A 71,098-nucleotide genomic window follows, 5' to 3' on the forward strand; every position below is an offset into this window, starting at 1 on the left:
TATGTTTAATTCTATGAAACAAGGATAAGCTAAGGATAAGGTAAGAAAGATGGAGACATGAAAGACAATTCTAGGTCGTCTTACATACAATAAATTTTTTTTTTTGGAAACAAATACATTAAAATTTAAACAATAGATTGATGATACGCATAATATTTCCTAGTTCCCACAATTTTTAATCATAATCTATTGTGATTGACTAATTGGTACATAATAAAAACAACATTTTAATAGATACAAATGAATGTGATTACACCCTTCGCACACATATTATGTATATAATTATGAAAGAATTATAAAAAATATATATATAATTTCTATAAAATAATAATATTATTATTATTATAGTAATCAAACCTTAGTCCCATACATTTTTCAATCGATTATAGATCCTCACTAGATTAATTAGATTAAACCACATATATTAGTATTACTACAAAATATATCCCAAATTGTGAAAAGTGTTTTTTCCTTTACTCAAAACTCAAAAATAAAAAGGAAAAATTGATAGAATTATACCACAAGCTACACAAGACAAAAAGAGAGTAATACTAGAGGGTCTTGTTAACGAATATCATTAGGGCATTTGTTAATGAGTCATTATAAAAAAGTCTTAGTACAACTTTTATGGAAATTGTGGGAGGAACAAATCTTTCCCCAATCAGGTATTGTTTGCTTTGGGAATGGGCCGAGGAGCCGATGCCACCCTCACAAATTTGTTTAATCCCACATCGGTGAGAGATGCCTCCCACTTTTGCCTTATAATCACTTGGCCTAAGGAAGGGTGTACCATAGTGTGTGTGTTCGCTTTGGGAATGGGCCGAGGAGCCGATGCCACCCTCATGAATTTGTTCAATCCCACATCGGGGAGAGACGCCTCCCACTCTTGCCATATAAGCACTTGGTCTAAGGAATGGTGTACCATAATGTGTGCGAACAATACCTGATTGGAGAAAGATTCGTTTCTCCCACAGAAATTATAAAAAAAAAAACTGTCCAAAAAATCAATTGTTTTTTTTTTTTCTCCAAAAAAAATTTCTAAAATTTTTCTCTAAATCAATACCCATATGATCATTAAGGAATGGAAATGAATGTTTTTAAGGAAATGAAATAGAATGGAATAAAATGATCATAAAGGGAATGAAAAGGAAAGAAATGTATTTAAGCAAGGGAAAGGAATAGAAAAGAATGAAATATGATGGAATTAAATAACCTTAATTGATGTTTTAAAATAAAAGAATGAGAATGGATGAAAATTAATGGAATGCAAGTAATCTTGTTTGGAAATAACATGGAGGGAATGTAATGGATTTATTTTATGAAAATATTACTATTAGTCCTCTATTTTAAAATAAAGGGTCCCTTAAAAAAATAAATAAATAAAGGGTTAAACATATAGGGGTATTTTGAGAGTTTTAATAAAAAATTCATTAAATCTAATTTTGTTCCCTCTCATTCTTCCCAATTTCGAGAGGAATGAAAATTTGAGGTTTTAAGGGAATAGAGAGGAATAAATGTTCCCTCCTACTCATTCAATTATTTCCTATTTAAACTCCCAAATAAAGAAATGGAAGAATATTTTAAAATTATTCTCTCCATTTCTTTTTATTCCTTCTCCGCAAACGAGGATTAGAGTATCCGTTAGTATTATTTTTTTCTACTGTAATAGAGACCGGACTCCAAAGAAAATAAATGAGATGATATATATATATATATATATATCTCGGGATAATTCTTGAAGGAAATAAAATAAAAGAAAAAGGTTTCTCTCCAAACTAGTTTGGAAAGAAACCTTTCAAACTTCTCATATATCTCTTTTTTTCGTGTGAATTTTGAAAATCTAACCGTTGAATTTCATGTTCCTTATGTTCTTAACATGCATATCAAATTTCGTTCAAATTGGATATTATTTACTATTCGATTAATAAATTTATTTTTTATACCTGATTTTAAATCATAAAAATTTGAAATTTTAACATTTATTTGATGAGATAACAATTGATTTTTGATTTTTTTGAAATTTTACATGTATGAAGAATATAATAAGAATATGCAATTTAACGGTTAGATTATCAAAATTTACACTTAATATAAAAATATAAGAGTTTATAGAATTTTTTTCCAAATTAATTCGAAGAGAAATCTAGTTCAAAATAAAGTAAGACAAGACCGACAGAAAGCCACAGAGGAATTTAACTTAACTACCGAACTTCAATTTTCTAACAATTCCCTCTCATTCTCTTTCATCAAACCATTTCTTTTGCCTTTTTTATTTTTTTATTTTATCCTTCTGCAAAGAATCCTGTCCCCAGCAAAAAACGACGCCTTTGCTTTTTCTCAACGGCCGCTCTATTCCTAAATTAGCTACTTTCTCTCTCTCTCTCTCTCTCTCTCTCTCTCTCACGCGCACACGCAAACTATAACACACACACACACACACACTCTTGATACGTTCCCTCCCAAGATCTCTCATTCTTACATGTCGGTGGGCGTTGTTGATATCTCAAACAAGATCTGAGAAGAGTACCATTCCCACCTCAGATCTCTCTTTTTTCTATCTGGGTGTTGCCTTTGTTTTTGTTTTTGTTTTTTAATTCTCGATGAGTTGGAGATACAGAGCTGGGCTGTGTCTCATAGGAGCTGTTGTTGTTATATGGGTCACCTCTGCCGAAGTCACCCAGGTCAGCTCTACCAACTTCTTTTTTTTTTTTTTTTGGGTTAAGTCTCATTCATGGTTATGAATTTATATGCCTTACATCTATGTTTGGTGCAACATGAGTTCCTGTCTCTTGTTTGGGTTTTGAATTATTATTATTATTATTTTGTATCCATTTCAATGGATGTTTGATGAGGATGAACCATGTTCATATAGTTATGGAATTTTTAGCTCAATCTAGTTTTGTAATTCGTTAGGACTAAAGGTCAATGCAACTCAGCTCAATTAATGCTTAGTCCTACTAGGAGTCTTGTAGCTCAATTTACACTATATAGTGTTTACAACAGAGACGTTCAGGATTCAAATCATAATAATAATAATAAAACTAAGGCTTAATCACAATTAAATTCGGGTTGGCCGCATATATTCTTTTCCTCTATTTTGTTCATGGTTAAAGGCATACTCTTTGTTACCTCCCTATTAATCATATCCTTTTTCGTTCTTTCAACTCGAATTAAATTACTATTGTGCCTATAGGTTTTGGGTAGATATTGAGTTATGTTAAAAAATATGTACATGAAATTGAAGTTCCTGTCATGGTCATGTTGATCATCCAGAAAAAATAAAGCCACCAGAAAAACTCAGCTGTGGTCGTAGATTTGAAAGTAATATTCTTCTTGCAATCTTATGAAGATTAGGGATGCTTTTGGTAATTGATTCTTTCTTATAGCTTGAAGTGAAGTATTTCTGCATATATATTCATCACAAACATTTATCTTTCCTTTAGCAATTTACGGGGGTCTTATATGAGGTGGGGTTTCTTCTTTCATTGATTGTTTGCATATTTATTCTATGGGTATCATAATTCGTTATAATTTGATTTCTCAAATCTTTTATGCAATGCATTGTTCTTTAACCATTGACGTAATGCTGCACCATACCAACATGTAGCCAGGTTTCAACTGACAGTTATCTTCTTTGCAGGACATATTTGTAGACTATAAGCAGCCTTTTGCAGTAACTTATCTTGGAGCTTCTCTTATGGTAGTTTACCTCCCAATAGCATTCCTAAAGGATTGGTTGTGTAATTTCCTAAAACATCGCTCTTCTAAAAGTGGTAAAAATGCAGAAAGCGTGGCTGAGTTTTCTGCCGGTCTTAATTCTCCAGTAAAATACAATGGTGGGCAAAAAAGCTATGAATTGGAACTTCCGACAATTTTGACTAGAAAAGACAGTGAAGCAGACCTTTCACCTCATGCAGAAGGAAGGCCATTGGTTGCTAAACAGAAAGATGAAGCTCACATACTTAAACAAAATAGAGAGCTTACAGCCAGAGAAATTGCTACTTATGGATTTTATATTGCCCCAATCTGGTTTATAACCGAGGTAAGTCACTTGGGCCACTTGGCTGTTTTCTTCAAATTTATATTTTCCATTTTGGTTTGTTAAAGAGTTGATCATTGATCATGAATCTTATCCCTAGATCCATTTTCGCTTTAAGGTGAATGTTTAATTGGCACCAGTCTGCAAGAAATTAAAGGATTCTTCCTCTACATGTATCTTCATCATAATGTCTCTTTTAGAAGTGTGCTTGTACTATGACCACTCAATCCTCCTAAGACACGTAACTAAGGCTTTTCAAATGTTACTAATTTTGGTATATACCTGTAATTTTTTTGGGGCGTGTTTGTGGTTTTTTTTTTTTTTTTTTTTTTTGGGGGGTGGGGGGTGTGGGGGGTTATAAACCATCAAAATTTTTGTTGATACCATGGTGTAAAATGGTTTTAGAAGGATACAAATCTATTCTTGTGTCCTGTTACACAACTGTCATGACCATTTTTCCTTATAGTATTAGTACTCAGCATTATATCATTGCTCCCCATTGATTGAATGACACATTCAGTGTTTATGCATGTGCTCCTGAGTTGGAGAAAAGTTTTTTTTTTTTTTTAAATAACTGAACAAGGGTGCATGCCATCTGTGTGATCTATTTTGGTGCTGTGTAGCAGTTATTATGCCTTGTGTTTGTTTTTCCATGCATTAGTCTGTTAGGTGCCACAGATGTTTTTGGGTCAACTGGACTTGTGTTTCAAGGGTCATTTCATCATGTTTGCTGTTTCATAAGGTTCTCAAGGTGAAGAGTGTAGGAATTGCCGCAGTGTTGGATAAACATATTGAACATTGTTGCTTGGAAATATAAATAAGTGAGTTTGGACACATCCTTGCCTTGTACAGGGACATGTCTGTAAAGGAGGTGAATGCCTCAAGTTTACCAGCCTACCCACTACTAAACTGTGAGGGGGCAGGTGAAGTAGAACTTGAGTTTTTTCCTCCTAATGTGATATATGTATACATGATTTACATCAGTTATGTTTGCATTCTTTTATTATCTTCTGACATTTCTTTTAGTTATTCATAGGCTTTTCTTTACACTTTTGATGCTGGCATAATTAACAAGCATATTCATGGAAATTCTATTATTTCATTTTGTGATGTATTAAGGGTTTAGATTTAGTATGAGGACCCAAAAATAGTCCTTATTGATTCTTTTTTCCTTTGGTTTGCAGTACCTATCGAATGCTGCACTGGCACGTACAAGTGTTGCGAGTACAACAGTATTATCCTCTACTTCAGGGCTTTTTACTCTTTTCATTGGTGCATATCTGGGCCAAGATTCTTTAAACGTTGCAAAAATAGTTGCTGTCTTTGTTAGCATGGCTGGTGTGGCTATGACAACCATGGGAAAAACTTGGGCAGCAGATGATTCACAAATGAATGCTTCTGCGTGAGTCCTTACTCCATCTTTATTGGTTCTATCATATCCAATCCTGAATTTTATTATATATAGGACTTAATTTCAATTGAAGACGAAATAGAGGGCTTTATTGATGCTGTTTGATGTGGAAAATACTGCAAGGCTTGTGATGTTGGTATTGTATGTCATCAAAGTATGTGCAGATATGCAAGGCTCAGTGAAGCTGTACATATGTGGGAGTGGGGGTGTAGGGGGTCAAAGTTTCACCAAGATCCAAAATACAGCTTTACTTGTTTATTTTCTATTGAAAGATACACTGTATGCCCTTTTACTATAATATGACAATAGTTAATCTCCATATTCTAAACCTCCATTTTTTTTATGCTGAAAACTTTTGGTGGAACTTAGTTGCTGTGCCATGAATATTTTCACATTCCAGTTTAAGAATTTGAGTGACAAAATCCCAACCTATTGAGTATATAAATGCAGATTATGCAGGCCATCTGTTTCACATTTCAATATATATATATATAGTCAAATACTTCTTGTGGGAAGAGGAAGTGCCGTTTGAGCCAGAGCTTGTTGGCTATATTTTTAACATATATTCTCTATCAACTTTCTGTTTGTAATGTGTGCTTTTTGCACTGACATTTGATATTTGTCAGCAGTGGAAAACGTACTCTTGTTGGGGATCTTTTTGGCCTCCTCTCAGCTGTGTCATATGGTTTATTTACAGGTTTGAGATTTTCTCTGTTATTCAGTTCTATTTTTTAATTTAAATTTAATTTGACAAACAATTATGTATTATTCTCACCATCATTGCTGCAGTGCTTCTTAAAAAGTTTGCGGGTGAAGAAGGAGAAAGGGCTGATGTGCAAAAGTTGTTTGGATATATTGGATTATTTACGCTTGTTGCACTATGGTGGCTTGGTAAGAGTCTTGACTGGCAAGTAGTTTATTAATCAGCCATCAAATGCATTTAGAAGGTTCTTTATTTGTTCTCCTTTTTTAAAAATTTATTTATTTATTTTTAAGTAAACAGTCGTATTATACTTATCAAAAAAGAAAAGAAAACAGTCATATTATCAAAATCTTGATTTAAGAATGGCGTTTGTACTAGCACCCAAAAATATTCCAAAGTTTCCTTATGTTCTCCATTATAGTAGTTCACCATTGTTAACAATAGGGCCTGGAGGCTTCCTAGCTTATCATGCTATTGATCTAGGTCTATGTAGGTTTTGTTGATATTTTCTTGGGACCCTGCAGATTTTTTATTTTTTTTAAAAAATTTCTTTTGAGAAACAATTTGGGATGAAGTGGATTCTAATTATGGACTTTTCTTTTCCTTATTATTAATTTTTATTTTTGTTAGCTGCAGTTTTAGGAGTCAAATTGTGGGGGATCTTTATCTTTCGAAATATTAGCAATATTGGTGATTGTTAAAAATGATAACTTGGGTAGTACAGCAGTTTACAAAAGAACTTTGAGAAGAAATATTACTGGATTGTTAGTAGAGTATTCAATGAAAGGTTTATGGCCAAACAACTAAACAAGGGATTATTCATATCTCCTCTTTACATTGAGAAGCATTAATGCATTAACTGATGGAGTAGGCAGCTTAGACCACTTGCACTTTTGGAGAGGTCTAATAGTCCAGGTCTTCAAACCCAGCAAGTAGCTTAAAACTTACAGAAATCAAAACTCTAATTGCACGTACTACCACCTCATCTGACTCTAATGACCCCTCCTAGTCTTGCTTTTTTTATTTTTTTTCATCTATAAATTTTCCTCTAGTCCATTAACATTCATTTTTTTTACCACCTTCTGAAACTGACCATGAAAAACTAGGGGCTGGAAATAAGCTAGGGCTCAATGCCAGATTTGGTGGACACTAGATCTGAACTTCTAGACACTTTAGCATTGTGTTTCAAATACATACTCTTTTCCTTTTCTTCTAATGGCTGACTTAGCGAGTAAAACATGTGCTGGATCTTTCATATATTATTTTTTGGTCTCTTTCATATAATAAGCAATGCATAGTACCACTTGTTTAGATGAATATCTTTCCTTCCTTTTTTGTTTCTCTTTCAGTTTGGCCATTGACAGCCTTGGGCATTGAACCAAAATTCACAATTCCTCATTCTGCTAAGATGGATGAAGTTGTTCTTGCCAATGGCTTTGTTGGAAGTGTCCTCTCTGACTACTTTTGGTATGTGAAAAGTAATGTTTATAAATCAGTGATCATGAACTCTTATTTTCTCATTCTCTTTATCATTATCTCGTTTCTCTGTAGGGCACTCTGTGTTGTATGGACAACTCCACTGGTGGCCACTTTGGGTATGTCACTCACCATCCCTCTTGCTATGTTGGCTGACATGATGATCCATGGTCGTCATTATTCAGCAATATACATTCTCGGCTCAACTCAGGTATTATTATTATAAAGATGCATTGGTCTATGGAGATTTTTCTTTGCCCTTGTGTAAATCCTTTTTTTAAGGTGTCTAAGTATAATTTTACATATTAGATGAATTAGGTGGAAAGTGTAGTTCTTGGGTATTTGGCACCGATTACAAGTCACAGTAAGACTAGGGCGTTTTTGAATGTGATCTGGTTGCTCCCCTTTTTCTTTAAAAAAAAAAAAAAAAAAAAAAAAAACCTCATACATTAATCTTCTTCTTCTTCTTCTTCTTCTTCTTCTTCTCTCTCTCTCTCTCTCTCTTAAAAAAAAAAATCTAGCCTCATACATTAATCTTCTTCTTCTTCTTCTTCTTCTTCTTCTTCTTCTTCTCTCTCTCTCTCTCTCTCTCTCTCTCTCTCTTTTTCTTTTATAAATATTATTTTTCTAGAAAGAGATGTGGTGCAAGACTAGCCACCAGAAAGATCCTAGCCAGCATTTTAATGCTGCTGAGTGGGATTCCATTTCATTTTGCTTCAATTGGAGAGGCAGTTAGTACTCAGACATGGGGAAGTGGTAGGATTTGAAAAACTTTACAGGTCCTATCCACTGTCAAGTGTCCATCATCTTCTGGTTTGCTCTCAAAGTTTCTGTTAATGCACATCATGATGGGGAGGGCCTTTGACATCATTTATTGAATTAGATAATGGCTAGGTTTCATAAAATGTTTTTGACCTCCTGGTGAAAATGATGGAACCACTTAAGAGTTATTATGTGAGCTGTGATTGGATATGGACCTAATTCTAATTCTAGAGAAGATAGAGTTATTATGGAGCTACCCAGCTTCGCATCCTTCTCCAACATTTTCTGTTCTAGTTATATGTGTAGGTGACATTTGGATTTTTGGTGTGCATTGACTGTGTTGTATTTTTCATTGGAGATAAAATTAGTTCATTTCATTTCTAATTTATTTAGGTAATTTCAACAGATGCAACTCAATTAATGCAATTAAAAAAATTATGATCAGAACCAGCTGTTATATTCAGATGCTGTTCAAAATACAATGTGTTGATTCAAATTTCTGAGGTTGGCTGTATATCTATTGTTTAAAGCCTGAAATTTCTTGTTCCCTTTGGGGTCATTGCAGGTATTTGCTGGTTTTGTAATAGCTAATCTTTCAGACTGGTTCTCAAAGAAGTTGGGCTTGTAGCATTTCATTTAATTCTTTTAGGTTAATCTAAAATATCTTTTCTCAGGCCAATCTCTCTGCACTGTTGGATGCTGTATTCCTAATTCATTGTGTTGAGAGTTCCTTTGCCATTTGCATCCTTGGCTGGAAAGAGGAAAATGATGAATGTAATTGTACTATAGTTGATTGTGTAAATGAACGTTTGTCTTTTGAGTGTAAAAAAAGGGGTTCGTCTTTACGCTAAGTTTGAGTGTAAACTGTAAAACCCCAACCTTTTTTTTTTGTTTTTGTTTTTGTTCATAGTCAAATGAAAATCCCTTTCATGCTTTTTTGTTGATTTTATTATGAATATTTTCAACCATATTCTCGTTTGAGCAATACTTTCAACCATATTCTCTGTTGGGTATATAGCCTAAATGGAGGTTACTATGAAATTCACGATTTTAGGAAGATTGGAAGCAGTAAACAACATCAAATCCCTTTTAACAATTGTTGTCTCAGCATGAAAATTTGGCGATAGTTTGAGAATGTGAAAGAATGATAATCATAACAAATTGAAACGTTTGAAATGGGTAGTCTTATAGTTCCCACCAATTGAATTGGTATGCGATGCATCATATTACATCACAAAGTACCCGTTCCATTAAAAAATACAGTTGCCTGAATGATAATGGCGTGTATAAAAGGGGTCAAGGAATATGCAAGGTAATGAGTATGTAGTGTACACCCTATGCCTCATCTTGACTTGGAAATAGTATGAAAAAGTATACTATGTATCTGCTACATATAACCTTCTTTTCACAGCAAGTGGGTCCCACTTAGCCTCTCTCTCAAAGAGGATGAAACCCACCTGCTATGAGAGGGAGGCTACATGTAGCGAATACATAGTATAATTTCTTCTTAACTTAAGATTTGATAGGAGCGAATGCATGGTATCATTTCCTCTTGACTTGAGATTTGAGAGACCCGTTGGTGGGCTTGTGCATCTATACCATAAAAATATTTCTCCTACCAAGCCTTCTTAAATGGAGAAACTGGTTGTTTAGGTGGAATTGGCAGTGATGTTCATGATAATTAATGGTGCTAGACTTAAACAATGATGATCATAAAAGTTTAGACCCAAGATGACGGGATGAAGGACTTTTGTGTGGTTACCATTAAAAAATGCCCTCATATAAGCAGACATATGAGTGTTGTATAAATAAAATAAGTGCACAAATAGAATACGGAGATATACGTGAGGTGATAGAACTCCAAAGGAGGTTTGGAAACCCGAAAATTATATTGTACAGTGTATGAGTTAATGAATTTAATTAAAGGGTTTAATTTAAATTGAATTGTCCATACCAAATAATTATTAAGAAGATTCTAAAAATAAATAAATAAAAACTAGTTATTAAGGACTAGTGCTAAAAAAAATGATATTACTTGGCCCAACTACAATATAATGTGAATTTTTGTGAGGAAAAATCCGGTGCCTCTAGTAATTTCCATTATTAAATGGGATTTATTGGGTTTTATTAATTAATAATTATTATTGCTTGTTATAAACAGTGTTTTTGCCTTGTATTCTAGTGTGGTGTTATATTTAAACTCAAGTGATGAGTTAATGTGCATGTAAGTAGGGTGAATTAAGTTCTTCATAAGAAGGCGGAGCATGTAAGTGGTGCTATATTAAACTCGTTTATGTTTATCTGTTTATAAATTAGTCAAGTTTAAACTTTAATTTTACGTGTTTAATAAATAAGCTAAACCCAAGATATATATATATATATATATACACACACACTAGCCTCATCACACGCACTTCACACATGCGATAGGCTTTTTTTTTTTTTTTTTAGTTTAATTTAATTTTTCAATTTGAATTTATTTATTGTTAGCGAAATTACACAAGAAGGAATTTTTCAGAAACTAAAATTTAGGATTTGAAATGGAGTAAACTACTGAGTTTAGTGTGTGCTAGTTTTTATGAAAAAATATATCAAATGTGCGTGAGATATATTTAAATGAAAGGTGCTACGTCTATAACATTTTTAGAACATTTTCATAATAAATCATAAATGGTTAGTTGTTTTTGAATTTTGTTGAATTACAATTTTAACCTCATTTTTATTTTTAAAAAATAAGAATTATCTAATTAAATTAGGGGGTAATTTTGACATTTTTGAAGCTATAATTAACTTTCTGAATATTTAATATATATATATATATATATTTATAAATAAGCTTGTGAACAATATGGCTCAATGAAAAATAGCCTGTAGGAGTCTTTTTTGTGTTATGCTTTGAGCTGGGCTGCCTCCTGCGGTGATGGGCCCGGGTATTCTGAGTAGGAGAGTTAAGACCGGCCCAACTGTAACTCACTTTGGGCTGGCTTATGCGCAAACTTGGCCTCGTCTGCCAGGAGAGTACTTATGGCAGGCGGAGCTGTTTTTTAATAAGTCATGGCAGGCAGAGTTGTTTTTTAATAAGTCATGGCAGGCAGAGCTGTTTTTTAATAAGTCACAATAGGCAGATATAATAACAAAAGAAAAACAGGATATAATGATCATTCTTTGATAGAAAATAACCAAGTAATCTCTATTTTTTTTATGACAATCACAGTAATGACAATCACTTTACAAAAGAAATGAAAGATTAAATGACAATATGAATCAATCAAAGAAATAATATCAAGTTAAGTTTGAGTTCGTAATGGCAAAGACCAAAGAGGAAGAATGCTTCCTCTCAATGAAACTAATTTCTCAGGAAAATATCCTGCCGTGAGGATTAATGACTTTGAGGGAATCGGACATAAATGATTAGTGCCCAGAGGAATCACTATTGTTTAACCGTCTCCAAGAGAGTGAGATTTTGAGGGGGAGAGAAGGGAACCGACCTACTGGTGGATGCCCATTACACTTTTTCTCTTTGTTTTCTGTTTTCTCTCTTATCTTTTCTTCTTTCTTTTCTTTTTCTTTTGTTTTCCTTTTTCCTTCGTGATACCTTTGTTTTTTTATCCTTCTTACAGGGCACGGCAAGGGTCCTTTTATAGGGCTAGCCGTGACCGGATTTTACTTTACCCCCTTAACTGCCTTTGTCTGGTCTGAGTGTACTTGTCGACCACCCAAAGGCTCCTCTGTGTACCACTTACCCTCGCCAGACAAAGGCAGGTTTGTGTTGTTTGTTAGTTCGCCGTGGCATCCTCTCCTGCCATGGCGTAAATGCTTTTTCTCTCTCTCCATGGCATGCACCCAACGGTTCCCCCCTCAACATTGCCTCTTTTGGGCGGTCTGTAATTCCAGCAGGACGTACCTCCCAAAAGGGCTTGGGCAAGAACCGCAAAATAGATCTTTTCCCTTCTCCCCACCACCAAACCACACCCCCCTTACCTTTTACCTCTAACCCATGGCCCCACCATGTCCCATGTTGGCTGGGTACAGCCTGGTGGTGACTAGGCCTTGCGCATGCCATCCTGTTATATATGTTCAAAATCTGCCTGTTGCTCTTGCGTTTGCCGCGATCTGGAGCTTTGTTTGCACAGTCTACCGCGCTTCTCTGTTCTTTTACGCGGGCCGTTTGCATAATTCACTGTTCTCTCTAGGGACTAGGCTTTACTTGGTACTAGGCTTCTTATTTCTTTCAGCTCATTTCTTGATTATCCTGGCTTCCTACCACATTACTTGACATTTCCTGCCGCGATGATTTTCAGGCCTAAAGGGCCTCTTTTCAGGCCTACTGTTCCATTTTTTCCTCCGGTGGCTTAATATGACCACTAGTGTTCTTACTGATGGGCTCCAATGTCCCTTTCATTTTCCATTGGGCCTGCGGCCCATTTATTTCCTTTGGACTTCCTCGGCTCACTCACTAACTCTGCATTTCCATGGGCTTTTACTAACTTGATTGAGCTTTCCCGGCCCAATTTTCTTATTCTCATCCTTGGGGTTCATGGGCTTGTCATCAACTCCTACTTTCTTTGTTTACATTGCCTTGGGCCTGCCGCGGCCCATTCTCACTTTTTCATACCATATACTGCTCAAGGGTGCCATTTCTCTCTTTCCGGGCCTTTGGGCCCATTTGTTTCCTTAAGACCCATTTGTTTATGTTATGGGCCTGTGATCTATTATTCTTGCCGCTTGATCTTAATTGTTTTATTCTATGCTTGCCACTTCTATTTGCTACCCGCGTTGCTAAGTTTGGCCTATTTTACACAAATGACCCTCAACACAGCCTAAGTTAAGTTAGTTTTTTTTTTTTTTTGGCCGGAGAAGTTTAAGTTAGTTAATGGGGTTGGCAGTAAGTTTAATATAATATTACATAGGCTTTTGAGTAGAGTTGTGGTGTGGTTTTGTATTAGAATATCTTTTTCTCTCCCGTATGTGTGTTTATTTCTCAAAAAAAAAAAAAAAAAAAAACTCATATATTACTAAGGCTTTAATTAATTAAGTATTAGGAGCACTTCTCCGAACCAAATAATGTACTTGTAATGGATCTTTTATCAAGAGCTTGGTTTCAAGCTCGAGCCCAGGCCGGGCCCACTCTTTTGTATAAATCATAGACTTGACATAAAAAAGAACACAAGTAAGATCGATAACACGGGATCAAAGAACCGTATAGAAGAAATCTGAGAACACAAGGAAGTGAAGTTAGAAGAGTCCGAGTCGATCTCTCTGGCTCTCTCAATTCAATTCTCATTCTCATAAGCTCCGAAGCTTTTTTAACAAAGCATTTGCTGTTTGTGTCAACCACGAACCATGAGATCCAAACCGGTTATTCTCGTACTTTTCGTGCATTTATGTCTCTCCTTGCTCTCTTTCTCTCTCGCGATCTCATCTGGGTAGGTTTTCTCATCTTATTTATATTTTTCCTTAAAATCAAATAGCATAAAATTGTTTCTTAAGCGTTTTAGTTGATGCAATTTCCTTAGTTTTCTAGTCATCCAAACGTAGAAATCTACGAATTTTAAGACTTGCAACCTTAATTTCTTTTCCACTTGTTTAATTTAATTATAATTTTATGATATATATTTTTTGTTTTTCGTTTACAGTGACGGTTACACCATTACTGGTCGAGTGAAGATTCAAAGTATGTTTTTCTTTTCCTTTACTTACAAAAAAAATTGAATTTAATTGCAGCGTAGCAAAATTGGAACGAATTTGATATGGCTATTATATATCTTGTTCTAGTTTGAGTTAGATTCAGTTATGGAAATTCATGTGAACATAGAAAAGTGTAGCATTGGAAAAAGTCTTTAAGGTATAATATCTATTGCAAATTGCAATATAAGAAAATGAATCACGCGTACTAGTAGTTTATTAATACCTCGTGTGAAATTTAAATTGAGCTCTCTGCTGGCATTGCATTGGAGTATAATTGACCTGGGTTTGAAACCCACCTACACCAAAAACGATTGGTATCTTTGCCTGAAATTATAGAACAATCATCATGGAATGGATGCATTGCCAAGAAACTTGTAGCTCAATTGGTGCCATCCAATGAAGACGTCTAGGTTTCAAATCTCCTTCCCCCATTGTAACTATCGAATACATAAAAAAAAATGGAGTGGACGCTATTGAATTAAATTTATCATATCTATCAAAAGAAGAATACAAGAATAAGGAGTGCCCTCCGACCTTGGCTAATACCATGGGATGGGGTTGGACTCTTTTGCGGTTGGGGGGGGGGGGGGGGGGGTGGGGGAAGACTTGGGGGTTTACTGAGCCTAAAAAAGAAGGATGGGTTTACCATTCTTTTGGGTAGCAAATATGATTGAAAAACTACTATGGAATTTCTTGTGGAATGGATAGGGGAGGAGTTTAACATCATTTGGTGGATGGGATAAGGTATGTACTCCTATTGCTAATGGTGGTTTGGGGACTAGGAAGCTTACAACCTTAAATTAGACTCTGTTGTGGCGGTTTGGGGTAGAGGTAACACGGTTATGGAGGCGTGTAATGTTATGGAGGCATGTAATGATCTTGAAGTTCAGAGTGGAGTGGGGTGGTTGGACTTTGAAACTTTTTTGAGGTTCTCACGGGTGTGGTTTGTGGAAGAGTATTAGGATGAGATGGGATAAGTTTCTACTGTACATCTAGTTTGATATAGGCTTGGGTAACCATATCCAGTTTTGGCATGATGACTGGTGTAATGAGGAGCCTTTGAGATTGGTTTATCTTGTCTTGTATGATAATTCCACAGATCAAGAGGCTTCAGCGGAGTCTCAATGAGGCATGGGCGGGGGTAGTAGTTGGGATGTTGGATTTATTTGGGACTTTAATGACTAGGAGTAAGACTAGGTGGCTTCATTTCTCTAACTATTAGATTCCCATATCCCTCATAGAGAGGATGGTGTGGAAACTTAAGAAGAGCGGAGAATTTGATATATGGTCTTTCTTTAATGCTTGCTCCAATGTTGTTCCCTTCCCTTGGAAAGGTATTTGGGCTTTGAAAGCCCCATGGAGTGCCTCCTTTTTTGTGTGGACAGCGGCATGAGAGAATATACTTATGTGTGACAATCTCATTAAGAGAGGCTATACTATAGTAATTTGGTGTTGCAAATGGTGGACTTTTTAAATCATTGTATGGTTGCTTATGATTTGTGAAGCCTTGTTCTTAGATCTTTTGGGATCCACTGGGTTTTACTGGAGAAGGTGATTCATCTTTTTCTTGGTTGAATAAATTGGGTAAGGTGAGTATTCGTTGTATATTTGGAACATGGTTCCTTTATGCATAATGAGGACTATTTGGAAGGAATGTAAACGGCGCACATTTGAAGATGTGGAGTGTACACAGAGTCAGTTGCTAGCAGCTTTTTTCTAGCTCGTTATTGGTTTGGTTGGTCTCGTGCATGGGGCTTTACGTATTGTGATTCCATTACGACGTTTTTAGAGTCATTGTCTTTTTGTACATTTTTTTTTTTGGTTGTAATTCTTTAGGCTTCTTCATGCCCTTTGTCAATGAAGTAGTTTTTTTTAATAAAAATATTCTCACCTATCAATAAAAGACTTAATTGCTTTGTAGAAGATGATTAGGGTCACTGAAAAGAGGTTTAGCCCATCTTTTGTATGAGATGAGATCAGTTGGGTCAATTCTATCTTCTAGGAGAGTTTCTGTAATTGCCTATTTCCAATTCAGTGCCTCTTTTTTTTAGCCTAGTAATTTACTCATGCACCCAACGGGTAGTTATGGATGTTGAGATCTCAATTGGAAATTATTTCAATAAATTATTGTATCAATTTTGTCTTTGATAATACAATTTGGACTCCAAGTTGGTTTTTTGTGCTCAAACAATGCATTGATGTTTTTTGGTTGTTGTTGTTATTCTTTTTCCTCTCACTGCACTTCTTGTTCCCCCCCCCCCCCCCTCTTTTTTTTGAGATCCAGATTATTTATGATTTTATTTGGCAGGTATGGTTGTGAAAGCTTTTGGTACACATGCAAAATCATCAAATGTCAAAGTTATACTAAACGGTGGCCAAAGGGTTACTTTTCTGAGACATGATGGATCTTTCTCATTGTATCCTATTTTTCCACACCTTGATTAAGGACACTTGGAGTTTTCTGATTACACATAGTAAAAATCCTGTCCACTAACCTAGTTCCTCTCTTTTCTGCACTGTTGATGTAAAATTTATAAAAATAATAATAATAATAATAAAAAAAAAAAAATTATCTTCATTGTTATAATTGTTGGGCCCACAGTTTTCAGTTTTCAGTGTTGAAATTATCTGTATTTTATTCTTTTGGGAGGAATGCCGATTACTTTAAGCACTCTGTGAATCCTTAATATGTATGCTTAAAGCTATAATGTGCCCGCGGGAACTCATCTAATTGAAGTTGATGCTTTAGGTTATTACTTCTCTCCGGTAGGACTCTACTATCTACATTTTTTGTCATTTATTTTTATATTTTTATCATTAATCACCAATAAGATTTACCATTATTGTGTTCTCTTAATGTTTTTAGGTCCGGGTTGATGTCAGCGCCAGATTTCCAGGTAAGATTCAGGCAGCACTGACAGAAAACAGGAGGGGTCTTGGCGAGTTGACTTTAGAGCCAATGAGAGTGGAACAGTATTATGAGGTTCATTTAGACTTAATTTTTCCTATTTCTCCTTCTTAATTTGTTTGTTTGGAGTTATTATCTGTTCTATCTCATTTTGTTTCTGCTTTTACAGATAAGGGAACCCTTTAACGTTATGTCTGTTGTGAAGAGCCCAATGGGTCTGATGATGGGATTTATGCTGGTTGTTATGTTTTTAATGCCCAAATTAATGGAAAACATGGGTAAAGTACTCTGGCCCATACTTTTTATGTTTCACCTCTGGTCTTAAGGCTCTGACTTGCTGTAGATTAACATTAATTGGCTTGTCTCGTGTAATTTTGATAAACCCTAATGTTTGGTGAGAGCTTCACGAGGCTGATAGGGTTTGCATTATGGTTCCATTTCTCTTACTGACCATATTAATTTTGTGTGTTTTGGTGGCAGATCCTGAGGAAATGAGGCGAGCACAAGAAGAAATGAGGAACCAAGGGGTTCCATCTCTTTCAAGCTTGTTACCTGGTGCTGCGAGGAGTACTTAAGGGATTTATTTGAAAAAGCGCAAACCCTCCATCGCTTCTCCATTTAAAAGCTGAAATATTTTGAAACATTAAGTTTGGAGCCCAGGAGGCCTTTTTGTATCAAGCAAATAGGTACTAAAACTCTTCACTGAATTTATGGTCTCAAAATTATACTTCTTTTTGTTGGAATTTGTGGAAGGTAGTAGTATTTTACCTGCGTGACTAATCGAAAGACGATGCAAATCTGATTCGATATTTCAATCCTTAATTATGTGTAGCTAACTTTAGTTTTAGTTTGCATTTTTGCGTTTAAGTTCATACACAAATAGGCGGCCATTGGCCAGCCTGAGCAAATCTGCATCTCCTGAAATTTCGAAGTGGTTCATTCATATGGAAATATTTTCATTACTTAGTTAAAAAGGGCTAATTGCAACTTACTCACTTATGGTTTGGCTGAAATTTAAGTTGCCTATTTGCCTATTTGTGGTATTTGAAATTTGACATTTTACTTGCATGAGGTTAGCTCAGTTAAAGTTCCATGACTCGCTTATGCTAAAATTGAGGCTAAATATGTAATTTTTCTCTTATTTTATGTCTTTCTTCTCCCAAAACATAAAAATCATAAAAGAACAAGGGAAAGCAAAATAAAAAGGTAAGGGTTTTGTAAAAATTAAGAACAATCATTAGTCCCATTTGAGCAAAGGAGAAGATGAATACATGGGCTTGAAGAAATTGCTCAAGTTCATCATGCTGGAACTGGAACACAAAATGGATCCTCTCTTGGAAACATGTCAACCATGCGTTTTTTGCATTCCTTCATCTAGCCCTCATCATCAAACCCATCATGCATTTTCAAAAGATCGTTAGTCTCATGGCAGGAGTAGCTTGCCGTTTCAAAATCTTAGTCTAAAATATATAGTAAAATTTAAAGTTTATAATTCTTTTTTCTCCCAAGTAAGGCAACGAAGAAAGGAAACTACAAAATGAAAAGGGCCTAAAGGAGCATTATGGACTATGGTGCAAGACGTGCTAGGCTGGAATAATTATGTAAGGATTCTACTAAAAATCAACACGATTTCAAACAAGATTCAACAAAGTTCAGTAGAATAAAGGCCTTTCTTAGCACCACAACAATACCCATCACCCCATTGTGGTCTCCTCAGCCATAATTTTGTAAGGATTCTACTAAAAATCGACACGATTTCAAACAAGATTTAACAAAGTACAGTAGAATAAAGACCTTTCTTAGCACCACAATAATACCCATCACCCCAATGTGGTCTCCACAACCTCCGCTTATCCTTTGGAGACCAACAACAACAATTATAGCAACATCAACAGCAGCAACATCAACATGTTTGTCACTGCTTTCTATTTGTAATAACAGATGACTATGCAACCCAAATCAAATAACAGCATGACGAACTTAAGCAATTCCTTCAAGCCCATGTATCTATTTTCTCCTTTGCTCAAATGGGGCTAATGTTTGTTCTTAATTTTTACAAGACCCTCACCTTTTGATCTTATTTTCCCTTACTCTTTTATGTTTTTTATGTTTTGGGAGGAGAGAGACATAAAATGGGAGTAAAATTATATATTTAGCTTTATTTTTAACAGAAATAGGTTACGACACCCTAATTTTAGGTGGGTAAAGTGTCAAATTTCAAACCACGGGTAGGTAATGTAAATTTTGGCTAAACCACAGGTAGGTAAGTTACAATTAGTCCCAAAAAAAATACGAACGAGCAAGTGTTTTTTCCTATTAATGAATTCTATGGATGGATTTGAGATATATTAATATATGCTTTTGAAATGATCAAGTATAAAATGTTATTTGAATTAAAATTTCAAGTATCTTTATTGGAGTAAAATCCCAAAACTCAAATAATGTGCTTTTAAATTTGTATTATGTAGTTTATGCTAATTTTTATTCTCAAAATCACTTGATTTTAAATCCTCAATTCTAAATGCGCTTGGTGCAAACTGCAAACTATGTGAAGTTTATCTTTGTTTCCGTAGGATTTGGATCTAGTTTTGATTTAATTTGAGCATGCTTTTTATAAAGCTGTAGTATGATCAAGTCTACTGAGGGTAAAATCAACCTGAAGGTGAGCCTATTCCATCATTTATATCTATGTTCCAAACCACCTCTTGCTAAATTTTTTTTTTAATGAAACTTTTGTCTAATTCTAGAAAAAAGGGAAAAAGGTTGGAGAGAATGGGTCTCTAAAAATTTTCTCATTTATAGAGAAAGCACAAGTAGGTAAGGTATAGTAAGTTCCTTGGTGGACTGGAACTTGGTTGAAAACTCATAAGTCCTGGCGTAAACTATGCTATGGCCCTTTGTACAACCACATTTGCTTGTCAAACTGTTTTTTTTTTTTTTTTTTAATTTTAGAATGAAACTTTATATTCCATTAAAACTGAAATTTTTTTTTTTTTTTTTTTTTTTTTTTAGAATGAAACTTTATATTCCATTAAAACTGAAATTGGCATACAACAGAGAAACAGAGGAGTGGAAGTTACATGTTAACAAATACAAAATTAACATTTAGCCCTATCTATAAGAAGAATCTGCTGTATCATTGGGGGCTCCATTCCTTTCCACTGCTAAGTTGTTCCATTTGCCTTGGCGACTTGTGCAATATCGTACGCTGCTATGTTGTAGTCCCTTTTCAGGTGTCTCACTTTCCAGCTCTTAAAATGCCGTAACAGCTCCAATGTTCCTTGTCAAGCTGTTTTTGATTGACCCCATGAATGGCCGTTGAATTGTACAGAGTAGACCTAGACTCGAATGGGTAGAATTTATAAGTCCTGGCGTAAACTATGCTGTGGCCCTTTGTACAACCACATGTGCTTGTCAAGCTGTTTTTGATTGACCCCATGAATGGCCGTTGAATTGTACACAGTAGACCTAGACCCGAATGGGTAGAATAGTACAGCATATGGTTGGTGAGAACAGTAAAGCCAAACAAGTGGTAGACCAAGCTGATCAACAAATGGTTGCTCAACCCAAAAGCTGTTGTGCGATAGTGGAATTCGGTGTTACAAGAAGCACTTTCATATGAGCAAGAAGGACTATACAAGACAACAATATTTAACGTGGTTTAGCTAATTTCATGCCTATGTCCTCAGGCAATGCCAATAAAAAAACTTACTATCAACGATATGAATTACAACAACACTTAATCAAACCTTATAACACTAACAATTTGCACAACCAACACTTACAAACCTCACCAACGTGAACAAAATCTCTCACAAATGCAAACTATCTTACAAATTTTTTTTGGATAAGTACAAACTAACTCACAAAACTTACGCACAATTATGTCCTTTTCATCATCTTTAAGAGGTACAAATATTATAGCTCTTTCTAACAAATTTTTTTTCCTTCTCTTTATATAATATTAAATGCAAGAGTTGCACCATTTTAATTTTTAGGACTGTAAATTTCAAAGATAATAGTTAAAAGTGATCATGTCATTATTGAAAATTTATTGTTTGATACCTCAATTTATCTCAAAAATTACATTTTTTTTCCTCTCTCTTATTTATTACATTTAGTGGGGGCATTTGTTTCATTGTTTGGAAGCAATGGAAAAATCAAATCGTTTGTGATGAGTATAGAAAATCATTGAGGTCGTCCATTAATATGGACAACCTTGCATCATTAATAGGGTATCAAAGATAACTGCTCAACACATTCAATAACGACCATCAAATGTCTTAAACTCTCATCAAGATAAAGAACGTTATAATTAAGGTGATAATCGCCCTAATTTATGTACAACAGCTATCTAAATCACCTATAAAAGAAACAATCTGTTTCACTAGTTAAGATACGTAAAAAACTACTACAAAACACTATCTATATATGAAAGATATTGGCGGATACTAACTTAAGTATCAGAAGCTCTTCAACTGGTCACAACCAAGTGGTCTCTATGATCTATCTCTCCTTTATCTTGTAGGTCTTACAAAATCGTCTAATGCTCTAAATTGGACGAGTGACCCATATGACGATTTTGGTATTATCAATTTGTTTTATTTTTATTTTTATTATATCTTATGTTTATATCTCTTTTTGATTAACTTATCTAGGTATATCTTCTAGTTAAACCAGGATTTGTAAACTTTCCCAATTTCTGTCTTTCCTCAAAATTTTGCTTTTGCTTTGTTTTTATTGTAAGGAAGTTCAATAATTTTCTTACAATACCATTGCTCTGTCTGCTGTACTGGGATCAATCTTTTAGATTTGTCATTTTTCGTTAAAATATTCTTCTGGGTGAGTGTTAATCTTTCATATTTGTTACCCAGTGCAGTATTTTGTGGATTTTGCAGTAGCAATAAAAATGACAAATACTAGTTAGTCCCCGCCCAGATATTGAGAAATAAACATACGCTGTCTAGTATTCAGAATTCACTTCGGCCTCCCTCAAGTTTTCGAAATTGTTCTGAAAAACCCAAAAGAAAATAACCCAAAATAAAAATTAGCGCCTGACTTCTTGGCCCATCCAAATATAAAAAAGTTTGTTTAGGAGCAGTAGTTTAAATTGTTTTTATTTTTATTTTTTATATATATATATATATTTTTTACTTCGCAGTTGTTTATTTTAGTCATTTTTAGGGCTGTAGTTATTTATTATATGTTCCATATAATATAATAATTAAACAAGTTGTTAACAACTTGCACTTCTTTACGTTTTATTACTTTATTTTATATTTAAATTTTATTTGATAATATTGATTTCTTATCTGTTAGTTTATTAATATTTATATTAGATATTAGATTATTTAATATTTATACTTTTTTTTGGTAAACAGTAATATTTGTTAGAACACACACAAAAATAATAATATTAGTGTTTTAAACCGGATTTATTATCATTATATAACTAGAGTACAATTATAAAATGGCCTAATATTTGTAGTTGTATATTGAGATTATAACATTAGACACTAGACACACACAACTGGGATAAACATCCCTATTTAATATTTATACTTAAATTGAGTTATTCGTGTATATATATATATATATAAAATCTTATGTTTATGTTTGCTAATAAATGATTGTGTTATTATTTAATATCTTCAGAAAATTCACGGTTTGACCTTGGAATTAGAAGATGATTAAATTATCTTTTTGACAACCAAACCATTACAAACATTGTGTAGATCCCCTTCCTTACCTACTAGTGCCGGAAACAAATTATTTTGAATCCCCACTAGTCATGGTGAGTTCACGGTTAAATTAGCCTACATTTTTTTTTTTTTTTGGATAATAATTAGCCTACATTTTTTATCAGTCACAAAGGTTTGAAGACTCTGCTTCTTTATCAAAACAAGAATGGAAGTATTTGTGGAAGCTCAAAATTCATGAAAGGCTAAAACTCTTGCTTTGGAAAATTGCATGGGACATTCTCCCCAATGGGCTGTTTTTTGCAACTGGAAAGGACTCATATTCGCATTTTCTCTTCCTCTTTTAGTTTTTTCTCCATAAAATTGAGATGGGTTGGGACCTTTTTTTTGGTCCTCTTTCTATATAAATATCCTTATCTATATATTAAAAAAGAAAAAGAAAAAGTAATAGTGCCAAAAGGTTATCCGACTTGTTAAGAGATTTACATCAATCTTTATTTGTAATTGGCACCTAGTATTGCATTCATCTAGAGTTGCCTTAACAACTATATATGGAAATATGGTAATGGTATTGCACGATGGCAAAGGTGGCTTCTGCCTCGGATTACAACCCTTTGGCTTCCATCACAGCAGTGCGATATGATGTGGCCTTACTGACATAATTGGCAATTATTGCAATCTTAGGAAAGCTTTATAAAACAATTCATACATACATGTCTACACAAACTTTTAACTACTCGTTGGACGTTTTAAAATGGTTCTCAAAAAATCGTGGCCTACTGTATGGCTTATCCAAAGCCCCTATTCCTTCATTAACAACGACGTATACCGCTTCAGATTCAAGTGATTGCTCAATAATAATAACATTTTTTTTATGGTGTTTCATGTTTGTAGTTAGAACTTAACTTTCTCAGTACTCTACGTATAAAATTAGATGCCGTGTTTTAAATCTAATGCCATTGAAACCTGCCTTGGAAAAAGACCATTTTTTAATTATTACTTTGTTTAGTAAACTAGAGGAAGAGAAAGACTATGACAATTAATCAATTATGGGATACCCAGTGCTGACGTAGAGAGTTAGGTAGTACAACAAATGCAATTGGAACCTGCCTTGGATACTGCTATTGCTTTCAACCAGGGGAGTTGATGCTTGTGACGGCCACTCATGATCCATAACTCAACCAAAGTCCAAGCAGCCTTAATCCACATGACATAACAAGTTCTTTGTCAAACAGAAAATTATAGAATATATGCATTTCATAAAGCATTCCATAATTCTATAATTACCCTTATCAACGAATACACCATCATCACCTTTGACACAGAATCGAAATTAAAAGCATTATAATCTTCACCCTTTGGTTTCTATTGTTGTAGCATTTTCCCCTTGAGGGAAAGGCAATTTAGTATTTGTAAAGTTTATATGAATTATATTGCCTTCAAATAAAAAAAATAAAAAAATGAAAGATTATAGAAGGATGCGAATTGCAAGTTACAACATGAATTCATCAGTTTTTTATTTTTTATTTTTTTCCCTTATAGAACCCTATAAAAATTTGAAATTTGTTCTTGGACTTAGCTATGCTTTCCCTGTTAATTTTATGATAAAACTAAGACAATGTGTTATTGTGTTAATATAATATAAAACACAATAAACAAATAATATAATTAGAAATCAGTAATCTTTTTCGTTTTAAAGACAATCCTTCTCCAGAGAATGATTTTTTAAAAGGCATAGGATTGATTGGTCTTTGAAAATGTAAACCACACGAATAGCGAATGGTGAATATTGAATATTCCTATGTCAAATCTATGATCATTGTGATGGTGGTGTTGATGATATTGACACCTCTCTTCTTCTTCTTCTTTTTTTTTTTTTTTTTTCTTTTTTTTTTTTTGGCTAAGAAGATGATTCACCAGAAAATTGATCAATGAAGTGTGCGTTTGGCATTAGCTTAAAAAACTAATTTTTGTTACTATTCATGAGTCTCATTGCACTTTTTTGCACTATTCATGGGTCATAGTGTACTGTTTCAACTACTTTTTAGCTTTATTTACAGTACTTTCAACAAAACGTTTTCAGTTTTAGCTAAATAAGTTGTTCTCAAATAGACACAAAATGAAGTGATGGCAATGAATTATAATCTATTCGCTAAAAGGAAAATTGAAATTCTTTTCAAATCTTTAACTTTACTTTAATTCAATTGAGTCTTCTAAATTTCAAATTTATTCAATTCAAACTTTTCATCTAATTCTGATAAAATTTTTATACAATTAAAGTGAAGGCTATGAATTATAATCTATAATCTATATACAATATAAAAATGAAAGTGTATTATTTAATATTGATATACTCATGTTGTGCCACCTTATCCATTATTTCATTAGACATATCATCATTCTTTTTATTATTATTTATATTTTACTCCTAATGTTTTTTGATAATACTAAATATAAATAGATTGACTTTATACATTCATTTTGGGTGGTTTTGACTTTATATATAACTTTGTTTTGATATGTAGATTCTAGTTAACTTAACTAGTAAAGTTTCTAATGGTTGAATAAGAGATCTGGGATTGGACGCCATAAATTAAAACTATCTCAAAAAAAAAAATTCTTTTTTTTTACATGTTTATCTACTTTAATTTAGATGTTTATAAATAAATAATGAAATCAATGAATAATTAAAAACAAAATTTATTGTCTATACATTTATCTCGGGTGGTTTTAACTTTACATATAACTTTGCTTTTTACATATCCATTTTCTTTAATTTAGATGTTAATAATAACCCAATTAAATCAATGAAGAATATATTTTCAAAAAAAAGTTTATAAAAGGTATTCACATGTCTTACTTTAGCTTTGATGGTGGAAATGATAAAACTTGATAACTACTCAATAGGAAGAGCCCAAATAATGCATGTTATAGATCTCCTACTAGAGGTTAGTTAGTCTAAATCTTCTGTCTCACTTTTCCTGCTCTACTCTATACTCCACCAATAAAAATTTGTCACATGTTCACCTAATTAATTAAATACTACCATCATTGAATTTTTTTTATTTTTTATTTTAACTACCTAAATTAAATCAAAAAACCCAACAACTCCCTGCCATTACCACCAGTCCACCACCAAACTTTGGCTGGCACCAGAAGCCTCTATCACAGACATTGCTGGTCACCACCACCGACATTGCTGGTCACTGCCGGCATCCAAGCCAATCCCATTGCCCATCTCAATCCCTCCAACCACCATCACTCCACCGCCAAAATAAACCCAACAAATCTAAAATCCATGAACAATCCAACACATTCAGTACAAATATTTCCAAAATTAATATATTATTTAAAAATTTAACAAGAAAGATGGAGAGATCTAAAAGATTTGGATTTGAGAATTGAAAAAGACAAAGTCTTACTTTGAATGATGGTGATTCTAGATCTGTTGGTGTTTTTAGTGGAGTGATAGTGGTTGCTGGGGGACAATGACGGCTTGGATGTCCGACGTGGTATGGATCGGGTGATGGTGGTTTCCGTTACTGGAGAAGTTGAGGCGATGGCTAACAGTGCTAGCATGTTTGGTGGTAGTGAAGGGCAGTGTTGGTGGTAGGAGGTGTTTGGATTTTGTTTTATTTAGTAGTTAAAATAAAAATAATAAGTTATAATGGTAGTATTTAATTAATTAGGTGAATATGTAGCAAGTTTTTATTAGTAGAATATAAAGTAGAGTAAGAAAAGTGATATAGAAGATTTGGATTGAAGATTTGTACCCTCACTATTCTATCCTTTGTTAATTCAAATATGTTCTATTATGCAAGTATTTGTTTTGTCATTTTATTTACAATATTGAATACTCTTAATGAATAGCAGTTATTATTGACCTAAATTGGAGGAAAATCATATTATAATGTCTTATTTAGTGATATTAGGTTTTAATTTATTTGGAAAACAAAAAGTTGATATAGACTCTAAATAATATAATGACAAACAATTTGTGCAGTTGAAGAAAATGGTCTAGACAAATTAGTTTCGTGCAGTTTTCTTTCACTGCTTATAAATATTTTGTTTGGAGCATAAACCACCATAAACCGTAAACCCATAAAGAGGATTACACATAATAGAAAGTACAAAGCTCCTATTAATGGATTGGAAAAAGACATTGCTTCTACGAACAGACCAAATTATGACTTTAAAAGAGCTCATCTACCCTTTTTTTAAAACTGAACTGAGCAATACAAGCACCATCTAGAAATACTACAAAAGAATCCTTGAAGCAATAATCTAAATATACACCAACAAGGAACTGAGAAAAAGAACTATGAGAAATACCAAGATTTTATTTTATCAAATAGAAAAGCATAAAAGGAAGCAACTTTGTAATTTAAATATTGAAAGATAAAACTAAAAGTACTTAATTGACTTACTTCCTTCTTTTATTATTATTATTTTTTTTAAGAAGATATTTCCTTCTTTTAAACACGGTCTTAACTACATCACCTAATTCAGCACCCAAAAAAAAAAAAAAAAACCTACATCACCTAAAATGTATTTAATAAAATATAGTCAAGAGTAATTCAAATATGATCTTAACTATATTTGTCTCTACAGTAAAATGATTTTAAAAAAGTATATTATGTATCCAACAAAATATTTATAGGGATAGTAGAAAATTTCAACACTCAATTTATTGATTAAAAGAGTATTTTAACTATGTAAGAGTCATAAAGCTATTATCAATTTCAGTGCAAAAGATTTAATACACTTACATGACTGTGAATGAGATTGGTGCCACATGAAAACATAATAAATTACATTATTAAATTAATTTATTGCTTTGTGTTTTGGATATTTGGCTTGATTACATTACGTTTGATATGTTTCACATACTGGGGAGAAAGAGCTTGACTTTGATGTGGGTTTTTTTTTTTAATCTTTCCTATCTTTTTGGTTTTAATTATTAATTTTTGAAATAGGTTTTTGGCGTTTTGGGTTGTGTGAAGAAAAAAATTGGGTTTGACAAATTTTGTCTAGAACTAAAAGAATAATTATAAATTTCTAGCAAAATCTCACTACATAAAAAGCTAAAAATAACTGTTTCTAAGGAATGAATATTTTCCCTAATTTATCTACTGAATTCATGAGAAAGATGGTATTGTTTTTCATTTTGGTGGACTTTTAGTCACTGTTGTATTACTATAATATATGTCACATTGAGAGAGACCCTTGTTGAGCTTAAATAGTGATTAAAAATGGGTCTTTTCTGGACTACTAATACTTAATTTGTGGTCTGGTGGAGGTTGCCCTTTATTCATGTTGTTGTTCTGAGGGAGGCTTTTCTTCATGGTATAAAGGAGTTTATCAAAAGTAAATAGTTATGTAATAACTCTTTTAAATTGATCCTCTACTTTTTTGCTTCTCATATTCATATTCCATTGACAACTTGGTCTTTCTTATTGAGGTGGTCAACCATCAATTTCTAGTTCTATATAAAAATGAATAGCAAATTACATATTCTCATCCTTCATTACAGGAATTGACTTCCAATCTCAACAAATCTTTCTCTCTCCCTCAAGCAAAAACTATTACAATTCTTTCATCCACAGCCAATAAGAATCTCAATGTTTCTTAATGGTACCGTGCTTGCACTTGCAGTTAAGAAGAAGATGGGGACAGAATCAGCACAGAAGATTCTGCTATATGGAATGGCCACTTCCCTATTTCTGCTATTCTGTTTGTGTTTCTGGCTGTACTGGGTCAGACATGGCTCCCCTGTGGCACCACACAGTACATCTGGGGTTGGAACTATCATTGAAGGAAAAGTTTTTATAAATGGAACCACTTCAATTGGAAGAATAGATGATGATTTTGTCTGTGCCACTTTGGATTGGTGGCCTCCTCAGAAATGTGACTATGGAACATGTAGCTGGGGCAGAACTTCTCTGCTTAATCTAGTAAGTTGATCATCCTTAACATGCTTTTCTTTCTTTTTTAATTCCCCTTTAATGTTGCTATTCAAATCAGACATGATTTTACCATTTTCTTTACTGAGTTAGTTCTCCATTGAAATTATTGGCAAAATATTTTTCTCAATGTAGCGTTGCTCTGCTACAAGTATAATAGCCTTCAATAGTTTTGGACTGGTCTCAATATCAGTTACTGTAGCCAAAACAAAACTGTCCACATATAATCAAGACAACCCAAACAAAAGTTCTAAAAGCCAAAACAAACCAAAACCCCCCACCCCCCCCCCCCCCCAAAAAAAAAAAAAAAAAAAGAAAAAAGAAAAAGTGATGTAGATAGAGTTTACAAAATGATTTGTCATTAACAATAATTTAAAAATAATTTAAACACTTATTTATTCGGTAATTAAAGTCCATCAATCCTATTTTGTATGTGCACTTTTATGCAGTAAAATTGTAATAGCTTTGAGATTTTTATATCAATATTGCAATTGCAATAATAAATTAATGATAACTTGTCAGATGCTAATTTAATTTAAACCCATTTCCCAAGGCCTCATCTAAGAGAACGAAAATGATGGTCAACGATTTAAAGAGCCAAGTCTTGTTAATTTGGCTTATTCTAATTTTTGTTTCTCTTTTCTCTCTTTTTTCCTCTGGTAGGACCTTAACAACGTAATATTATTGAATGCCATCAAAGGTAAGTAGTCAATTTGCATAAACTTTACATAAAATACTTGTTTAATAGTTTCTTATTGAACTCAATAAAATGTACTTCTTCAACAATTTCTTATTTAATCCAAGTTAGAAGTCAACTTTGATTGTATTGCAGCATTTTCTCCGCTAAAGATAAGATTAGGTGGAACCTTACAAGACAGAGTAATATACCAGAGCAATGAACAACAACCGTGTAGCCCATTTGTCCAAAGGAATTCAGATTTGTTAAGATTCTCTAAAGGCTGCCTCCCTTTATCTCGCTGGGATGAACTAAACAATTTCTTCAAGAAAGCTGGGTAAAGACATTGTGACACTTACAATTACACCAAAAAAAAAAAAAAAAAACATTCTTAGTTAGAAATCAAATACTTTATTTATTTTATATATCAAGCTCTTACTAATACACAATTTCCTGTTTCTAAACGGTATCACATTGTGTGTTGAAATCCAGGGCTGTTGTTGTTTTTGGTCTAAATGAGCTAAGGGGGAGACAATAAACCCCAAGGTTTTGCTGAAGGAGCTTGGAATTCTAGTAATGCCGAATCTCTTATGCGATACACTGTCAACCAGGGCTTTACCATTCAAGGTTGGGAGCTTGGTAAGAAATCTTATGCACAAATTTGAAAGGTACATCTGGTTTGGAAGCAGTTTGCCTTAGCTCTTGATAGTCTTTTTTTTTTTAAAAATCATAAAAAGAGTTATAATTTGCATAACTCCAACTAATATGAACTGGATACTTAACACCAACGAGAAAACTAAGTTAGGAACAGAAGAATGTGACAAAGCAGGCATTTTAAGATACATTCTGATTAAATTGAAATATTTTACTTGCACCCTCAGCCTTCACTCCTCACTAATATTGCTTTCCCAATTATCCAACAGTAACTTCATGTAACATAATGCAACTCAAGCAGACATGTTTTGCTATTAACCATTCTTTCTTGAGGTTGCTTTCTTACCTCATACTAAAATAACAAGGTAATTTAATAAAAGTCTGGAAAAAAAAATAATCGTAAAAGCATCATAAAAGTATATCTAATTGCAGGATTAGTTCAAGAAAAGATTAACTTACTAAATGGTACTTTTTCGTCCATTTACTAAGGTAATCATTTAAAAAAAAAAAGTTTTCTAAAGAATATAGTTTTAATAAACATCATAGCGCAATTTTGTTTTCCCTCTATATTTATTGTCAAAGGTTTCCATAATCTCTAGGCAAAATTCTTGTTACTTGTCAGGAAATGAACTGAGTGGGAATGGAATTGGAGCAAAAGTTTCAGCAGATCAATATGCATCTGACATAAACACCCTCCAAGACACCGTGCAAAATATTTATGCTGGTTTTGACGTCAAGCCAGTAGTCATGGGACCAGGAGGTTTCTTTGAAGAAAACTGGTTCAGAGAATTCCTACAGAAAACAACTAAATCTCTTCAAGTGGTCACCCACCACATTTATAACCTTGGTCCAGGTACATCATTAGCATAGTAAAAACTCAATTATCAAGCATATTCTACTTCAATTTTTTTTTTTTTAATTCACTTAAACTTATGTTTGTACTTTCCACCCTGTGCCAGCTCTTAACAAGAAATGAGCACCCTTCCTAGACAAATCATTTTTAATGAAACTTCTTTATTTTCTCAAGTATAGGCAGTAGCGATAACCTTATCGACAAGATCCTAGATCCATCTTTTCTTGACAGCGTATCACAAAAGTATAGTAGACTTCAAAGCATTCTGAAGAATTCTGGGACTCAAGCCGTTGCATGGATTGGCGAAGCAGGTGGTGCATATAATAGTGGCCATAATCTTGTCACTAATACATTTGTTTTTAGTTTCTGGTAAATTTTCTTACTTTCCCTCCAATTGTTTTCCACCATGATTTGAATTGGTAGCGTGGAATAATGATCTTGTCTTCCATTAAATAACACATAGGTACTTGGACCAGCTCGGAATGGCATCATCTTTTGATACCAAAACATATTGTAGACAAACTTTGGTTGGTGGAAACTATGGCCTTCTCGACACTAACACCTTTGTTCCAAATCCTGATTACTACAGGTTATTCTCATATTTCAAGTGAAACTCCACCCCCGCCACCCCCCACATACACAAAAAGAAGAAGAAGAAAGGTGTGTGAAAGGATGCATATTCAATGCCTACTAATAGTATTGCCGTTTATTTTGCAGTGCCCTCCTTTGGCACCGTTTGATGGGCAATGACGTTTTGTCGACAAACTTCTCTGGAACAAACAAAGTACGTGCTTATGCTCACTGTTCAAAGAAAACGGTGAGTATGATCTATCTTTAGGTTCATAGAGAGGAAGATGAAAGATGACAAACAGAAAAATTGAAGAACTTTACTAACGCATCAAGTTTTCATTTTTGCAGCAAGGAATCACATTGCTCTTGATCAACCTAGATGGTTCTGCATCAGTTCAAGTGCGAGTTTCTGCTGAAAATGCTACCGACCCTGGTATTTCACCTTTACAAGATCCAAAAACAAAATTTGCTAGAGTGTCTCGAGGATCTAAAATTGCTAACCTTACCAGAGAAGAATATCACTTAACCCCAAAAGATGGGGATTTACACAGCCAAATAATGCTTCTAAATGAGAAAATGCTAACCGTAGATTCATCTGGGGTTATCCCACCCTTGGAACCAATAAATGTAAGCCAATCAGATCCAATAACTATAGCTCCTTACTCTATTGTATTTGTACAAATACCTTATATTAACTTCTCTGTATGTAATTAGGTGCATAACAAAAATTGATATATCTTGCTTTCTGTATAACAATTAGATCGGAAATATTAGTGCATCTTTACTTTTAATCTTTATTCAGCAAGATGAAGAAATGCAAGAATGAAGTGTTTACATATTCATCCAGAATCAAAGAACTAGTTATTGAAACAAAAAAACAAAAACAAAAAAACAAAAACAAAAAAACAAAAACAAAAAAACAAAAACAAAAACAAAAACAAAAAAAAAAAAAAATGCTTACAGGGAAGATACAGGATTTCAAATCAGCGACCGAAGCAAAAAGGCTTGTTGCTTTCATTTGTTGACAACTTCTTTTACATCGGGGACAACTACAGAACAAAACGTATCAATCATTACATAGATGCCAAAATTTGCTAGGCTGATCACTTAATTCTTTTATTCAAGCGGTTAAAAAACTTAATAAATCATTTGCAGAACAAAATTTTTCAATCATTACAGGGATACTAAAATTTGCAATGATGCTCACTGAACTTCTTCTATCATAGTAAAATCTCTACCCACTACCACTGAACATATGTGAACACTCGTACATTCCACATTCCAAAATCCCTAATCACTTTCTTTAAATGTCTGGGAGGAAATTTGTGTTCACCCAAATCTTAGCTACAACGTCAAAATGAATTGTTAAAAAAGGTTGAACCCATAAGCCATTTAAGTTGCCACCACCTGCTGCTCTTGAAGTGCAAGTGGAACAGCTGGTCTCCAAGTCGTGCCATCTGCACTGTCCATAAGAGCAATTCCAACAGCAGCTAAATCTTTCCTAATTGCATCTGACTTTTCAAACTCCTTGTTCCTTCTTGCAGCAGTTCTTTCTTCTATTTTTTTCAAGACTTGGTCTTCTGTTATCTTAGCGCGCTTCAAAGCCTTTTCCCTCAGCTGCTGCAAAACCTATAGCATACGCATAGGTTAACTACAAATTTCAAAAACAGTGAACCCCTCGGGATATGAGAAATATCACATCCAAAACCATTTTCATATCTGGAATTAATAAAGAAAGAAGTAAGAAAATGGAGAGAGAATGACAAGTGGCAAAAAACATCATCAAAGGACTAGTTTTTTTTACATATGTTTTGGTTCCAAGGGAAAAGGAAGGGCTGATTCAAACTAGTGACCTTTTCTTCATGAGATGTGTTCTCTAGTCAATTGTGCTATCCCTTGAGGTCAGAAATTATATGAATTGATAGAAAAGCAAAAAAATTTAATATAGGAGGCAAATATCAAGGTCAAAAAATTGCTGTCTAACAATGATACTTAAAAGTAATATGAGAATTTAGAATCTGCATACATTGCTCAATAACTTAGTGAAAGACTATATTAAACTGCACATGCTGAAATTGAAAAGCTAATTCCTACAAAAAAAAAAAAAATCCTCAAAAAGAGCAAACATTGTCATGATGCAATAAAGAGTAGTTTCTGGACTTGAGTTTTCTTTACCTCTGAGTAACTTTGGGGCATCATTCCCAAAACAGTCAGAACATTCCTAATTATCTTTTCCAAAGCTGTGAGGGATTCAATTCGCAATTCTTGTTTCTTCCCCTGCATGGATCATTCAGTTCATAGAATACAAAGACACAACAATGAAAGAGATGTAGGAATTATATCATTAGTAAGAAGCAAAAGTAGATGCAGTCATGGAAGATTAACTTGTTACCACTTATGGATTTTGTACATTGAAAATTTTATTTTATTGGGTCAATGCATGAAGTTTGATTGAAACAAAAGTCATATGGTTTTAGATGTCAAGTCAAATGGATATTTAATTTATGTTTTTATTTTACAAGTTATGGTTTGTTTGGTATTCAAGAGCAGAATTGTAATTTCTGCAAGTCCTGCAAATTGAAGACATTGTCTAGGAGATTCTAAGCATTTTATGTTCATTCCCTTTTTAGCCAAACAATGTGTTTGGAAGTTAGGGGGAGTGTAGAGTGTAGGGTATGAAGGGGAAGGAGACAAGAGGGGAGGGGATCAGTTATCCCTTCCACTTATTTGGATGTTTTGAAAACTAAGGGGAAGAGTAATCGATATCCTCCTCTTTGTTTGGATGTTCTAAACACAAAAATGGAAAGGAGAGGAAATGATAAAGACATTAAATAAATTGATAATTACATCCCTCTTTTTTCAATTTGAAGAAGTAAATATAAGCTAACATCATAAGGGAAAATTTTGAGAATTTAAATATTTTTTAATATAAGTGAAACCTTTCCCCCCCCCCCCACCGGGGGGTTTTAAGGGGTATTTAAGGGAAATTAAAATAAGTGGTTTGGAGGGCTAAGTCTTACCCCTCCAAATCCCCTCAAAACACTTTCCCCTCCCTTTGAAAAACATCCAAACAAAGTGAATTAAACCACCCTCATCCCCTTCCCCCCATTCCCCCTCTCCTCCCTCTCCATCCAAACTCTATAGAAGTTAGTCTTGCATAACCTTATTAGAATTTTGTTCACTAGTAAAAGTAGGAGTTTTAGTTCTATTAGGAAAAAGCCAATATCTAGCGTCAGTGTCTATCTACTCAAATACGAGTTGATTAAAAGAAAATTTGAATGTTTGAGTATTGAGGACATTAGCCTTAGTGTGTTCTTTTACCCTTTCACTTCACTTTTGTAGTTTGTCATTATTCACATTACTGTTCACACATACTGTTTGAATTAGTGTTTACATGCACTGTCAAAAGCTTGCGGGCATATTTGATTTCAATTTCTTCTCACATCCCTTGCAACTCTAAATCAAACCGATTTCTTTTCCTACAAAAACCTTAGTCACTCTTGAACACTCTCTCTCCTTTCTAAATTCTCCACCCAGAATCCACAAATTCTCTAACCCTAAACCCACCACAAGCACACGTAAAACCTAGTCATTCTTGCACTGCAAGAGGAAGCAACAAAGTGAGAACTCAATCATGTAATGAAATTTACTGCCAAAAAAAATATGGCAGCAATTTAGTTGGGTCCAAACAGGACCCTTAAATTGGTCATGAACGAGTTTGGTTCTCATGTGGAATTCATGGATTTAGGATTCAGCTTCAGTCAACTCATACTAATGTTTAAACACTTGTATTTTATTGTCAAACCAAAAAATCAAACATGTACACACCATATTCAATAAAACAAAAGCATGACTAAATTACATAATAATACCAAGAAACATGTTTATACAAAACACAATACCTTACGAGTATGTAGGAGATCATTAATGGTCTTTAATGGCTCAGACATTGCAGCAAGAACAACAGGAGTAAGAAGATCATCTGACATTGCGGACATAAAAATGTCTTGAAAGCTATCAACGCAGCATGCAATATCATGTGGGATACTATCTACTCTAATGGCCACATCATTCTGGCTTAGAACATTTTCACAATCATGCAGCGTCTGCAACCAATTGATATCATGAAAATGAAAAACAGTAGAAAAGCATCACTTTAACAGGAAACAATCAGAGAACATGTCAAATATGAAATCTATGTATCAGAATATTTATTGGTACAGTATTCCTGGTCTCAAGAGTACAAGAATTTCTCAAAATCAGTAGAAACATTGCCATGTATCTCTGGACCTAAACCCAAGGAATCCCTGAAATGACCACCATCAAGGACCCAAGAAGAAGGAACAGTCAACTACCACAGCCGATTAGCCAAGAGAACAAAGTTGGCTCAAAACTGAAGAATAAATAAAACATAAACATAGCCGACAAGATTTGGGTGATCCATCACAGAGATAGAGGTTTCTCTAGTCTAAGGACAATTAGTTCTCTGGGTACCTGATAAATGTAGAAAATACGATCTGAAGCACTTTCAAGCTGTACATCAGAGTAATTGATTGGAGATCGGTAGTGGGTCCCCATCAAGAAAAGTCTCAAAGCCAGTGGATGGTAAAGGTCTATAACCTGAGAAAATATTAAATACTTGTACCATAAGAATGATTCCAAAATTGAAATTTATACAAAAATAAATAAATTGGAGGACTCGAAGCAATATCATGAAGTCAATTGCCATAGAATATAACAAAGTAGGGTAACAAATGACTGCTCTAAACCAGATAGAATCCTTTACCTGCCGAATTGTAAAGAAGTTCCCAAGGGATTTGGACATTTTCTCTGAGTCAACAGTGACAAAACCATTGTGTATCCAGTAGCTTATATTACTCTGATTACATGCAGCACAACTCTGAGCAATCTCATTTTCATGGTGGGGAAACACAAGGTCCACTCCTCCACCATGTATATCAAAAGAGTAACCCAGATAAGCAGCACTCATTGCACTACACTCAATATGCCACCCAGGTCTTCCAGGACCCCAAGGGCTCTCCCAAAATGGCTCCCCCTCCTTTGCAGACTACAAAATTTCATAAACTTTTACAATGATTATTGACTAATACTGAACTGAAGCTTGGATGCAAATATGATACAACAATAATATTCACTATCCAGCTATCTCTAGTATCTAAGACAACAAAGAAGGTTAACTTAAATGCACACACTAATTGGAAATTATAAAGGGAATGGACCAATAAGAACAATATGCAAAAATACGATGCAGGGGACCAGCATTGATGATTTGCATATGCCAAAACTTGTTGGAATTTATTAACAAAACTTCATATATCTAGTCTATTTCCTATTGAAAAATTTTGTTATAAAAAATAAATCCATGTCCAAATCAAACAATCGAATTTTATTGTCTTGATTACATGTAACATTAAATCTATACCTCCAAGTCAACCATATTCACAACGTGTTATATGTTACTGTCACATAAGTGATTATGTTGCAACATCGCATAAAAAAAATGCGGTAGCACACAAAAAACACACAAGCACAAACATGATTTTACGAACTGGATCCCCTTACAATCTTCTAAGAGTCAAGCTGATTAGGTTGTATGCAAAAAAGGTCAGAATTGCCAACTTTAGTTGTTTAACACTTTGTATTCATCATGCAAGTGCTTTACCATTATTATTATCATTTTTCAATAAGTGTTTAACCATTAGTTTTAACAGACACCCACCTTCCATAAAGCAAAATCAGCAGGATTTTTCTTTCTAGAGTCCACAGCAACCCGCTCACCAGCTCGATTATCTTCTAATTTTCGCCCAGATAATCGTCCATACTCTGGAAACTTGTCAATGTTGAAGTACACATCCCCATCAATTTTATAGGCATACCCATTATTAAGAATCTGCCAAGAAGCATGTCAATAAATCAAAATCATATTTCATAGAAAAGTATCCCAGAGAGAGAAGGAAATGGATGCATTAACAGATGCAAATACACTCCTTGAAAATCAAAAGATAATTAACAGGAAAAGAGTGAAGTTATTGCAGAATCTACTCATCTTATGCTAACAAGTAATGCAGATAGATGTGGATCTTGAGACAAAAGAGAATTTAAATGAAGTCAATGCAGAAACTGTTCGTATTACAATTATGCTACAAAAATGGGTCCACATCAAACAAGGCACCTGCTTAATCATGACAATGATTTGGAGCATGTGATCTGATACTCGAGGTTCAAAAGAAGGCGGCAGGCAATGAAGATAAACCATATCACGTTGAAACTCTTTGCAGTAGCGTCTGCTCAAACTGATTGGATCCTCCCCCAATTCATTTGCCCGAGCAATTATCTACAGAATTTGAAAAGTGCAGACTCAGCTATCCTGTCATACCAATGTGAAAAAAACAAAAAAAAAACAAAAAAGAAGTTGGTATTTGGCATACAGCTCCTGTAGCACAACAACATCAAACCCTATTAACATGTTAAGATCTAAAGCACCAGATTACAAAAATGTCAAATGGGAAAGCAACAATCCATTAATACTATGAAAAGACGCACGTAGTGAAGCATTATAAGGTTCAAGTTGTAGAATCTGAAAAATAAGTCTCACAGATCAGAAATCAAGAGGGACATAAAATGGGGGTGAGTGATTTGGCCCTATCACAATTTAGTTCGCAAACTTTTGAGTGCTGCATGCAGGATTGTGTAAGGCGTTTAAGAACATCAAGGTTGTTGGTTGGTGATGGGGGCACACGTGAAGGCTTTGTTACCAAGTTGCGGCTAGTGATTACAAGGTACAAAAGCTTGAGGGACGAAAATGTTATTGGGCAAACCACAAGGTTGTTAATCCTCATAATATAAATCTGTTGATTTGGACGAAACCCTGACTGCTTTATTTTAATCCAAATTTTAGCGGCCAGGTCAAGTATAACCATTGAAAGTTTATGAACTTAATTGTGATAGCGCTAAACCGCAACGGGGTAAATTTTTATCAAAAAAAAAAAAAAAAAAAAACAACATTTAAGAGTGATAAAAACAAAAAACAAAAACAAAAATGTAGTCACTCTATTATGAATGGATCCAATACAGATACTCATTAGGGCGTCTCCTAAACACATGTGGCCGACCCTAACTAATCTGTTAACCTCAACAGAGTTGCAATTTCAGAACTCCTAAAACTATGAACCCAATAAGAAGCTCAATGCATATAATTTAGAAATATAAAAACTAGCAATTCAAACTAACTGACCTTGTCGTCTACATCGGTGAAATTCCGTACATAACAGACTTGATACCCAAAATGCCTAAGATATCTGCCTAAAAATGAAATTTTGGAATTTGTATATTAATAGGCAAAAAAATTACAACAAAAACTTAAAAATATATATATATACATTGAGAGAGATGGACCTGTAGAGAAGATCGAAAGTGACATAGACGCGAGCGTGGCCAATATGGCTGAGATCGTAAGCGGTGACTCCGCAAACGTACATGCCCACTTTACCGTCTACTTTGGGGTTGAACTCTTGCTTGTTCTTGCTCATCGTGTTGTAGAGCCACAGCTTGTGCGATGGAATACACGGCTGGGAGGGACTCGAAGAAGTGAGACAAGTGCGGATGATAAGGCTCCTTTTGGTGGTGGAGGTGGGGATTCGGATTGGAATAGCGAAGGGTTTGCAGAATTTGAATAGCGTCGTAGCCATTCTTTTGGTGTTTAGGTTGGAGTCAGTGTGTGACTCCCACTCTCACTCTCGCTCTCACTACTTCCTCCGCGCGCGCTATTCCTAGTCCCTACAATCTGTCAAATTTTTATCTATCCATTAGGCTATCAGCCCCTCAGAAGAACTGTGTTTTTTTGGCTAATATTACGTTTTCAATAAACATTTATTAAATTTTTTAAAATAAAAATATATCACTTTCTTAATTATTTTTCATGTCACCCCTTGGCCCGTGAACCATTTAAAAATAAACGTTTAAAAATTTTATTTAACTCTATTTGTTTATGTTATACTCTTTTATTTATTTATTTGTTATGCTTCACTTTATTGTTATAAATAAATATATTTTTATTCTTAAATAAATAAGTTATATATATTTATGTATGAACATATACGCGATTGTGGCATTTAGCAACTACAGCTTTAGCTGCCATACAATAATGCAAATCTCATTCGTATTTAGAAAAATCACATTTTTTTTTTAATCTAAAACGCAATACCAAATCCCCTAATGGATAACATTTAGGCGAAAAGTCACTTTTAGTCCCTACATTTTTAAGCGATTCCTATTTTAGTCCCTACATTTTATTTTTACCGTTTTTAGTGTCTATCCTTAAATACGCTTTCCGTTTTGGTCCCTGTCGTTACATCAAAGACAGAGAAAGCTGACGTGACAAACTATATGAATAAATAATACTTATTTAATATCTAAGTGGCCTAAATTAATAATAAAAAATATTTTTTGGCATTAAAAAATGCCACGTCAGCAACTAAATTAAAAAATTAATTTATTAATTTTAACTAATTAAAAAAATTAAAAACAGAATTAACAACTAAAAATCATATGAAATGAGATCTAAGTGTGTCTTGAATAAGACCACAAACCCAGATCCAAGAACACAAACTCAAAAATTAAAAAGAAAAAAAAAAAAAAAAAATCTTGCTTGATCTGTAGTTCTCTAACTTCTAAGAAGACGAAAGATCTTGGTTTTAATCACAGAGCCAAATCTTGGATTTGAACACAGCCAAAAAGGATAACCAATTTTATTCAAGCTAACACCTAAATAAACAAAAACAGATAGAAAATTCATATTATTTAACCTCCAAAAAAAAAAACATTTCCAATCTTAAAGAAATCCAGAAAATTACAAAACACACCTCGTCCTCGGCATTGTAATGGTGCTTGTAAATAGCTCGGAGAAAATGGTAGCGATCGAACAAGGGCTTGATATCACCACCAGCAGTAGCAAAAGTCACGGCGGCATGGTGTAACCTCTTGAGCTCGAAACATATAGCCTTGTGAAAGAACAAGAAGATTAGGATCGGGGGCTTAAGCGACGAGTTCTTCAAACAAGTCTTCGACGGTGTGGGCTCCATAGCTTTCACTGGTCCCGCCATTACCGCCACGCCTCCACCATCGTCTCGATGTTGCAGGCCCGGAAATGGTGTCCCCATTCCGAATCAAATTTTTCAAAACCCTAGATTTTACTTTCTTTCTGTTTCTCTGGGCTTTGGCTTTTTGTTATTGTTATTGTTAAATGGGTTTTCAACTTGAAACGGAGTCTGGGGCTAAAATTTTGTTCAAATCTAAGATTTGGCTCTGTAATTAAAACCCAGATCTTTCATCTTCTTAGTTCAATCTCTTGATGTCTAGTTTGTTCTCTTTTTTTTTTCTTTTTTTTTTTTTTAATTCTTGAGCTTGTGTTCTAGGATATGGGTTTGTGTTCTTGTTAAAGACACACTTAGATCTCATTTCATATGATTTTTAGTTGTTGATTCTGTTTTTAATTTTTTTTAATTAGTTAAAATTAATAAATTAATTTTTTTAATTTAGGCTGTGTTTGGTTCCCGTAAAATATTTTCCAGAAAATAGCCTATTTTTCGAAAATGTTATTTTCGGGAAAGGAAAATATTTTCAAGTGTTTGGTTGCATTATGAAAATTGTTGTAGAAAATATTTTCATGTGTTTGGTTCTATTTTGAAAATGCTATTTTCCTACATATTTTTCACATTTTCTTAGCTATTTTCTCAGTATCCAAACAAATTTTATTACAAAAAATTTCAAAATCACAGCCAAATCCCAATCCACAGAACAAATCACAACCAAATCCCAACACCACACACCACCGAAACTCCAATTTAACCCATGGTAGCAAACTCCGGCAATCAAAAGCCACAAAAGAAACAAAACCAAAGAAAAAAAATCATCAAATCCGGTCAAATCGTTGCAGTGAGGCGACTGGGTTCGATCAGTGCAGTGCGACTCGCGGTTCGTGGGTTCGCGGTGCAACTTGCTGGGTCTAGGCCGAAGGTCGAAGGCGAGGGGTCTAGGTTGAAGGCGATGGGTTCGTGAGTTCGTGGCGATGGGTCTGGGTCTGGGTCGAAGGCGATGGGTCTGGAAGTGCAATCGACGATCGGCGCGGCGCGGTGCTGCGATCGACAATCGGGATTTGCCAGCGAAGTCTCTTCTTCCTCTCTCTTTGCGATCTAGGCTCTCTCTCTCTCTCTCTAGAAATGCTTTGAAGTGAAAATAGGAACTGAAAACCATTTCCGTGGTTAAAGGGAAAATAGGAAATGATTTTTCGGAAAATTCTATTTTTCGTAACTGCCAAACACGCGGGTCAAGTGGAAAATGATTTCTTGAAATTGTTTACCACAAAAACAAACGCAGCCTTAGTTGCTGACGTGGTATTTTTTAATGCCAAAACACATTTTTTATTATTAATTTAGGCCACGTATATATCAAATAAATATTATTTATTTCTGTCGTTTGCCACGTCAACTTTCTCCGTCTTTGATGTAACGGTAGGGACCAAAACGGAAAGCGTTTTTCAGGATAGGGACTAAAAGCAATAAAAATAAAATGTAGGGACTAAAATGGGAATTACCTGAAAATGTAAGAACTAAAAGTGGCTTTTCGCCTAACATTTACCTTACCAAATAAAATTGTGCCACTTGAAAATCATGACATTAAGAGTTAGGACACTAATTACATGTTAAGAGTTTTGTAGCTTAGTTTGCATCTAGTGTTCAAATCACACCTCCTTTATAACTATCGAGTTATAAAAATAAATAAATAAAAGATCTTGTGAAAGATCATGTCTAACTAAACCATCATCAATTGACAGGCCAGACCATTCCTAATTAAATGGTGTGATCTAGATAATGAATATGTTAAAAATACAATATAATTTTGTGATTGTATTAAGTTATGTCAAGATTCTAAGCACATCTTGAGTCTTGATGCCAACTTTATGACAACTCATTATATTAAAAAATGTTTTCAAAATCAAAACATTTTTGTTTTCCAAAGTTTATCGAACCAAAACCATTGATACCATCTCACATATATCAATTTTAATGTATGCACAACGGTCTTTGTATTTCACATTGCATAATACTTAAATGTCAGACAACGAGCATCATCGGATATCTAACACGTTTCCCACACACAACAAAACCATTGAATTCGTGTTTTTGGTTCGAGAACAATTTGAGTCATTTGACCACATATATATATATATATATATATATTTATATAATTGCTCTAGGACCCTTAGGATCTTGAGTTTAGGTTAAACCAGTTACACATAGAAGATCAATCATACCTTAGAAATCTAACTTGACTGCTGACGTCTTCATATAGTTTATTCACTCCCACACAAAACCATGGTGCACATGTAATAGATGGATATGGATAAATTAGGACCCATCCAAAATAACTTGCTTGGATGGCTAATTGGTATTAATTGTTTAATTAAAGAGGCAATTTCGCACGTGATCGTTTATGGCCCATTTCAAAATTCGCCCATTTGCAATCCTAGCCCGTTTGACTAAAGCTTATATGCTGCAGGAGGGGGACAAAAGTAGCTAACAAATATGCAAGTTTATTCACATAAAAATATATGCAGACTTATTAAAAAAAAAAAAAAAAAATTGTCTAATTATCCACACACACACACACACAAAAAAAATTTTGAATTTTTTTTTAAAAAAAAAAATTTAAGTTTAACTGCAAGGAAGAGGTGAATTGGAAATGAGAATATAAGATTGAAACCAGTTAGAAAAGAATGGCAATTTTCGGAGTGAACAGTGTCATGAACAGTAATCTGTGAACAGTAATCGGTGAACAGTAATCTGTGAACAATAATCGGTGATCAGCACTTCTTCTCCTTTTTGACTCAAAAACTTCAATAAATGGAGCCAAGTCTGATTCTCCAAACCAAAGAAAGCTTGAGACACATGGAGCAAAGAATTTAATTGACTTTGAAATGACAAAAAGCCAAAAGAAACTCATTTATACATTTAGAGGTGTAGGAACTTTACTAGGTAATAGATTTTGTCGGAAGAAGCATGGCAAGAGAATATGACAAAATATGAGAACATGACAAAATATGTGTAGAGTAGATTTTGTCGGAAGAATCATGATAAGAGAATATGACAAAATATGAGATCATGACAAAACACGTGTAATCTCTTCATCTTTTCAAGAACGCATGGGATTACACAAGAACATCTCTGCAGGCGCACTTGAATATCGTAACATTCAATCTATATATATATATATATAATTGCTCTAGGACCCTTAGGATCTTGAGTTTAGGTTAAACCAGATACACATAAAAGATCAATCATACCTTAGAAATCTCACTTGACTGTTGACGTCTTCATTTAGTTTATTCACTTCCACACAAAACCATAGTGCTCATGTGATGTAATAGATGGATATGGATAAATTAGGACCCATCCAAAATAACTTGCTTGGATGGCTAATTGGTATTAATTATTTAATTAAAGAGGTAATTTCGCACCTGATCGTTTATGGTCCGTCTCAAAATTCGCCCATTTGCAATCCTAGCCCGTTTGACTAAAGCTTATATGCTTCAGGAGGGGGACAAAAGTAACCAACAAATATGCCAGTTTATTCACATAAAAATATATGCAGACTTATTAAAAAAAAAAAAAGTCTAATTATCCACACACACACACAAAATAATTTTAAAAAAAAATTAATTGCAAGGAAGAGGTGAATTGGAAATGAGAATATAAGATTGAAACCAGTTATAAAAGCTTATTTATTTATTATTATTTTTAAGTATTAAAAACTTTTAGGCCTACATAAGACGGGCCCAATGCCCACACTGGCCTACGACTGATGTAATTGCATTTGAGAACGATGTTCGAACTTTGAAGCTGGACTGTCTTACAGTCATTTTAAAAATGGATTGTAGATTTGGACAGCAACTCACAAGTCCATATTCATCAACAAAAAAATAAATAAATAAAGCAAGTAACAAGTCCATAACTTGGGAAATTAACAAATTAATTAAATTATGCAACACCAAACAATGCTCAACTCTGGATTTACTACGGGAAAGAATGCACAGGCATAGCTTGTTGGAAACAAAAGCTAAAAGAAGAAGCTATCCTGTTGACTAAAAACAAAACATCGATTATTTCATCAAATTTATACACAAGCATCCAGCAACCGCTACAGCTGGTACCAACAAGAGATGATAGAACAGTTAGGTAAACATGTATTCCTATAAAAACTGTTGCCACCTGACCCAAGAAAATTCTCTCACAGATATGTGCAGACATGATGTTCTGAAAGCAATGGTGTTGCTCATGCGAAACTTGCCAAATGAATGAATGGACAGCTTAGGAAAGTGGACATATTTTTCAGGTAAGAAGCCTTCTCCTCTGATCAAGCCAGGGAACACACCTTGTCTGGAAATGAGAGAGTTAGATACTAGTCAATACGAGTTGCATAGCTGGTTTACCGTGTCTTAAAAATCATGGTCATACGCCTATTTACCAAAACATAATCATTAAGATACTCCCACCCTCACCCTGACCCTGACCCCGACCCCGACGCAAACCCTAGCAATTCAACCTAGAATCAACTGCCCTAGTCTGATGCTGAAGAGATTGTTCCATTGATTACTCTGTTTCTTCAAGGCCTTTCCCTTTTAGGGTCATTACTATAAGAATCAGTTTTCTTTATTCTCTACCATTTCTTTACTAACATTGGGTAAATTTGTCAAAAGAACAAATCAGGATATGGTCAATAATTTTAGATAAACTATCAATCTTATCAAAATAAAAGCATAAGGGCAATTCACCTTGTCTAATGCTACTGCAACAAAGGCGATTGTCATCTATGTAAGTTGCTTGGAGACCCATCATCCATGAACCCACTGATGTATCATCATGAGCATAAGTCTTCAGAGATGCACTGCATATGATAAGTAAACGGAAATGAGATTTAAACTTGTACAAAGGGGATTAAAAATTTACTAATTCAACCACTTCAGTTTAATACAGTGGAAGGAAAGAAATGGTGCCAATATAATTAGCAAAACTACTGAACTCCAAGGTCTTGTACAGTTTAGCTTATCATAAATCTTTAAGCAGCTTACCGGCTCTCATGGTTTAACTGAAATATATCAATTATTTTTATCACTTGGACTTACAAGGACACCTTTGTTGCAAAAATATGCAAGTTTACAATCAATGAAAGTCATGAACAAACCAATTGGGCTGACCATCAGGCCACTTATAGGCCTCAATTGATAGTAAGTCTCAAAACAAAAAACCGAATTGCTGGTTGAAACCACATCCTGTTTTCCCAGTGAAGGCATTGACAACTAACCTGTTTATGTTAACATACTGAGCTAAATTCTTGGAGAGTATTATAAGAGCAGTGCCGGCATGTCGGAAGTAACTGAACAAAGAAAAAGTAATCATGGTCAAGTTCCATATCATGGCAATTGGTGCAACAAGCAGCACCATCATAAAAAGAAGTGTCAATTACATAATTCGTCTATAAAGGAGGACAGATGCAGACTGCCCAATACAGTTACAACACATTACCAATTAAAAGACATTAAGTGACATAAAAAGCATTGCATACTTAAAACGCACAAGAATATATGAAAACCATATATATATAGCAATAATAATAAAAACTTGGTATTAACAATAATAATAATAATTATAAACCCCAAATTGTTCTCATCCACAAGCTAGATCACTTACGATTTCTCATCACCAAATTTCCACCAATCAGGTTCATACCAAGGCTTTCCCCTGAAAATGAACAACAATTTAGATGCTGAGAAGCTGATTTCAATAACCTTTGGATTGAAAATGCTTTCAGGTTAGAGTAAGCAAAGGTTAAAATCTTCAAGGCATTTTCTGACAAATGCACTACTAAATATTGATGACAGAAAGGCAAAAAAAAAAAAATACAAACGCATAATTTAATTTGTTGGTGGAAATATAATAATGTTAAGGTTGCTTGAATTAGCAGTGACATGCCAAAAAGAGTCCTACATACAGATGATAATGAAATATTATTGTTGGAACTGATTTAACGATTTAAAGAAATAATGCCAGTGACATGCCAACAAGGGTTCTATATAACAATGTAGGAACAACTTACATTACTAACAACAAAGGTCCTCCAATGATGGTAATTTAAATTTTTCAGAAAAGTGTATGTTCTTCTGTTAGTCAATAATGATATTAATGAAAGTATAATTATTAACATGACTACAAGATATCAAAAAGTGAACGGCTATGAACACACATATACTCCACAAGTATAAGTACTTGTGGAGTGTGGGGAGCAAGGGCCGAGAGTTCAAGTCTCCAGAAGGAAGACTCACACATATATACACTTAGATTAGGCTAGAGTAGAATTCTATCTTGTATCCAAAAAAAAAAAAAAAAAAAAAGTGAACGGCTACCAAAATATCACCATATAGGGCTTTTTAACATTATGAAATAACTAATCAATAAACTACACATTTTTGAAAACGATATTATTTCAGATAAGCACCTTGTTGTATGCTAAATACGTAAAGTTAGTTTAGTTTATCAAATATCAAAGGGGAAAATTTAGGCATACAGGATGCATACTAAAGTATCCTCCCAAAATATCAATCAAAATATATCTGAAAAGGCAGTATAACAGATGCACTATTTCCATCTAATGATATCCACTAAAAATAAAGATCAAATAAAACTAGCCTTCTCTCAACAGAAAGCTCATGCCCCTCAAAAGTCTGCCTATTTCTTTCCCTCCATATAGTCAATATGATACATGCATTTAGTAATATCTGTCATGGATGAAAGCAATCACACTTGATGTAAAAATAAAAGATATAATAGAGTATATACTCTTCAGATATCACATCTCCTGACTTCATACACCCAATGTATGCACCATCTTGACCACGACGACGTTCAAGAAGTCCAATTAACGCCTCTGCCAATCCAGAAAAAAGTGTAAATGATGTATCAAAAAGTTCAGAATATACCTAACTGTGATGTTCTGGAAAACTAAATGAATATGCAAAAGCATTACCAAGATCAAGGTCTATATTGTCATCAACTTTTACAAAAAAATCCGCATCCCATTTTTGAACTGCAGTACTTAAGAAGAACTTTGCTTTCTTGGGAAGCTCTTCTTGAGCTTCCTCATGACCTTCCTAATACATTATAAGAAAAAATAAGGTCAAACTCTATGCTTTGCATGTTTACAAAGATATACAATGAGAAGCTAGTTTCTCAAACTTCCCATAAACAATCCATCTTAAGGAAAATAAAAAGTTTTTTGCATTAGAAGTTCAATTTATATGGTGAGAATCAGTGTGCTATGCAGTATTGAGATACTCTGATAAAGTCTAATTATTAAAAGCAAAAGAAAAAGAAAAGTATTCATCCTGGAAGTTAAATGATTAAGTTAAATTAATTCAAAATGTCCAAATGTCTCTGTTAAGACCTGTCACTACTAAAGATATCAAAATAACAAACTTTCATGCCAACTTGTATAATCCAAATTCCAAAAAGGTAGAAAACTGACCAGTTGAATTTTAACTACATTTACTTACTAGAATCAAGAAATCCTTCGTTGAACGATTTTCCTCATTAATATTGCGATCTAAGCTATCACCTCGATTGGCACTGTCAATTTCAAAAAGAAAAAAAAGAAAAAAAAAAAAAAGAAAAAAAAAAAAGAGAAACACTCTAGTTACCAAAATCGTTGAACTGGTTATTCTAAAAGAGCCAGCAAAAAAGAAAAAAGAAAAAAAAAGGCATATACTGATATTTAAGGGTTAAGTTATTGTAAAAACCTCCGACCAATTACAAAACGTATGACCACTCCTCTTTCTTCAAGTTTTCTCAAGGCATCACCTGTAAAAGCCACAAAGGTGCCCAAAATACATCGCTTAAAAACAGAAGCGTATATATGCTTGAAAATGCTCATTCGCAGAACAGACCTCATAGTTTAGACACGGCAAACAACATTGTAAAAATTTATGTAAAGAAAAGAGATAGAGATACAAGAGTAATTGATTCCATGTGAAAAGGAAAAAAAAAAAAAAAGCAAACATGGAGAAATATGATTAAAGCTTTGTATATCTTGACTTGAAATCAAAATTACCAAAAAAAAAAAATCCTCTGGAGCTTGCTTAAATATATAAAATGTAATGCTTAAATAGTTTAAATATGCCTTGATTGGTTAAACTCCAATCAAATATTGATTAAAAGTGATGCAGGACAATCCAAAACAAAGCAACATGAAAATTAAAAGGAAAAAAAAAACCCTGTAAGCATGACGTTTTCAAAGACAAAAAGCAAAAGATCAAGTTTTTAAAATATCGTGACAATGATTACTTTAACCAACATGCACCCTTGTATCAATAGATAGTGACAGTGTTCAGATACAAGAAAGTGCAAGAAATGGATGTAAATACCAAGACCTTATGTTAAATGAAACTTTTCCAAAAAGATTTGCAATCTCAATATTCATCAAAGAATGAATAAGTAATAGAAACAGCATAATGAGCGATCAGAAACCCAACTGACCTTTTGGCATCCAAGACCCTCTAAACACATTTCGCTTCAAGCGACTACCAAATCCAGTATAAACTCCAATAACAGCAAGAAGCTTTTTTCCAGAAGAAGACCCACTTTGCTGCAATTGTTTATTGAGGTACCCTTGACTCTTTGCCAAAGTCAATTCCATCTCAGCTTCCACAATCCTCCTCTCCAAATCTCTAAAAACAAACATCATAGATGATACCAATACAAACACCAGATAGTGACACACAGTATCATATCAACAATCGAGCAATAAAAAGAACAATAAGAAAGGCAGTACCTGCATCCTAGAACTGATAGCTTATCTTCAACTGTAAGAATCTTGGGTCTCTGGCAACAATAACACGCATTAACATCTTAAACATAAATTGAATTGAAAAACATGAAAACAAAACAGACACCAGCACATATCACCATTCCTCAATTACATTTTGGGCAAAATGCAGAACGACCCCCTGTGCTATCAATTTTGTATTCTTGACCCCTGACCTTTAAGTATAGTCCAAATTGAACCCTCCATCTATAATTACAACTAACAGAAAACGGTCACGTGTGGTGTACGGGCACGCCTTGTGACCCATTTTCTGTCAGTTATGATCAACAAAAAATTAATATGAAAAGGTAAATTTGGATAATTCTTAAATGTCAAGGGTCAATAATCCAAATTTGATAGTAGAGGAGTTAGGTTGCAACTAACCTATACCCCAGGGATCTTTTTGCAATTTGGCAATTAAGTTTCTTGTGGAAATTGTAAAAAGAGTGAGAGCCTAATAAGAGAAAATTAAAACAGACCTGGAGTGAGTTCTTGTAAAGAAGATTAGTAAGTACTTTTCTGTTCTCTGCGTCTTGCCACAATCTGATTATTGCAAAATAACAAAAAAAGTATGAACGATTGAAATGAAAAATGCATAAAATTTGGTCAATTTGTTACTGATCCAATTCCAAATCGACTTCATAACAATAACAGTGGAATTGTAATCGCTAATTTGTAATTGAAATCTCATAGATCCTAAATCTACAACGACTATAATTTTAGCAATGCTAACTGTTACGATTAGTTTGATTTGGCTTAACTAGAATTTGAATAATTAGAGGGAAAATGAAATCTAGGAAATGTAGAAAGAGAGAGAGAGAGAGAGATTACCGGCCAGCAACGTAGAGCCAAGCGAGGCAAGAGAAGAAGGCCATGAGGAGCGAGGGTTTGGAGGTCTGGAGAGGCTTAGATCTCCATCGCCTTTCTGATTTCATTGTAGTCGGTAAGCTCTCCATCTCGATATGAAGAGAGAGAGAGAGAGAGAGTACACTACAATATGTATATGTATATGTGCAATAATTGGTGAGTTTCAAGCAGAGATATGATGGTTTTGATCATTGAGAAAATGGAAGAAGAGAAGTCAGCGACGCGTAACAAATAAGGTTTTGAATTTTTTTTTTCTCTTTTTTTTTTTTTTATAGTTATTATATAGATACCTGTAGAAGTGCGGAGCCGTTTCTATTTTGGTGTGGTCGGTGGAGCGTCTAAGGCCAGGGAAGTCTTGTTTTGATGATGTTGGGCAGGGCTTTCTCTAGTGTTCAGTACAAAATATCTCGTGAATTCAAGTTAAGCTTTTAATTTTCGTTAGTGGTGGTTGCACACATGATTTTAAGGACATGATTTTAACTGAAGTGGTGGCACAGATACTTTATACTCATAAGTGTATAATCAATAATAATCAAATTTTAAGCTGTCACCTAAATTTTGTTATAAAATTGTTGTGAAAATATTATCATTACTTTTCTTAAATAGAGTCTAAATTTTTGGAGCATCTCTTAGATTTTTTTTTTTTTGATGCTATATAATAAGATATCCAGTATCCCAAGATTTATTGCATTTTACTTGATTACCATTTTTGTTAATATGAACTTTTTTATAAATAGATTCTAAAAAAAAAAGTTTTTTTTTATTACCTATATAAAAAAGCACGAATGAGCCTGTGAATAGTGCTTTGTCAAGCACCTTGCTTGCTATTTATTTATTGTTTGTTTAATAATTGCAATAACCTTTTTACCCTTAATATACAAGTAGGTTGATTTCATTAATTAAAATAAATAAATAAATAAAAGGCTGAATGCATTTTGAGGGTTTGTTTTGTCTTTTTTTATAAGTACTAGTAAGGGTCTGCACGTGCTGTCCCTTGATTGAGAAAATTTAAGATATAATTTTTTTTTTAAGTAGTATCAAACCGTGTATTTAAATTTAGAATAGTTATTTAACATATGGCTATTATTATTTTCAAAAAAACATATGGCTGTCTATTTAGTATGATAATTTCTTAGGAGAAGATATTTGGTATCAAAATCTAATAAGTGTGAGACATATCAACAAAAAATAACTAACCCACTAACAATAAAAAGACATGTGCTAGTGGGTAGTTATTTTTGCACACATGTTTCTCATTTATTGGATTTTGATACGGATGATGTGGTATCATTTGATACAAAATACTTTTTCATTTCTTAGAACCTATTTACAAAAACAGTATCTACTCACAAAAAAAAAAAAAAAATTATACTAAGAATGATAACAAATGTCGTCATCTTCCAATAATTAACAACTAAGTTTTGATAAAATATTGTCACAATATTTAAATTTTCGCAATAAATGATGACAAATGCTACAATTGAAACTCCTCATCAAATTAAATAATTACAACCATTTGCAATGAATATTTTGTTATTCATACTTCTTTCTTTATTATTTTATTTTATGAGTCTAACTACGATACTTAGCTTACTTAATTTTTAATAAATACCTTTTTAAGAAAGAAAACAAATAAAAAAACAGAACAAAATAACAAAAGACATATGTCATTGAAGTTTCTATTAGATAAAATTATAAATCTAGAAGATTTAAATCACTAATAAATTAGTGTTCTCTAGGTAACAAATAGAATACCATAAATCACATTTTTTTACTTTCCACCATACATTACCAGACAGGTGGAAACCTTAATCTACATTTCCTAAGGGCAAAAACCTGTCCCCGGTTCGATTTCCATCACCGGACATGTGGAAACCTTAATCTAAACTTTTTGAGGAAAGAAACTAGTCCTCGGACGGGCGGAAAGCCCAATTTAAGCCATCTGAAGACCTATCCCCAACTCAGTTTTCATCACTGGATAGGTAAGGGCCTCGTGCTAAGTATTCCCAATGTTGCCCAAAAATTGTTTCTCTCGGCTAGAAGGTGAGATAATCACCCAAATGTACTAAAACCAAGCCTAACAACATTAAGGCAACAAATTACAGTGATTGGTATCCAAAGCCAAGAGAAGAAACAGTTAATACTAACGAAAGTAAAATCAAACCATTGTTAGGTCACCACAGCCCGGTGACCATAGGAAAATAAACCTGAAATTAAATAAAGTTAAAGCCAATGTTTGGTCACCACGGCCCGATGACCATGGGCAAACCATAAAAAGGAAAAGGCAGAGCGAAAGCAAACATACTTAAAACAACTAGTTAAAGGTAAAGGTCAAATGATAGGATCGGCAGGAGGGAGCTGGGTTGCTTCATCGGCTGTTTGGCTGGGGATGTCCTCAATCTGCAGTTGCTGGACTTGTTCATTACCTTCAGCATGGGGGTTGCTGGAAACCTCATGATCAACGTGGGCGTCAATCACTTGGACCAGCTCCCTCATGCTAGTGGTTGTTTCCTCGTCCGCAACATTGGCCTGACTTTGGGAGGGGGGTGAAGGAGCCAGGTAGGCAATTTGGCTTGGGTCTCTCAAAGGGGAGTCCTCGGCCACTCCCATCACTTAGAGGGCCACTAGCCATCCCTCTCTGAACCCATGAAGCTGCACGTGGTGGACAAAGGGCTCTGCAGATTTCTCAGCATCTGTGAAGTCCTCGTCATACCATTTGCTCTTGCAGACTTCAAGGGCAGCTTTGAAGTTAGCTATTTAATTGGCCTGGGCCAAGTTAAGACTGGCTGCCTCTACTAATTTGAGCTCGACACCCTCCAACTGACCTTCCACCTCAGCTACTTTTTTCTTAGCCAACTGCCAAGCTTTCTCTGAGGATTGAGCTTTCTTCTCCGTAGCCTCGACAGCCCTACTCTTCTCCTTGGTCATAGCATTGGCGACATCCTTCAGCGCCTTCTCTCGATCAGCATCCTCGGCGAGTTCTTTCAATCTTTCGCCGAGTACATGTGTCATCTATGTAGATTGGTAACGTAATGACAACAAAGGTTAGAGGATCACTTAAGCATTAAAGTAAACATCCAAAGAAAGGAAAAGAAATTTACCGCCATTGTGTGCCACTGTAGCCATCGTACTAGTGATTCCTCGTCACCTTCCGTGAAGAACCGCATGTCCTCGGGTAGGAAGAGGCCGTGCACTAAGCTTTGGGCTGCCTTCCCCCTGTGGCCCTTAACCCATGCTATTATGCTCTTAGTAGATAGCAGGGACCCATCACTTAACTTGAAGTTAGGCTGCTAGACGGTCTCGAACCGAGACTAGGATGCCACATCCTTACAACCCTTGGTGAGTGGCCGGGAATCACCTGCTGGTTCTTGTATCGTGATTCCCCCCCGAGGGGGTCTTAGCTGGAACATCACCAGGGGCGTTCAAGGGAAGGTCGCTGACCTTTTGTTTCTTTCTTGGGTGGCTGGCAATAAGGGGAGGGGGAGCTTAGGCCCCGCCTTGAGGCTGGGCCGAGGGTTCAGTGCCGAGTATGAACCGGCCAACGGTCATCTTCCTTCTAGTCACCATATCTTCGTCCTGAACGGGATCAGCTTGGACTTGGGCCTTTTGGGCTTAGCCTTCATTCCCTTCGATGTAGATGTGTTCCCGATCCCTAAGAGCCCGGGAAACTCGCTTGGCTGACTCATCCCTGATTGGGGTGAGGTCGTTCATGGTTGTGTAGCGAGGACCAACGTCTCGGGCTTCGCCGATAGTCAATGAGGGAGGGAGGAAATTGGCATGCCAAACGTCGATATAAGACAGCGGCGGGCTATCTACTATAAGTGCTTGGCCAATAGGTTGCCAAGACTTGTACATGGGGGTGTAACTGAGTATGAGGTGCGAAGCTTGGAGCTGCCCGTCCGTATGAACGAATATTTCTGACCTGAGTACAAAATTCAGGTCCCTTACGTGCATCAATCTGATATCTAGGGTAAACACTCTATTGTCTACAACAAAGAATATAGCGAGTTAATATCCGGATAAATGAAACAGTTATTAAAAAAAATAATAAAATAAAAAAGAAAAAGAAAAAGAAGAAGAGGGCGAGTTAGTGATTGGTACGAACCCACTTCGCGCTGTGAAAGAGGGGGAGGGATTTTGCCAGCAAACCAATTGCCGCGCACCCGGACAAACTTCCTTGCAGAATTTTTATTAGAATCAGGTAGGCAGGATATCAGCCGTACCCTCACATCTCTAACTTTCAAATAATAGTTGGTTTTCTTATTCCCACACAGATTGTACATGTGGTTTATATTGTGATGGTCTAATTGCAAACCGAACTTTTGGTTCAACCTACTAACACAAACTAACTAACTACCCGGTAAAAGTTGGGGGGAAGTTGGTTGGGCCTCAGCTTATAATACCTAAGTGTATTAAGTTAGAGAGGGTCTATAAGAAATATAACCCCACCCTTTAAAATTGTCATTAAAGGGAAAAAAGTGGTATTAGCCCCTCTATGGAGAGAAATTTCACTCTCGTGGCAATACGCCACATCCACATCATTAAGGATGTTAAAACTTTGCCTAAAAGTGGCTAAGGACGCCTCAGTGTTTAGAAGGAAGGCGAACTTTATCTTAAACGCTAGAAACCAAAGGAACAGATCGAAATAAAGGAGAGAGGAGGAAAACTTACTTTAGGCTCTAAAAAAGAAAGAGATTCTAGGCTGGAGAGCAAGTGCGCAGATGAATGCACGGTAGAGGAAAAACTTAGAGAATGGAGAGTGAAAAAGTGGAGGAGTGATTTGGGATGGGCTATTTATAGGAGCCAAAGGGCATTGGGCAACGATTAGTCAACAATAATGAGGATTAATTAGCAATAAATTTTACGGATACCAATGCTAACTGACGCGTGCGCTGTCTCGATTCACGAACTGTCAAGTAATGATGACGACTGAACCGAACGGCCAGATATAACGCGCTTTTTGAGAGCGCATTTATGAGTTTTTAGAATCACCCAACTGTACCTATTGAGCTTCTCAGATAGCAAGTGCCTTTTGGGTTCCTTGATTCTTCCCGAGAGCCGGGCATGAATCAAGGAGGGGCTAATGTACGAAACTCTGGTACTTAACCCACTTATACCTTGGATTCTAACTCGACAGTATGGCCCATAGGCCCAATCTCTTTCTACCCAAGACCCCGACACAAACCCATAAATGCTACGAACCCAAGCCTCGTATTGCCCAAAAGCCTGAGTGGGCAATCTACAATAGCATGCACCTTATTTCACCACTTGGTCCTTATTCGGTGAACCACCCCGAGCAAAAAGAAGGGTGTTCGGATACGTTAGCCCTCATATGTACGGCAAAGCCCTGGGGAATATTGCTGCCAAGCATATGCATTGGGATGGAAACCAGTTCCAAAGCCACTCCCACCTAAACACCCATCTACGATTAACGACATTGGACCTCCTCTTGCATTAATTTTGAAAGAAATCATAATCCCCCACTCACGCTTGGCTATAAATATGTGAAGCCAAGGAAGGGATAAGGGTTGGTGAGTGAGAGGGAGCTATAAAGAAAGTCGAGAGCTGAGAGCAATAGTCATACAAGTGAGAGGGAAGCGATACAGAGGTTTAAGAGAAATCGTTGGGACTCTCAGCTAGAATCACCTAAAGTAGGAAATCCAAAGCCCACCTTATAAATATATTGTGAGCCCAAGAGCGAGCTAGCCCATTAAGCCCGTTTTGGGTGCGCACAAATCCATTTTAGAAAAGTCTTGACACTGCTATTATGGGAAATGAAAAATACTATCAAAACATTAATTTTTTTTCCCTTTCCCATAAACACTTTTTTTAAATGGATTGATAACTAATACCATAAGGACATCTGTTAGCATTTCTCATACTATAATAACATCCCCTCCCATTTATTTATAGTGTTAGGTAATCTACAATCTAATATGAGTTTGAATTTGGTAAGAATGGGGTGTAAAACTCATGTTTTATACCACCCAAATAAGAGATTGTTATATCAGATTTTTAGCTAAAACTCAATACATTCTATCACACATAATAATATCTCAATAAAACTCATAGTTAAGTTGGATTTTCAAATGTATATTAAAATTGATTGGATATGGTTGTGTATATTCTTTAAGAGATTAAATTCAATAAGGATCTAATGTAAAACACAAGTTTTACCCCTCCAATTCCAACATGTCACATCATCATATTACATATTAAAGAATATGCACAACCACAAATCAATTCTAATATTCATTTGAAAATCTAACTTTTTCTGTAAGTTTATTGAGATATTATTATGTGTGGTAAGATGTTTTGAGTTGGAGTAAAAAAACTAATATGACAATCTCTTATTAAATAGTGTAAAATATAAGTTTTACATCTTATGCTTATCAAACTCGGACTCATTCTTTAATATGTAATATGATAATGTAACATATTGAGATTAGAGGAGTAAAACTTAGGTTTTATATCACATTCTTATAAAATTTAATCTCATCTAGTATAAATAACCAAAGTAGTTTAACTTTGGACAAAGTTTGGCTATGAAATTGGTTGTAACTTAAGACTACAAACTCACTTAATAAATAAATATTATAACATATTTTGAAAATCTAACCGTTGAATTGTATGTTCTTTACACTCTTAATACACATCTCAAATTTTGTGTTAATCAAATATTATTTACTATATGATCTATAAGTTTATATTTTATGCATAATTTTAAATTACAAAAATTTGAAATTTAAAAAATTTATTGATGACATAGCTATTGATCTTTAATTTTCTTGAAATTTTGCAAGCATGGAGAATATAAGAAGAAGATGTAATCCAATAGTGGATTTATCAAAATTCATTTCTAATAAAAATATATTAAGTAAGTTTGTAATTGAAGGCTACAACTAATTTTGTAGTTAAATTTTATCCTTTAACTTTTGGGTGGCCTCATAATTTAAATTTGACGTGGCACTATATATTTTATTAGGGATTGAGATCTTCTAGAGTTCCTAGGGTACTCTATCTTGTAGAGTTCTTTTAATCTTAACATTTCATTTATAATAAAATGTCTAGATTTTGCCATATCATCAATCCACTAACAAATCTACAAAAATAATTATTTTAAAAAATAACTACTCATAAATGATAGTTATTACCTTAAATGGGAATAGTGGCTATGACATTGCAGCATTAAATGCAAAAGAAATTTGCTTATTTAGAAAATTGATTATTATGCACATAGATCAAGAAGCGCACACACACACACATATATATATATATGAATGGCAGAGACACTTGGGTTTTCATTCTAATTTTTTTAGTCTTCTATTAATTTTATTAAAATTAAGCATATATATATATATATATATTTTTTTTTTTCTTTTCAAGTACATGATTGGCACTTAGGATCATAAAATATGATTTTTCTATGTCCCATTTCAGTCGAACCTATGCTTTGAAATTAACAACCAAAACGATTTGTGGAACAAATTGAAAAATGAAGAGGGGAAGGAAAAGGTGACTTCACGTTTTCTTAGAGACCTGATTTAGGTAAAAGAGGTAAGACAATAATTATCATTTATGAGTAGTTATTTTTTAAACTATTATTTTAGGAGATTTGTTAGTGGATTAATGATATGGAAAAATCTAGACCTTTTATTATAAATGAATGGTTAAGATTAAAGACTCTTATACGGTAGAGTACCCTAGGAACTCTAGAGGTATTCTAATAGAATTTATTCTCAATCCCACTATAACAACGTCGTTTTTAAAATTTTGAATAGTCACAGATCTAGCTAAATAGTAATTAATTACTGTCATTTATTTCAAATCAATTTAATGAGGCTAATTAATTCTATAATTAAATCCAATTTATTTAGGTGTTATTTAATGAGACTCAATTATTTTTTGCTAATTACTGTAATTAATAACATGTTAAATTCTATAATTAATACATGAAAGTATGAAGTAATTCAAAGTTTCAAAAAAATATACCATAAAAGAGTAATGAGTAATAATACTATGTCCACAACATCACCGCACACCCTTGGCGTATAGTCACTTCACAAACATAATTTACTTGTGGGATGTGGGGAGCAATGGTTAAGGTTTAAATCTCCAGAATGGAGTTTTACACACATACATTTAGATTAAGTTAGAGTAAAATTCTATCTCAGATTAAAAAAAAAAAAAAAAAAAAACTATGTTCACAACAAATGCTCACTTTTTTACTTACTAATAACAATCTACTACTTAAAATTTATTATAAAAATGTTGTAAACTTAGAATTACTCAAAAGTGATCACCTTTTGGTAGTCATTTGAAAAGGTAATACCGTAATAGTGCCAATTTATTTAAAATTTAATGATATTTTCAACTATTTATTTTATTTGAATCAATTCTATAAATATAATTAAAAGTTAAGGGTATGTGGCAATTTCAAACAAAAGTAATTATAAAGTATTCTGATACTATAATAAATGTGCATTCAATTAAAACTCACACTTTATTTTATAGGATGGAACACATTTATTATATTCCCAGAATATTCTATCATTTTCCTTTAGCAAATATGTGACCCATAATTGTCAAAGAAACTCATTAATACTGGAAAATTGAAAAGGTTAATTTAGCTTTCATTTGACCCCCTATATAATTAGCCATGGAAGATGGAACTCTAAAGCACATAAATTGGAGAACAGGCCATTTCTCTCCACCAAAGAGTAAAATCTTGAAGAAATTTCTTAACAATGGCAATGGTCACTAAGTATTTTATTGCTATTCTCATTATTAGTCTCATTAGCAAAGGTACAATGCTTTTGCCTTGCAAATTTCTTAACTCATCAGCTAGCTCTCTCTCTCTCTAAATTTGTCGCATTTTTTTTAGCAGATATGTTCCTATGTTCCTATATTACGGAATGTTTTCCTTCAATTAATCTCTTTGTATAAAAAATTTTAGGCATAAAATGATAGGATAGCCAAATGATCTATACTATCTTTAAGATTATGTATACTATTTGGAAAGGATATCCATATGGTACAGAGTTCCTTAGGTGATTTTTTTTAGTACCATCATTTATTTTTGGAAAGGATGTCCCATAAAGTATTAAAAAAAAAATATATCATCAATAATTTTTTTTTGAGAAAGTTTCAACCTATGACGTCCACTCCTGATGATAGCTCTCTTTATCGTTAGACTAAGACACCAATCAATTTTTGGTGTAGGCGAAGATTGAACCACTATCAAAGACTTTACCAGTTAAGCTAACTGGAATAAAAAAAAAAAAAACTATAATAATAATTATTATTATTATATATTTTTTTTTTTTTGAAACATTAATAATTATTATTATTATTATTATTTTTTTGAAACAGCCAGACAGGTAGGTAAGTATAAAATTGAGCTCCAAACATTTTAAAATCATCTTTTTCCAAACTCATTATATGACAATTGAAAAGTCCATTTGCATGTAGTTTTAATTACATAACTTTTTTAATTAGTCATGAAACTTGCTTAAATATTTTTTTAATTAGTCATGTAATTTGTTTAAATAATAAATAAGATAGTTTTATATAGTGAGTCGAAGGAGATAACTTCAAACAGGTTTGGAACTAAACTTTGTCTATTGAATAATAAGCGAGGGATGTAATGTACGAACTACGAACATGAAACACTCACATATAATGCTATTACAACTAAATTATTACTTGAACTCTTTTAACAATGCTTCTTTCAAATTTCAGGGTATTGCCAATGCCCTTTCCAGCATATTTCGATTCAACAATCTGAAACTGGAATTGCGGTGCAAGAAAAGCCGGTGTGGAATGTGGCAATTAACAACAATAACCAATGTACCATATCGAGCCTAAAATTAGATTGCGCTGGTTTTCGGACTGTGAAAAGGGTTGACCCTTCGATATTGAGCGTATCAGGTGCAGCGTGTCTTGTTAATGGTGGCGCACCCATCTCTGGATATTCCAAACTCAACTTTACCTATGCTTGGTCTCCTTCATTCCCATTTAAGCCACTATACTGTTTAATTTCTTGTAGTTAGGGAGGACAAGCATTTTCAAGTTCATTTAGGGGCTTAGTTTAAGCAAATTATGCCTAAGAGCTTGATTTATCCTCCATTTGGCTAATAATATATTGATGGTTATCTTGGATACCTTCTTTTTCAAACAAATAAAATTTTAAGAATAAACTACAACATGTTAGGTAAAGGAAAAGAAGAAGAAGTAAATATATAATATGAATTGCACCTTACTCAACTCAATGTTAGTAATAGATCTAACAGTGAAAATATTTATACTTGAGAATTGCATCTCTAATTAATGAGCAATTTGATCAATATTTTCATCTACAATACAGAATTTTAATATAACTTTAGTAATTATACAATGAAAATGAGTTAATAAAGAATTAAAATTTTATAGCTATGACTATTTTATATATGTATTAAATTTTACCTTCAAATCTATATAACTTACTTCAAGTGCAAATCAAAACTTCCACATTCTTAGGCAAAATACAAGATCGATACTAAGTAAAAATTTAACCTCTAGTGTTAAAAAGTTAGGTCAAAAGCAACCACGATTATAGGAATAATCAAGAGATCATGTGCCATTAATGAGAGCTTAGAAAATCGATTGTATTTTTTTTATTCTTTTTTTTTAGAGGAAAGATTGTAATTCTCTTTCCACCAAAAGAAGTCATCAAACTTTGCATATTGCCTTCAGTTTTTATTTTTTATTTTTTACGCTTTGTTTCTTTCGACATTAACATTTTATGAAAAATAAATCATTTTTCAAAAAGTATTTTCTAGAAAATTATTTCATTTTTCTATATTTGGTAGCGACATTTTTTTTTGGGATACTACCAAATACATGAAAATACAAAAAATTATCTTCACACAAGATTTTCTATTGAAACAAACGAAAAATTAGAATGGATTAACGGGTTTAGGTCCAATTTTTCCAAATATTTAGGACAAGGATAATCATTATTTTTTTAAAAAAAGATAGATAATCTCTAATTAGGTAATACGTAAATGAGTATCTCAAAGAATTTGAATGGTAACAGATTTGGCTAAATAGCGATTAATTATTTCCATTTATTTCGAATTAATTTAGTGAGGCCATTTTATTTTATAATTAGATTCCATTTATTTAAGTGTTATTTAATGAGACTTTATTCTCTACAAGATAATTGATAACATGTTAAATTCTTATAACTAAGACATAGGAGTATGAAGCAATTCAATCAATCTGACATGAGAGTGATCGACTTTTCACGAGTAATTTGAAAAGGCAATAGTGTATATTTAGAGGCCAGTTTATTTAGGAATTAATGATATTTCAAATTTTAATTCTATAATTTTTTTATTTGAATCAATTCTATAAAAATAATCAATTCTATACTTAAATACTGTTCTTTAGCTTCTCTTATTAAGATTCTCTTATTAAGATTCTAGTATGTAGATTTTTTTCTCAAATAAAAGTTTATTTTTTAATTAAGTAATTATATAATTGAATTTAAAAAAAAATTAATAAATAGCACTTAAAATATTATCCCTAAATTCGTAAATAAAACAATTTCTAGTAAGGATATTATAGAAGATTCTGGTTCTATAATAAATGCGTGTGTAATTTGAAGCCACTATTTTAGGAGATTCCGGTACTTTCAGAATATTTTATAATTTTCCTTTCAAGCAAACATTTAGTCCATTATTGTCAAGGCAAGTCAATCAGTCTGACAATTTGATAGGAGAGAAATTCTGAAATTTTGAAAAAGTTAATTTAGATCTGATTTTGGACGTACTATAATTATCCATGGAACTCTAAACTCTAAGCATATAAATTAAATAGGAAAAGATGCCAATTCTCTCCACCAAATAGCAAAATCTTGAAGAAATTTCTTAGCAGTATGGCAACAGTCCCTATGTCCTTCATTCTTATTCTTTTTCTGAGTCTCATTGGCAAAGGTACAGTGCTTTTGCCTTGCGAATTTCTTCATTCACCAGCTCTCTCTCTCTCTCTCTCTCTCTCTCTTCTTCTTCAAAAAAAAAAAAAAAAAAGGGATACTACCAAATACATGAAAATACAAAAAATTATCTTCACACAAGATTTTCTATTGAAACAAACGAAAAATTAGAATGGATTAACGGGTTTAGGTCCAATTTTTCCAAATATTTAGGACAAGGATAATCACTATTTTTTTTAAAAAAAGATAGATAATCTCTAATTAGGTAATACGTAAATGAGTATCTCAAAGAATTTGAATGGTAACAGATTTGGCTTAATAGCGATTAATTATTTCCATTTATTTCGAATTAATTTAGTAAGGCCATTTTATTTTATAATTAGATTCCATTTATTTAAGTGTTATTTAATGAGACTTTATTCTCTACAAGATAATTGATAACATGTTAAATTCTTATAACTAAGACATAAGAGTATGAAGCAATTCAATTAATCTGACATGAGAGTGATCGACTTTTCACGAGTAATTTGAAAAGGCAATAGTGTACATTTAGAGGCCAGTTTATTTAGGAATTAATGATATTTCAAATTTTAATTCTATAATTTTTTTTTATTTGAATCAATTCTATAAAAATAATCAATTCTATACGTAAATACTGTTCTTTAGCTTCTCTTATTAAGATTCTAACAAGTAGATTTTTTTCTCAGATGGAAGTTTATTTTTTAATTAAGTAGCTATATAGTTAAATTTAAAAAAAAAATTAAAGATCAGCACTCAAAGTATTATCTTTAAATCCATAAATAAAGCAATTTCAAGTAAAGATATTATAGAAGATTCTGGTTCTATAATAAATGCGTGTGTAATTTAAAGCCACTATTCTAGGAGATTCTAGTACTTTCAGAATATTTTATAATTTTCCTTTCAAGCAAACATTTAATCCATTATTGTCAAGGAAAGTCAATCAGTCTGACAATTTGATAGGAGAGAAATTCTGAAATTTTGAAAAAGTTAATTTAGATCTGATTTTGGACTTACTATAATTATCCATGGAACTCTAAACTCTAAGCATATAAATTAAATAGGAAAAGATGCCAATTCTCTCCACCAAATAGCAAAATCTTGAAGAAATTTCTTAGCAATATGGCAACAGTCCCTATGTCTTTCATTCTTATTCTTTTTCTGAGTCTCATTGGCAAAGGTACAGTGCTTTTGCCTTGCGAATTTCTTCATTCACCAGCTCTCTCTCTCTCTCAATTTTTTTTTTTTTTTTTAGCGGATTTGTTCCTATAATACTGAATATTTTCTTTCAATCTCACTGTATAAAAAATTGCATGCTTAAAAAGTTATTCCTTTTTTTGTTGGTATTCCTTTTTTTTTTTTTTTTTGGGATAAGTGGGATAGTAACAAAATACTTTACTAGTTGAACTAACTAGAATCTTCTTGTAAAATTTCAGGATTCTGTGCTTGCTCTCTAGACAACATTAATATTAACACGATCCGTAGCGGGAGAGTGATACAAGGCAAACTTGAATGGAATGTGACCGTGATCAACAACTGTAATTGCCCTCAAAAGCTCATAAAATTGACTTGCAAAGGATTTCAGACGGTAGAAAACGTTAGTCCTTCCATTTTGTCAAAAGTGGGTGACAAATGCCTTCTTATCGGTGGCAAAGAGTTAGTGAAATCTACTTCAGTCAAATTTTCTTACGCTTGGGATTCTGCTTACATCTTTTGGCCTTCAGAATCTATTATTGTTCGTTGTTGAAACTTGAAAGAAGTTCTAACCATTCACCCATTATAATAAGTGAATGACTAGGTACATCTTGTTGAGGCAAACTTTGGATTTGATTTTGAATTTGGATGTTTGGTTCACTTAATGTAAATCACATTAAGGTTACATTACCTTAATGTGAAGTGTTTGATTGATGTAAATCACATTAAGGTTACATTACCTTAATGTGAAGTGTTTGATTGATTTTGTTGTATATAGAATTACAATAATCTAATATTATAGAATATTTCACATTATCCTAATCTCGTTACTTCTTTTTTCAATATTTTGGTAGTTATTAAGGAAAGTGGGGTTTTGAACCTTAGATGTCATGAATATATCAGGAAATGCCAACCAATTGTGGCACAAGACTCTTGACAACTCATTACCTATTACCTTGTTGGGTGGTGTTTCTTTCATTGGCAATGGAATTTTTTGCTTTAATTTGGTTTGTGTTGTGATTGGATTGTTCTAGTGTGTTTGGTTGCGTGGAAAGTTTGCTGGGGAAAGTTTACTAAATTTTTTTGGTAAAATATATCAATTTCTTTTTAATTTATTTTTTATGAAAAAATTATTGTTATAATCTTTTTGGAATTATTTTTTAATTGTAAAACCTAAAATGATGTAGTTTTGAGGTCATGAATGGCACAATTCTAATGGAAACTAACATGAGTACTGAATTGAGTAAAGTTGAAATTTAGAGGACTAAATTGAACGAAAGTAAAATTAGAGAACTGCAATGAGTTATGGTAAAACTAAGAGAGTACATTGTTTTGGATTCACACATGTCGAAAAAGAGTTTAGCTCAACAGATTGATATTTATTCAATAATTATAAAATTATACAAATCCTAGCATTGCTAACCAAAACAAAATAGCACAAATGCAAAGGAGTCTAATCTACCCTTTGAAAATCTAATTAAAATTTAAAACAAACACACAAGTTTTACTTCCACACAATATCAACATCCCAAAAAAAAGAACAAAATTACAAATGCCCTACTAGATACCTAATTTGACAAATTATAAAAACTAATAAGAAATTTACTATCATAAAAACTTATTTTACAATCTAATATCTTGAAAAATAATTAATAGTTGTGTTTAATTTTTGGGTGCATTGTGGTTGACACTTTGTTGTAATTTAAGAATATAAATCAAAGTTTGATTGTTTACTTATCTATACATGGTCTCTTTTATGACTATCTTGTTATTGTAAGCAATACAAAATCCAGGGAACATTGTCTTATATTTTGAAAAGCTGTTTATTTTGGTTATGGACCATTAAAAAATAGGTCTAAACATTCATAATTTGTGCTAATTTTATTGACATACTTCGGCTTCATACTTTTCATACTTGTGAGTGCTTCTTATACATATCTATAATTTCAAATATTTGTTTTAACTTTATTAATACCAAATTATCTTGACATGCACTTTGTCAATTGATGTCTAAAAAACTTTACTTATTACATTATTCAAGTGAGAAGAATGCTTCAATCATTCATCTTTTAATTCACTTGCATGTAACCAGATAAACCACTTGCTTGCTTTCTTGATGATATTTTAGTTGAATGGTGTTAATATATATAGCCCTAAACCAGTTTTTTGGCAAACATTTGTTAAGTTACAATTGTTTATAATCATTATATGGCATGATTGAAGTTATCTAGGTGTATGAGTCACGAGACGAACTTTGGCAATTGTGTTGATGTAAAATGTCTACACTCCTATACTTTAAGGTAGTTGTTTTTACATCCCTATAAACTAACTTTTATTTTAGCCAATTCAGTACATAAACTTTAATACTATAATAAATAGACCCCAAAACATTTATTTCAGCCAATTTATTACATGAACTTTAGTATTGTAGCAAATAGACCCATAAACTTTGATATTGTTGTAGTAAGTCCCCTTCATTATCATTTTTTAAAATTATTTGGGGCAAAATTGGTAAAATTGGTGCGGTGGGTGGGTGGGTTTTTGGGGGGGGTGGGGGGGGGGGGGGGGGGGGGAGTGGCTAAGAGGGTCTTATAGCTACAGTATCAAAGTTTATGTACTAAATTGACAAAAGAAAAAGTTTAAGCTATTTGCTACAGTACCAAAGCTTATGTACTAAATTGGCTAAAATAAAAGTACAGGAGTGGATGAGCAACAATTCCAAAATTCAAGGGTATCAAAACATTTTTTCCATTGTGTTACAAAAATTGGGTTATATTTGGCACATAAAATCATAAATAGTCAAATGTATGATAGACTGATATTTTGAACTAAAAATGTACTTTCAGCAAGTTGACTCCCGAAAAAAGAAAAAAAAAAGAAAAAAAGAAGAAGGAGAAATTGTGATTTTCAGTGTTTTGAAAACCAATTTTTTTTCTCAAAAAAATAAATAAAAATAAAATAAGACAACCCAAATGATCAGTTTACTCCCCAAATTTCCCAAACTTTTCTACCCAAATTGAATAAGATTCTCAATTTTTTTTTTTTCATTTTTACTTTTCAAACAAAGGGATTTTTGTTGGTTTTTGAAGTTGTTCATTATTACCCATACCGGTGGTTATAGGAAAATAAATAAGGTCATCCAAGTGGGTGGACAAAATTATCCATCATTAAAGACCCACATTAATTGCATATAACTGGTGGTGACATAACAAATACTAGACAACCATTGTCCAACCATCGCTGACCAGTCATCAAAACACCATACGTTTTTCTATTTGGCAATTGGATTACAAGATAACTTTTAGTTTTTTATCTACGGTTTTTTAAAATCTTACTTTTACTCATTTTTTTTCAAATTGCAAGTATATTCTAGCACACATTCATCAAAAAGCTAAACAAGTTCCTAAATGAACACCTATAAACCATTAATGAAGCTTCCAATGGTCACCCCAAGGCTGTTACAACCAAGGTATGCAACCAAAAGATTACTACTCTCTCTCTAATTGATCAATATTTTTTACAATTTTAACTTAGGCATAGAAGAATCCTAGGTCGGTATCACACTAGTGCCCTCCAATCCAGTTTCATTTCCTTGTACGTCAATTGGGGAGATCCTTGAACGAGATTGGGTAGATGAGTCATATAAGAATTCGAGAGTTCCCTAAGAATTTGCTATATATTTTGTCAAATTAATGGACCCCATCTAGCTCAATTCGATAATGGGAATGCCAAATCACTCCTAAGTTTGGTATTTATTATGTCGAATTAATTCTCTTTCGTCACTTTTAGAAAGTGATAGTTTTTCTCTTATCGGTATTCTGTTAAATCACTCAACTAATTGTCCCGCACTATCATGCCCATGCACGAATAGCAGCTATCATGGAAATATTTCTGCTTTTGTTCCTCTATTTCTACTACACATGCCATTAGAGTCTTTCCATTATTTCCCATGGGAGATTATAAAAGTTATCATAAAAATATTATAAAATTATTAGGAGTGAATGTCAAAAAAAAAAAAAAAAAAAAGAGGAAGGTTGATCAAATACTGCACATTTTATAAAAGCTATCATAAAAATATTATAAAATTATTAGGAGTAGATGTCATAAATTAAAATTAAAATAAAAAAAAAAAAAAAAAAGATCATATAGTTGATCAAATACTGCACATTTCCTTATGAATAAAAAAAAAGTACTGCATATTTTTCTAGAATAAGCTGACAGACCACCTGCAAATAAAAACGATAAAGAAAAAAGACGCAAAGTTCACATTTTCATTTCCTCTTCTTTGCAGGAGGCTGAGGTATCTCTTCTTCCTCATCCTCCTCCTCATCTTCTTCTCCACCATCATCGTCGTCATCATCGTCGTCATCGTCGTCTTCATCATCACCATCATCGTCATCTTCTTCACTTCCGCCATCACCATTGGCCCCAGGCTCATCTTCGGGATCCCCTTTATCCTCACCATCATCATCAGATTCAGTATCCTCATCATCACCTTCATCATCATCATCGTCGCTGTCGTCGTCGTCGTCGTCCTCGTCGTCATCCACGTCTTCATCGTCATCCTCTGTTTCACTGGAATCTACGTTCTCTGAAACAGGTGCTTTCGCTGCACGAATCTCAGAGATTGGAAACCTGCAAAATGAAATCGTTTTTATAGCATTCCTCCTTACAAAGGAATAAAAAGAGCAGGAATTCGAACAAAGCAAGAGAAATCAAGTCACCAACCCTCCAACTGTGTCTGGTTCTCCTGGGAAGAAATCCATTCCATTTGGCAAAATTCCCATCTGAAAGAATTTCAAACTCGTGTTAATTAAATAATACGTATAAAATAAAGATCAAATGGTGCCTTTTTGGGTTTAAAAAATGTGCTTTTTAGTCTTCCAAAATGCCTAACCAAACAGACCTAAGAAAGGTTAAAAGCCTATTTTATTATTTTGTATTTGGCAGACCATATTCAGATTGCAAAAGAATCCCCTTCCACCAACTCCAACAACTTAATCCGAGCTTTAAACAAATGGGGAAAAACTGTTTTTAGAGAACACTAAAAATTATGATGTTTGGCCTACACATTAGTAGGTGATCTGGTAATATAGGCCCACAGGCAACGAATTTTTTTTAAGTGGATGACATTCTCTGCTGGGAGAACAGGTTCTATGTTACAATGTAGAACAAGAATCCATAAAAATAAAACAAGGATCAAGCAAATTTTCGCTCATCCTAGGCAGAGGCTGGAACCAAGTCAACCAATCAACAAACGAGAATAATTTTTGAAATACTCATATCTGTTCTCCTTTTTGACCCAAAGAGACACAGGAGGAAAATCGAGGACAATTTTTTTCTTATGTTCCCTAAATTTCTCACATAATAATTTCAACAAAACGTTCAACTTCAAGTACTAAAAGTTCAGGTTTTTTTTTTTTTTTTTTTCCTATGCAAAAGTGAAAACAGAAAGAAACCCAGTACATAAAACAATATATAATTCACAGCTTTACAATCAAAAAGCTCCCATATTGCACAAAATCAGAGAATTAAAAAGAAAGCTAGCAACACATAAAAAGAAAAATTAAAAAAAAAAAAAAAAAAAAATCCCAGAAAACGTAAAGTGAATACGGTCTATACCATCAAGAGAAAAAAAGCAAGAGACTTGGCCGTTCGAAGCAACATAGCCTCCATGACAGAGCAAAGAAAGCCCTCAGAAACGACAGCGTTTGAGCAGACTCTCTCTATCTCCATCTCTCCTAGTACTAGTAAAGACAAAAGTCACAAAACCTTGAACGTGACAAGACAAGGTACACTACACACAAGCGAGGATTTTAGTAGCTTCTTTGTTTGGTTTTATAGTGAGGGTTTTAAGGGTTTTGCATTGCCGCATTGGTTTGGTGGGGTGTCTACTATCTAGTACTACAACTAGGATCTGGTTCTAGAGAGTGTGTTGTGATATGTAGAATGAGGCCAAATCTGGACCGTTAGTACTTGACGTTGATTGAGACGAATTCTATTCTAATCTAATTTTAGTATATATGTGTATAAATATTTTTCTTAAAAATTTACACTTCAACCATCTCCACAATAACTTTTACTTGTAAAGTGATTATTGGCGCGCAGTTTCAAAATATCTTTAAATAACAATATTTTGTTAACAGTATTCTTGTGAGTTCGTTAAGTTCGTTACGAAGCATAAAAAAATCTCACATGCATTAAAATATACCAAAAACTAATAAAAATATGGATTGTAGAATCGATTCCCCATGAAAAACAAATCGATTGAATTATAAAGTTCTATCTTAACATGTGTATTAGTACATCCATTAACAATACTTTAAAATTAAAAATAATTCAAGTTATATGAAAGAAGTTTTTTTTTTTTTTTGCCTTTTTACAAAGTGATAAAAAAAAAAAATCTCATTTGCAACATCGATTTTGTGCAGACACAGGAAATTTAACAAAATATCATTTTATATATATTTTATTTTATTTATATTTCTGGCCGTCCGTCCCATCAGAAGCCTTATCGGTACTCAAGTGGTTCACTCTGATCAACGTTATCCTGCCAAGGGGTTACCTCCCCATTAATGCGGCCAGGGGTGTTAGTTGAATGCATTAAATGTGAGAGTGACAGCTTACTTTGGGGTTAGTCTCTCCCCAAAATCACCTTTGTCAGGCCGAGGATAAGGTGGTCCTCGGTGTGGATTGGGAAAAAAGGCTTTCCCTCACCTTAGCCTTGAATAGCCTGTGCTCCTCGGCCTGGGCCTCGGGCCTGCTACATGATGGGCCGAGGCTATTAGGCCCATGGGCCCCACAACAGTAATTATTAAAGACATTTATTATGATTATGATTATATGAAACTTTATATTCTACCATTTGAAGAATGAGTTCGGATTTGGTAAGGATGGGGTGTAAAACCCATATTTTATATTATCCAATAAGTCATTGCCACATCAACATTTTACTTAAAATTCAATACATCCTACCACACCTAATAACATTTTAATAAATTCTCAATTTGGTTGAATTTATATATGGGTATTAAAATTTATTGGGTGTAGTTGTGTTTATTCTTAAATATGTGATAAGATGATGTGACATGTTGGGATTGAAGGACTAAAACATGAGTTTTACACCACGTCCTTACAGAATTTAATCTCTTGAAGAATTTACTAATATGACAAGATTCTAATGGAAGGTTTATAGATAGAATAAATGTTATATTTAATTTAAATACACATATTCAAATAATGATATGTAAAAAGTAAAAGTTAAAAAAGTAAAATTTTAAGATCCTAAAAGCTGATATGCATATAGATACACACACAAGAAATTCTTAAAAAATATAAATTTTCTTTACTTTTGTTTTATATGTATGGAATTTTATAATTATGTTAATCATTAATATGCATTTATTATGATTTTGCCTGTGCTTCTAGCGGGAATTATATTATATTATACCATTTAAAGGGTTTATATTTTAACTCTAAAAAAATATATAATAATTATAATGAGTTTGTAGAAATTCTTGAGACTTCAAAAAACTTAAGTGCAAAGTTTTTTGAGGTCAATCAAAAGTCAAAGTATGAATTTTTTTTCTTTTATTTTTTTTTTATAGATTTTTTTTTTCTTTCTAGTTAGTAACTCAAACTTCAAGCAAACACCATTTTGTTGAGATAAAAGTCAAAATATGATCTATTCTAGTCAATAACCCGCAAAA

At 33.5% G+C, this 71,098-nt stretch overlaps 6 protein-coding genes across 12 annotated transcripts; 3 read left to right on the forward strand and 3 right to left on the reverse strand.

Moving 5' to 3' along the window:
* The first annotated feature begins 2,200 nt into the window (after positions 1-2,200).
* Positions 2,201-9,327, forward strand: LOC111985219 (uncharacterized vacuolar membrane protein YML018C). Of its 5 annotated transcripts, none has more exons than XM_065775371.1 (8): positions 2,201-2,681; positions 3,641-4,042; positions 5,224-5,441; positions 6,077-6,147; positions 6,240-6,341; positions 7,503-7,620; positions 7,705-7,748; positions 8,957-9,242. In XM_065775371.1, the coding sequence occupies exons 1-8, from the start codon at positions 2,601-2,603 to the stop codon at positions 8,980-8,982; spliced, it is 1,062 nt and encodes a 353-aa protein (XP_065631443.1). In that variant the 5' UTR covers positions 2,201-2,600; the 3' UTR covers positions 8,983-9,242. The 5 variants fall into 5 exon arrangements, with proteins under 5 accessions (XP_065631443.1, XP_023872637.2, XP_023872643.2 ...); XM_024016869.2 differs by having other exon boundaries at positions 2,202-2,681; positions 7,705-7,840; positions 9,066-9,327; XM_024016875.2 differs by having other exon boundaries at positions 2,204-2,681; positions 6,080-6,147; positions 7,705-7,840; positions 9,066-9,327.
* A 4,215-nt stretch (positions 9,328-13,542) lies between these two features.
* Positions 13,543-17,834, forward strand: LOC111985321 (ER membrane protein complex subunit 7 homolog). Its single transcript, XM_024016972.2, has 7 exons — positions 13,543-13,817; positions 14,028-14,065; positions 16,388-16,496; positions 16,782-16,845; positions 16,946-17,062; positions 17,157-17,265; positions 17,468-17,834. The coding sequence occupies exons 1-7, from the start codon at positions 13,735-13,737 to the stop codon at positions 17,560-17,562; spliced, it is 615 nt and encodes a 204-aa protein (XP_023872740.2). The 5' UTR covers positions 13,543-13,734; the 3' UTR covers positions 17,563-17,834.
* A 10,219-nt stretch (positions 17,835-28,053) lies between these two features.
* Positions 28,054-32,193, forward strand: LOC111985586 (heparanase-like protein 3). The gene is given in 10 exon segments (XM_024017242.2): positions 28,054-28,640; positions 29,313-29,349; positions 29,482-29,662; positions 29,818-29,853; positions 29,855-29,964; positions 30,602-30,832; positions 31,012-31,201; positions 31,296-31,421; positions 31,550-31,649; positions 31,751-32,193. Coding segments are annotated over 10 exon segments (1,710 nt in total). The 5' UTR covers positions 28,054-28,307; the 3' UTR covers positions 32,117-32,193.
* A 195-nt stretch (positions 32,194-32,388) lies between these two features.
* LOC111985264 (cysteine--tRNA ligase, chloroplastic/mitochondrial) lies at positions 32,389-39,248 on the reverse strand. 3 transcript variants are annotated; one of them, XM_024016919.2, is made up of 10 exons: positions 38,819-39,248; positions 38,658-38,721; positions 37,596-37,757; positions 37,143-37,313; positions 36,189-36,470; positions 35,897-36,022; positions 35,305-35,508; positions 33,578-33,679; positions 32,810-33,031; positions 32,389-32,451 (listed from the first exon to the last, which is right to left on the reverse strand). In XM_024016919.2, the coding sequence occupies exons 1-10, from the start codon at positions 39,109-39,111 to the stop codon at positions 32,437-32,439; spliced, it is 1,641 nt and encodes a 546-aa protein (XP_023872687.1). In that variant the 5' UTR covers positions 39,112-39,248; the 3' UTR covers positions 32,389-32,436. The 3 variants fall into 3 exon arrangements, with proteins under 3 accessions (XP_023872687.1, XP_023872702.1, XP_023872710.1); XM_024016934.2 differs by lacking the exon at positions 32,389-32,451 and having other exon boundaries at positions 32,481-33,031; positions 38,658-38,725; positions 38,819-38,968; XM_024016942.2 differs by lacking the exons at positions 32,389-32,451; positions 38,819-39,248 and having other exon boundaries at positions 32,481-33,031; positions 37,596-37,790; positions 38,658-38,725.
* A 5,184-nt stretch (positions 39,249-44,432) lies between these two features.
* Positions 44,433-50,451, reverse strand: LOC111985210 (hydroxyproline O-galactosyltransferase HPGT3). The gene is made up of 12 exons (XM_024016859.2): positions 50,165-50,451; positions 49,813-49,876; positions 49,301-49,350; positions 49,006-49,196; positions 48,270-48,330; positions 48,027-48,099; positions 47,501-47,624; positions 47,314-47,401; positions 46,168-46,218; positions 45,782-45,853; positions 45,252-45,364; positions 44,433-44,856 (listed from the first exon to the last, which is right to left on the reverse strand). Exons 1-12 carry the CDS (start codon positions 50,287-50,289, stop codon positions 44,834-44,836), a joined length of 1,035 nt encoding a protein of 344 aa, XP_023872627.1. The 5' UTR covers positions 50,290-50,451; the 3' UTR covers positions 44,433-44,833.
* Positions 50,452-67,516: 17,065 nt separating this feature from the next.
* LOC111985575 (phosphopantothenoylcysteine decarboxylase subunit VHS3-like) lies at positions 67,517-69,172 on the reverse strand. Its single transcript, XM_024017232.2, has 3 exons — positions 69,012-69,172; positions 68,118-68,176; positions 67,517-68,024 (listed from the first exon to the last, which is right to left on the reverse strand). The coding sequence occupies exons 1-3, from the start codon at positions 69,123-69,125 to the stop codon at positions 67,661-67,663; spliced, it is 537 nt and encodes a 178-aa protein (XP_023873000.2). The 5' UTR covers positions 69,126-69,172; the 3' UTR covers positions 67,517-67,660.
* Between the last annotated feature and the right edge of the window lie 1,926 nt (positions 69,173-71,098).

The sequence above is a fragment of the Quercus suber genome, unplaced genomic scaffold, assembly GCF_002906115.3.
Source record: "Quercus suber isolate HL8 unplaced genomic scaffold, Cork oak 2.0 scaffold_110, whole genome shotgun sequence".
NCBI lineage: Eukaryota > Viridiplantae > Streptophyta > Magnoliopsida > Fagales > Fagaceae > Quercus > Quercus suber.

What these genes read in the sequence shown, in the direction of transcription:
- LOC111985219 (XM_024016869.2), top strand. Translation starts at nt 2,601, where the DNA reads ATGAGTTGGAGATACAGAGCTGGGCTGTGTCTCATAGGAGCTGTTGTT. An exon ending in GTCCTCTCTGACTACTTTTG is followed by an intron (nt 7,621 to 7,704) that starts GTATGTGAAAAG and finishes GTTTCTCTGTAG; the next exon opens with GGCACTCTGTGTTGTATGGA. An exon ending in ACATTCTCGGCTCAACTCAG is followed by an intron (nt 7,841 to 9,065) that starts GTATTATTATTA and finishes ATCTTTTCTCAG; the next exon opens with GCCAATCTCTCTGCACTGTT.
- LOC111985321 (XM_024016972.2), top strand. Translation starts at nt 13,735, where the DNA reads ATGAGATCCAAACCGGTTATTCTCGTACTTTTCGTGCATTTATGTCTC. An exon ending in GAGTGGAACAGTATTATGAG is followed by an intron (nt 17,063 to 17,156) that starts GTTCATTTAGAC and finishes CTGCTTTTACAG; the next exon opens with ATAAGGGAACCCTTTAACGT. An exon ending in CAAATTAATGGAAAACATGG is followed by an intron (nt 17,266 to 17,467) that starts GTAAAGTACTCT and finishes TTTTGGTGGCAG; the next exon opens with ATCCTGAGGAAATGAGGCGA.
- LOC111985264 (XM_024016919.2), bottom strand. Translation starts at nt 39,111, where the DNA reads ATGGCTACGACGCTATTCAAATTCTGCAAACCCTTCGCTATTCCAATC. An exon ending in CTGATTTTGCTTTATGGAAG is followed by an intron (nt 36,471 to 37,142) that starts GTGGGTGTCTGT and finishes GAAATTTTGTAG; the next exon opens with TCTGCAAAGGAGGGGGAGCC. An exon ending in ACTTCTTTACAATTCGGCAG is followed by an intron (nt 36,023 to 36,188) that starts GTAAAGGATTCT and finishes ATATTTTCTCAG; the next exon opens with GTTATAGACCTTTACCATCC.
- LOC111985210 (XM_024016859.2), bottom strand. Translation starts at nt 50,289, where the DNA reads ATGGAGAGCTTACCGACTACAATGAAATCAGAAAGGCGATGGAGATCT. An exon ending in CTATCAGTTCTAGGATGCAG is followed by an intron (nt 49,197 to 49,300) that starts GTACTGCCTTTC and finishes GTTTGTTTTTAG; the next exon opens with AGATTTGGAGAGGAGGATTG. An exon ending in CAGTATGTTAACATAAACAG is followed by an intron (nt 45,365 to 45,781) that starts GTTAGTTGTCAA and finishes TATCATATGCAG; the next exon opens with TGCATCTCTGAAGACTTATG.
- LOC111985575 (XM_024017232.2), bottom strand. Translation starts at nt 69,125, where the DNA reads ATGGAGATAGAGAGAGTCTGCTCAAACGCTGTCGTTTCTGAGGGCTTT. An exon ending in TTGCTTTTTTTCTCTTGATG is followed by an intron (nt 68,177 to 69,011) that starts GTATAGACCGTA and finishes AAATTCTTTCAG; the next exon opens with ATGGGAATTTTGCCAAATGG. An exon ending in GAACCAGACACAGTTGGAGG is followed by an intron (nt 68,025 to 68,117) that starts GTTGGTGACTTG and finishes TTCATTTTGCAG; the next exon opens with GTTTCCAATCTCTGAGATTC.